This window comes from Euwallacea similis, chromosome 16 (genome assembly GCF_039881205.1).
Source record: "Euwallacea similis isolate ESF13 chromosome 16, ESF131.1, whole genome shotgun sequence".
NCBI lineage: Eukaryota > Metazoa > Arthropoda > Insecta > Coleoptera > Curculionidae > Euwallacea > Euwallacea similis.
In genome coordinates, this window is record NC_089624.1 from 3756174 (window position 1) to 3817121 (window position 60948).

The 60948-nt window shown below is 33.4% G+C and overlaps 2 protein-coding genes and 1 pseudogene across 2 annotated transcripts; 1 reads left to right on the top strand and 2 right to left on the bottom strand.

Moving 5' to 3' along the window:
- Window positions 1-19926: 19926 nt before the first annotated feature.
- Window positions 19927-23548, bottom strand: LOC136413964 (myrosinase 1-like; annotated as a pseudogene).
- Window positions 23549-38038: 14490 nt separating this feature from the next.
- tko (technical knockout) lies at window positions 38039-43072 on the top strand. The gene is made up of 2 exons (XM_066397689.1): window positions 38039-38338; window positions 42703-43072. Exons 1-2 carry the CDS (start codon window positions 38185-38187, stop codon window positions 43041-43043), a joined length of 495 nt encoding a protein of 164 aa, XP_066253786.1. The 5' UTR covers window positions 38039-38184; the 3' UTR covers window positions 43044-43072.
- Window positions 43073-51058: 7986 nt separating this feature from the next.
- Window positions 51059-58084, bottom strand: LOC136413955 (hepatic leukemia factor-like). Its single transcript, XM_066397731.1, has 3 exons — window positions 58066-58084; window positions 52362-52463; window positions 51059-52186 (listed from the first exon to the last, which is right to left on the bottom strand). Exon 3 carries the CDS (start codon window positions 52184-52186, stop codon window positions 51431-51433), a length of 756 nt encoding a protein of 251 aa, XP_066253828.1. The 5' UTR covers window positions 52362-52463; window positions 58066-58084; the 3' UTR covers window positions 51059-51430.
- Between the last annotated feature and the right edge of the window lie 2864 nt (window positions 58085-60948).

Sequence of the window (60948 nt, forward strand, 5' to 3'; positions counted from 1 at the left end):
TGCCGTAATTTTGAGTGGGCAGTTTTCTAGCAAGTCATGGAACTTTTTGGAATCGGCAAGACAAGAGTAATTCCCTTGCCTCCACAGTCGACAAGTATGGTTGACCGGAACATGGAACAATATCTGAAAAAATGGTGGCAAATCATCATCAGAATTGGAACCAACACGTAACTTTTTTGGACGTGCATTTCAAGGATCCATCCATGAAGCTACTTGTGATACTCCAAAAGTAGTATTTGGAACGGAAACGCGTCTTGCATCAGATTTTATGTATGGAATACTAGAAAAAGATCTGCTCAACTCGGAAGGCTTTGTAGATGATTTGAAGGACAGGCTAAATGTTGTTCGAAAGTAAGTCAAGAACAAATTGAGGTCGCCAGTGATCGAAGCAGAGGTTTCAGGAAGGTAAGCTCGTTTGACTGTATAATCCGTGGAAAAAGGTGGAGAAGAACAAGAGGACGCTGAGAAGGGTCTTACACGGTCGGAAAGAAGATTAATGATGTGGTCTAGAGGACCCAGCAGAGCAAAGATGAAAGTCGTTCATCTGGATCGGTTAACAAGATATTATGGATGTATGTCTGTTCGGAACGAACAGCCTCAAGAGGAGGACAATGTTAAGGCTAGCAGCCGGCCATTGCAGATAAAAGACAGAAAAAAATTATCTTGTTAAATTTGATTTTATTCATTTTTCTGCATATATGTGGAATATTTTAGAATGTTTATTTGAGTTAATGTTTGTATATTTGTACGAAAATTGTTGAATCTTCCAGTCATAGGATATTTAACTATGCTTCCATAGTATGTACAAGGAGGCCGTTATTAAGAGTGAGAGTTCAGAGAGCCTAAGATTAGTGCAGCTGTAAGAACGAAGCAGTTGTAACAAATGATATTAATGTGAATAGTAGTTAATTAGTGATTTCTTAGTGGACGAATATTATTGATGTATATTTGTTGAGTTAACAAATAGTTTACGTGAAAGTGTATGCTCTGGAATTATTGTAATCCTAAAAATCGCAGCCCTTCTAAGGTAAAGGAAGCCAACTATCAAGAAAAGAATATATATATTTCATTTTAATGAAAACTTGACTTGTAATAAAGAGAGATCAAACAGGTTTGATATGCTGATTGAGTTTTTTCAAAAACTTCTGTTTCCACTTCCACAAGATGCAGATGAACAATTTTCGAGATATGTACGAGTATATTAGAATACTTTGAATTAGCTTTCCCCTGTGCAACCACACTTTGCGAAGGGAGTAGTGACCTGAGACAACATAATATTCCTCTATTATGGATAAAATTTTTTGGATATTAATCACGTATTTACCATCGCTTCATGTTAATGTTAAAAATTTATCAACTCTCCATTAGTCTACGGAGAATTTCAATTTAATGTTAAAATGTTTGCACTGCAGGTTCTCACGTAGGAACAAATATTTAATTTTAATGTTAGTTCAGGCAGAAATTTAATCTCCGTCAAAACAGTCGTACATGGTGGAAGTGCTTATTGTGAATGCAGAAAATTAACACTTCCACAATACGAAATGAAAATAACGTGATTTCGGCTTATTATTCGTTTTTTTCCTCAAGGTCAAACTCGGTTATTTTTGTTATTACTCCTATTATTTGCAAGTGTGACTTTAAAATTTGCATACGCTATTAAATTTTTGTTTATTTACCACGTTTTACCTAGTTTCGTTGCGTTTCAGATATGAGGTATAATATATCCGAGTGTTATCAAAAGGCTTCGCAAATATAAAATTCACGCGGACGTGGTCAGAACACTCAGAAATAAAATATTATTATTTAGATAAGAATATCTGTACACACAGCGGTAGCAAAAGGGAATTGCTGTTTTGCAGTGAAACCGATGCAGAAACTGAAACCAAAACCCACATAAACAAATTTTAAAAAGTTATGCCGCCTTTGAAATCGAACTTCATAACTTCCAAGAGTTTGGCGCAGCGAAATGATTTGATTGTGGCTCAGCTGTATGTGCCACATTTTTCAAAATTTTTGTGAATAGTATTCTCGGTACAATTCTGACCTATTGTAGTATCAAATGACGTAGCTTTCATGCTCCAAAGAGAAGCATTTAAAACTCATAGAAGGAACGAACCGAACTGTGATGATGATGAAAGATTCGAAGCGTGACTAGTTTTTTCCCGATGGTACGCCTCTGCACGCACATTTATAAAACCTGATAAAGTGGTACCGGTTACGGGATAAGATTACTTCGCTGCTCGCCATTTTAAACGCGGCAACGTTGCTGAAAAGTGATAGTTTTCTGCCTCGAACTTTAGACGCACGTGGGATGACCACAGAGTCAGTTGTACCGTCTTATGGCTTATTGAATTTTCAATACCATTTCACTAAGGACTTCTTTGAATCCTGATGTTTACTGCCTTCCTTGAGAAGGTGCGAGTGGAAGGGCTTTGAAATCATTTGAAACATCAAACAAATTCCGTCATTTATCAAAAATGTCCCGTACTATGTAGAAACAGAAAAGCCCAAGCAGAATTATTGAAGCATGTGTGTTGTTTAGTTGATAAGGATCTACATCAAAAGAAATTTCAAAAGTAATCAAAAGTAAGTTCGGTTTTTTCGTGGTGCGTAGTCCGGAAGCAAGTGACCGCCAGAAAAGGCTGAAACTTACCTTTAATTGTGGGGTCAAACAATCAATTTAATCGGTCGGTAAGAAGTTCAAAGTGATTTTTTTGTCCTTCATTTAAACGTTGAAACATTAAATAATGCGTAAATTAGAAAATACAGAAGAAGGGGCTTAAGATATTTGGTTCGATGTAAATTTGGCCATGTGAGACGATCACATTATCTCTTAATTAGTTTTTGTTATTTGATTTTTATGTGTTAAAAATTATTTGACAATTAATGTAGAGAGGTTTTGTAAATTTCTGAGATTAATAACTTTGTTGATTGATGAGGTACAAACTTTGATTTGGTTTAATTGAATAGTACATTTATTTTCCGTGAGAAACTATTTAAGTTCGGAAGTTTTCAGCGTTTACGTAGAGTAGGTACAATGAATATGCAGTAATAAATAAATATTTAATGATAAGTAAATAAAGGAATAGAAATAATAAAATAATAAAAAAGTAAATAAAATTACAAAATGAAAATTTGCAAGCAAATCTACTTTTCCGTTACTTTATTGATTGCAATTTTACTGCAAATAAATAGAAAATAAAAGTGCGCATAAATAGCCAGCAAATAAAGCAGACAATTAAAGGAATTAAGTAAAAAATGCGATCTGGTTTTTAAACATCAGTCAAAGTTAACATTTGAACTAAATAGACAAAAAAGCTACCAATTTTTGGGCACAGGAGCTGTAAAATCCTTTGCGTTTTTAGTTAACATTTTGGAGACAAATTTGTCGCCATCTTCAGATCCTAGGAAAATGAATAGAAAAACGAACGAATTAACAGTGAACTAAAACGTATGGAAGATGAATATCTAAAATGTGAAACACTCTGATTTTTCTCTTCTGAGTCACTGGAATTAACAATTTTTTTTACATAAAAATATGAGGAAAAATTGATAAATTTCCTATTTTTTTTAACCGAATTTCAATCTTTTTATTGTAAATTGAGTGAATATTTGCGGTTATTTCCAATGTAGTTATTTTAATGAGAGCTAAATTATTGTTGCTATTTGATTGTTTGACCATCAAATTATTTCACTTGACGTTATATACATAAAGCTTGATTTGACCTTAACTTGACTTCAAGTAGTCTCAAAATCAAGTTAAGCTAGGGTTATTTTCACTTTTGTCATTTTCACATCATCACACCCTCTCTTGAACATGAAACGCCATCCATTCCTTATTCATAATACGTATTCTCAAATCGGATCAAATTCCGAAAATATTTTCAGTATCCGGAAAATGACGAATAATTGCTATCGAAAATCAATAAATCTGGAAAATGTGAGGGTGTCTAAATTATTTGAGACACACACCTTAAAATAAAGTCAGTTTTGGATTAATACGTTCCACATTTTAACTTGTGAATCAGGTCTAATGCGTGAATTCTTACTCGTATTAGGTACTCCAATCATTCCAATATTTCTCCTTAGTCACACTTTTAGACTTTTAATGAGATAAAACAACAACAGGTTCCAAAAATACATAACCGACTGCATGCCCGACTTACGTGCATATTTTTAGACAATTTTTATGTTAGTAGAAACAAAGAGCAAGGTAACCGCCCTGGGGGCCTGGGGTAGGGTTGCGAGGCAATTAAATCTTTTAAAAAGGCATGTCAGAGAAACGTCACAAACGTTCTAATTTTAAATTCCTACATAATATTATTTGAAGAGTTTTGAATCTTCTGAAGGTTTGATGCGGTCTGTTGCACCATTGAAACTTGTTAAATTAATAATTATCTTATCACACATGCTGTGACCCCTACAAACAGTGATTAATCGAAATATCTAACAGTCAATTACACATCTATGAATTTAAGCAAATCATGATTAGCTTTACAGAGAGTTATATAAAATTCGATGAAATTAGTGTTGAGTGCCAGCACTACTGGCCCACATCTAGTGAAAAATTAAATTTACTGAGCATGACCAAGTACATTAAACTCTCGTTATTGTTTACTATAAAGTGTTTTCTTGTTACAGTCAAGGCTGCAGACAACAACACGATATGATCTATTTGTATCTCGAATAGGCAACTCTTGCAAATTCCCCAGCAGTTGAAGAGCTTGAAAGCGCAAAGTTCATATTGTTTCTTACAAATTAACTATGAGTTTTGCTAAATTGGTTTTAGCAGAACTATGGATTTTTTGAATCATAAGCTCTTCGAGATTTAGGTTGAAGGTAGGGATTCATCCTAATAAAGGTTTAATCTACCTGCCCAGGTAGAAAAACGCTTCTTTTAGTATAAGGAAAATCCTAAGATTCAGCGATAGCTGCCTAATCCATTAAAACTTATGCATTTTCATGCATTTTCTCTTGCCTTGGCGTCAGTGTGCAGTTGTCGTAAAACGTGAACAGGAAACCTATAGCCACGTGATCATGAATTAGTTATGGTTGTTCGTATGTCATGGAATTTTTTCCATCTTCCAAGCTGCTTATCTAAAGTTGATTGTTGTGCACCTACCTGATTTAATGTTGATGCTAATCTATCATTTATAACAATTATCTGTAATAGTACTGATGGGTTTTAATTGATGGCTCCATGGAGTCGCATTGTGGTTAATGGTTCTGTTGTGTTTACTTGGTTGTAGGCAAAATTCTGATTGGGATCATGTATTTTTTCGTTCGAACCAAGGGCTCTTAGTATGCATATTCTGGTTGTGAAAAGCTTTCTAAAATGTTGAGAGGTTTTTTGAGTCTTAAAATCGAAACCAGAATTATACTACATGAAGGAATGGAGTAATAAAATGAATGAAACTACTATGCTTATTCAAAATATCATTGAATATAATATAAAATGTCATTTTTTTTTGGATATATGGAAGGATCAGGAAGTATCGAATATCGATTGCTTTTTTTTTGCTTTCTTCATTCTAATAATGATCAGCGCAAAGTATCTATACAAGGTTCGCCTTTGGGAGCTGACACAATCCGTATATGGAAAATTACAAGTTTTATGTATTTTTAATGTTTGTATTTTTATTTTTTGGAAAAATCTGTAAAAAGTGGAAAAAACAGTGTAAAAATATTTTCAATCTTTCAACCTTTCAAACCCTTAACTTCAACCCAAAATATTTCAACCTCAAATTTCAGTTAAACCGGAAACTGAGCCTTAATTCATTTTTTTAACCGGAACGTGGCATTTTCTTAGTGAAAATGGGTTTTTTATTGAAAATAAACATGTTTCATAATACAACATAGTACCGATTCTTTACTGTCTTTGATTTATTTTGACTTTTACGATTTTCTCCACACTTGTAGAGGTTTACTAAGACTCAATGATCTACGAAAGTATTTGACATAAATTAATAAAAACATTTTAAATTACTGGAAAATTAATTCATTTTTATAAACAATTAAATAATTAAGAAAAATATTTGAAAAAAACTTCCTGAAATGTATAATTTTTAAATTCAAAAAAGTAATTTTTTTCAAATAGCACCCTACAATTATTTTTGTACCGTTGGATTAATACAAAAAAGGAATAAATACAATATACATCATAAGTATAAAAAATTAATACTTTTTGAGTAAAATCGAAAAAAACCATAAATGACTTTATACTGCGTAGGTAATAGTCACATCAGCGTACACTTTACACGATCAGGTTGCTTAATTACAATGTCAGGTTTTTTTCCACAAAACAAAAATTCAAACTTCAAAAATTCATTAAACTTGTAATTTTCCATATACGGATTGTATCAGCTCCCAAAGGCCAACATTGCATTGTCCAACATATTTTGCATTTGATTTGTAGCTGTAATGATCCTCCACTTCACTGTAGTGTTTAGGACTACTCCTTTTTCCTCGAATCTTTTAATTTCTAGTTATTTTCAGTTCCCTTCGTTCATCTGTATTTCCCTTTCTGACAATCATCTTCCTGTAAAGAACAGTCATCATTAAAAGTTCTCGGTTTAAAATTATTGAAACTGCTCTTAATCATGTTTTTGTTTCAGTGCTGCTCAATTATCTAAATATATACCTTTTCATAAGTTCTCATTAAAGCCAATCGTTGGTTTTATAATTAATAACCAGTTTTCTCGTCCACCTTAGTAAATGCTATCTTTGCCTCTGCGGAAATTTCCCCTATTGATTGCTTGTGTATTAATAATAATTCTATTTTTTCCTCCTATGCCTATTTAGTAGCTTAGAAACTTTAAGAACTCCATTGAAACATGTGCGAGTTGCTCATTCGTCTAGAACTGCATTCATCATACATTTTTTCTTCAATGAATGAGTGATTCAGGTAAATATGTTTTCCTGTTTTGGATTAGAGAACTTCTGATAAAACGATTATGTGTCTGAAATATGTGCTTAATTTGATACTCAACTTGTCCTCCGTGAAAACCATTCAATATCTAAAGATATATTTATAGAAGTGATCGTCGTTTGAAGGCATTTCTGAAAATTAGAACTAAAATTTTATTATTAATATAATTGAATGATATCTCTCTTGGTGAAAGAACTTCTGGCGCCATTGTGAACTATAGCAATATAAAATTTGATTCTACAAAAGGAACCTCTGAACATTTTAAAACAACATATAGTTCACAATCTTGTTCCTGTCTCTGTAGATTGAGTGATACCCACTTCAATAATCTTTCAATTACTCCTGTGTTAATAGTAGCATTGCTCGTTATCCAGCTCTGCCATTCATGAGCACCTCGATGTAATAGAAACGATGTTGAAACTCAAAGTAAATAAATACTAATTGGTTCCCGTTACTCTGTCCTATGTGGACCTTTGCAATTCTCGTACCACAGAAGTTTGAATTAGTAATAAAGGGAAGTTGTTCAAATCAGTATACACAAATAGGGAATGTGATGTTAACTCAAGAATTTGACGATTTGATTCAGATTTTATCTTACTAGTCACAACTAACCTTCTTTTTTGAAGAGGACGTATCCTTCACAGGCACCCGGCCTGTTCTCCTAGCGACCGGATTATATGGGATTCATGGGGATGTTTACTCTCTCTCTCTCTCTCTCTCTCTCTTTGAGTCCACTTGGAACTACCATTCAGCATTACTTCAAGTGGAGGTGAGTATTTCTTCTTCGTCTTCATTTTTCTCTCTAATTTCTCGTTAGGTCTCATTTCTTCTCTTCCTTTCAGCTCTCTTGTTCCCACATAACAGCTTCTACACATAATTTCTAATTTTGTTCCATTCATTCTCACTTTTCAGCATCTCGCTCACCACGTTTTTCGCTCCTATCTCCACTTATAGATCCTCCTCAATCTTGCTTCTATACTCCTGTCATTTAATGCATTTAAACATGGTATGCTCTGCATTATCCTTTGCATTTCTATAATACCAACACTCAGGTGATTTTTTCTTTTCAATCCAGTACAGATACTGGCCGTTGCATCTGCTCAATAACTGTGTTAGGAAACAATGGATCCCTCCGTGTCCATTACCCTGTCCTTGAGGTCTGTTTCTTTGTCCACCTCGCCACTGTCTATTCCCTCGTCCACAAAATCTGCTATTCGTAGATAACCCCTTTCCTCGCTTTCATTTTCCCGAGTCACAACTAACATTACCTAACCTGAACTAAAGAGTAATCATTAAAAAAATCTCAAGTAGGAGTTGAAATATCAGAGGCACGTCGTGAAGAAATTCGTCATATATTCAATGTCAAGTTCAAGTCGAGTAGTTTCGGGGTTAAACAATTAAGTAATACAATAAATGTTACTGCTATTAAAGCAACTAAAGCGTAAATAAGCGGAGGTTTTCATTAAATTTAGGATTAAAAAGGGTGAAATCCGGTTAAAACAATCTCTCTGAATCTCTCAATTGCCCAACAGAATTCTGGATCGTAAAGTTTTTCGGATATAAAAAACAATAATTAGAGTCCCGTGATGTTAATTGATGACAATGTGATGAGTTTATCACCAACTCAGATCATTTGCCTCCTCACCACAATTAATTCGATTTGTAGTTTACTGAATACCCATGTTTTCAATTCACACTATTTGATCTTCGGCTCATCTCCCTCTCTTCAGGCATCATTCCTTCACAGGATCCACAGGATTTTTTAGAAAATTATGAGCATGCACTTAGCATGCTCTAAGGGGACATTTTGTCACACATTAAAAGATATTTTTAATGGCAATGGCAGAGGAAGTAGTTACATTCAGAAATAAACAGCGGAAGTGGATGCGATATGGGTGCAAGTCATTACTAGACAATTCTCCTTTCCTGGGGCGATGGTGAGTCAATGAAGACTGCATTGTCTTCTTGATATCTGCTTAACATGACCGTGTAATTGAATAATTTGCGAATGGTTATATCAGGATAGTTTGTCGTAAACTCGTGCAGGAATCAGGTAAACATTGTTTGCATTTTAATCGGTTCCAGGTATAGAAACGACTTTTCCTATTCTTTAAGGCCTCCGCAAGACATTATGTGAATGTCTTTTCTAAGCAAACAAGGCACAAAGCAAGCGTGGAGCGTGTGTGCATGACCAATACCATGTGTGCGTGTAATATTCGAGTTCCTCATAATCGTCGAATGGTTACTGCATCTGAACATTAGCACTTTGCAGGGCCGGTTTACCCTCATCCTCTCAAAACCGCTTCGAAATCCCTCAATCATCCTTCATCAAACTCACCCAAAATCACAATTTCGTGAACAAATACCACTGGATTTTATACGAAAAATGATCAATTCTAGTGATTGATTTTACGATGGTGAACAGTCCGTCTCTGCTAAAACAATGTGTAAATTGAACAAACCAGTTCCATAATAATGGGTTTACGTTTGGGACTTGCAAAATACAAAGCTAATTTGAATTCACGTTCAATATTTGAGTTGCTGTTTAAACTGCGACCCAAAATACTTCTTACTTCACGGTATTCCAATTAAGTTCTTAACGCAATTCGGAGTAATGTAACTTACTTATGCCTGACTTGAATTAGTAGATGAGTTATTTTTTAATGAAATCGAATATTCATAGATAACGAATGGCTAGTGAGACGTAATATGTCGTGATGGCCATTGCTTATTGTCAATAAATTCTACCTTTTTTCGAAATTTTGAAACTAAATAAAATAAAGAGAAATTGTATTTTCAAGGTTTTGCGAACGCAATTGACGTTATGATCATTTTATCGCACGGTTAGTAATTTGATTCTGAGCTACATTACCTTCTGCCTACACGGTTATTTTTCCCTGTTGTGTTGACTAAAATAGTGTTTATAAACATCAACTATAGAAGCTCTATCTTAATGCACCGTTTTCAAACTGTTAGCACTGATATCTTGGTAATTTGCGGGACAGTTACCTTAAAGGAGATTCCACCTTCTTCGTCACTCTTCAGTTCCATTAGCCTGCACAAGTCGGGTTGTAATATATTTTTTCTAGTTTCTTAAATTTGATGTCACTGGAATACCTATTTTTGATTTGAAGCTGCCTCTAAAAAAGTTACCTCTAACTGTATTTCCAAGGCTCCAAGGATTCAATTGGGGTATTCAGCTCAGTGTATTAGAACAAAAAACAACATTTCAAAATTTTGAAAAATGTTGAAAATGTCTGTAAAATAAAGGAGCCATGAATTGAACCCCATCGAATGTCAAATATACAGGGAGTTTCCTAAGAACGGTCCGTAATTTCAGGACACAACTTCTTATGATATTTAAAGAAAAAAACTTCTTATAAACATGTGACTGGAAACACTTAGATTCCAAGATTCAGGGTGTTCAAAATAAAAAAATATATAATTTTCATATATAATATATATATTTTTATTTTTAACACCCTGTAAATAGTTGTTTGGATGTTTGAAATGGTCTGGCGAAGAAAAAATGGTTTCTCAATTGTGGGAAAGAAAATGGATCATTCCTTAATAATTTTCGATATAATAGACTCAATTTTCTATGCCAAGTAGCTAGAGATGATCTATGAAGAAATATTCTCTACGGGAAGGGTAATTTGATAATTAGAATCATACCATTTGGACCTAAACTTCATTTAAAGCCTTTTTTAGGTTTAATCCTAGATTATACAGGGTGTCCGGAAATAACGTTGAAATATTTTGGAAGGTGATTTTAGAGATTAAAATAATAAAAAAGTTTTTATAAACATGTTCCAAAAATTACTTCTTAAAAGGGCTAGAACCCCTTAAAGGAGAAACTCTAAAGATAGTTTTTTCACAATGTTTTCGAAACGGTTAGCGCTAAAATTGTGAAATTCAGTATATTTTAATAAGTTTGAATGGAAAATTTTTTATATTAATAATTGCAGGTTTTAGTCAGGGGCCTCACATACAGGGAGTGTCCTACATAAATGTTACCCTAACTTTTTTGTTTGTAACATTTCTTAATTTTTGAAATCAAATTGCGGAATCTAAAATATTTTTAAGTGAAAAAGGTCCGTTTATTTCATCTTGTTATGATAGACCGGTTTCCAGAAAAATGAATTTTTATAAATTGATACATAATTATATGGACATCGAAATCTATGTAGAAAAGAATTAGAGGATGCATTAAGGTGAACGGAGGCCATTTCCAACATTTAATGTGACTAAGTGATAAGTCCTTAATAATATTAGTCTTGTTATTGATGTCTAATGAAAAAGTTGTTGTTATAAGGATGACTATTATATTTATTAAGGTATATTTCGATGTCTGTTTAATCGTGCATCGGTTTGTAAAAACTCATTTTTCTGGAAAGTAGTGTATCCTGACAAAATGAAATAAGAGGACCTTTTTTACTCAAAAGTATTTGAAATCTTGCCATTTAATTTGAAAAATTAAGAAATGTCAGAAACAAAAAGTTAGAGCAACATTTTCGTAGGAGACTCTCTGTATGTGACGTCCCTTGCCAAAATCTGCAATTATTACCAAACAGTGTTATCATTGGAATCAGGATTTTTAACACAAAAGTCCAAAGTTAAATTTCGAGAATAATTCAAATTCTGGTTCTCAATTCTGGATTCCCCGTGGACTCCAAAAACATAAAAATATCCCAACTTGCCAATGAAATCTATCACCGACATGTCTTGTGTGATATAATCGGTGGTCGACCTTTTTGGTAAAATTATCAGTTTTCAATGTACGACCCTGATTAATAACTGAAGATATAATACCGCCTTTCAACCTTCTCGAAGCTTGTTGAACCTAATATATTACCTCTAATACCCAACCTCTCCTCTTCATCCATAAATAATTAACCATTCATAGTAATATTATTTAGCATTAAAATTTCGTTAAACACCTAGTTTATTATATTACCTTAGCCTTTCACTTTTGTTCGGCAATTTTATTCAAATGCGCGGTTCATGGCAGGTTGCCAACAATGACAATACCTACTTGAAATTATTATTGTCCTGTACGATTAATCATACTTTTTATCAATTCCTTGGTGTTTTTTACATCGCTTTGCCATTTAACAATGGAGAAATATTGTTATATTATGCACGATCACTCTGAGTTCTAGACAGTTATGAATACCCTACAAATTGCTGCTAATAAAAATACTGGTAAGGCTAAGTTTCCATACACCTCAAATTCCCTTAAAAAATTTGCTCATCTTAAACTCTCTAAAAGAATGTCCTTTGTCCTTTGTATGTAAATACAGAGAGTAATTTACCATAGCTTTTTATGTCGTCATGTTTTCAGTTAACCCAAGATTGTCAATGCCGCAGTTGTCCGTGATATTCATGAATATGAACGTGGGTTTCGCACCACACCTGATAGTTGTGGCCTTTTTATGGTCATCCTGCCAAAGAGGAAGCATTTTTTATTTTATCGCTCGATCCATTAACAAATAAATTGAATTTTGTTTAGATTTTTGGTATAATTATCACCGAATTCCCACAATAAACAGGATAAAGCGTACCCTCATAAGCCCAGTTTTGCCTGACTGGATTTTAATGAGTTTAGGGTGTGATGGAATATATGGGACGATAAAGGGAGTTAAAAGGTGACTAAAGAGGCAGAAATCCTCCCTTGACATAGGCGTACCAAAAGTTTTTTCCTCTCGGTTTCATTGAGGCTTAAGTAACAAGGTTTGCTAAACTGATAACTGATAATCCCTACGAAGTTATATTATGTCAGGTTACTGGTAATCACGATTCAGTAATACCACTGAGAGAAAATCACTCCCCGCCTATGGCCTAATCAACCCTAAATTTACTCTAGCACCACCATTTTCATCGGAGCATATGTCACGTGTGAACCCATTCTTCATTCAACGCAACCTGTTAAATTAGTTGATAAAAAATGAATTTATTGTTATGAATACTCTCATTATCTCATTTTTTATATAAACTATTACAACGAGCTGTTGACGTGTGTAGAAGGAAATTTGAGTGTACGGGACTGCAGCAAGCTTTGACCCTTTTTCCCAGTGCCGTATCCCCTCGATTGGAAGTTGAAGTGTCATATTTTACAGCGATTTAAAAAACATAAGTGCTTTATGGATCCCCTATGGACAAAATAACTAATAGGCTCCATTAAAGCTCAAGACACGATGGGGATTCGAATATAATCACGTTAGGCAGTTGCACGCGACTAGAGAGAAAAATCCCATGGCTTGATGTGCTATTATGATTCGATTTGGAAAGGACCGTAATAGAAATGTTGTTGCTCTTTCTAGTTTTAGTCAACGAGGAATGAATTGTATTGAGCGGTTTTTTGATATATTTGAGAATCGTAAAGTGAAACTTTGGGTACCAGCCGTATTTTTGGCGGAAAGGAGATAAATATGGAGTATTTAATGGTTTTTTTTTGCTTGGTGTCAATGAGATTAGATAAATTTCATTTACTATCATCGGCTTTTCCTTATCCCGTTCTCCATGAAAATACTAGTAAACAACCTTGAAGGCGAATATTTACGAAAAGCACAAAGTACTTTACCAAAAAGAGCTCTCAATTCTACAAATTCTTGCAGTCAATACAAAAGTAAATCCGACAGCGATTAACATTGCGGATCTGGTGATTTACCCACCGCAATTGAATCAGAACTAGTTTTTTGCTCTAATATTGAGCATAGAAGAAACGGATTTGCAATAGTTTTTCAACAGCTTAGTTGTGCTATTGTCAAAAGAAACATAGATGAATTATTTAGCAGAACAGTAAATATTTCGAAGCAGAAATATACAGGGCGTTTCCAAAAATGTGCGTAACGTCCCAGAAATTAAAAGTTCTTGTCAAAATATGGTACTTATGCTTATAAATTATTTTCCAAAAACTTACCTTTACAGAAATACAGTTCTTCAAAATTCAATAGCGAAAATGTTATTTTTTTAAGTAATTTTTCTTCAAGATGATGAAATTTAATAAATGTTGGGTTACTCATTTGGGTTTCATATCAAGATTAACAATATAGGACCTAACACTTTCTTTTATATCTTCTGGGAGGCGGAGGGGAGGCTACTTTCAACTTCTTTATCCCTAAACTTTTAAGGTCTTGAGGTTTTTAAGCCGTTATGTGGTGTATTAAATAGATTTTCGACATACCTAAGAAAAAAGTGCTTTTGGTTGATTTATGTAAACGAAATCGCTTTCCAGAAAAACACCATTTTGTCAAAAGGGGTATTTTACAAAAGTAATGGAATTTTGAGTGTATTTTTTACTCTATCACTTAGACATCAAAATAAATAATATTTTTGTGATAAAATTGTTAAAAATAAATTTATTATTTTCAAATAAATTCATTAAATTTCATCAACCAGAAAAAAAGTTTAAAGAGCTGAATTTCAGTTAAGATAAGTTTTTTGAAAAAAAAAATTATAGGCACAATTTTTTGACAGGAACTTTTCATTTCCAGGATATTGTCAACATTTTTATAAGCACCCTGTATATTGAAACGATCTCAGCAGCAAGAAGTCATTATGGAGAAGGCTCTTTGGACATTACTTCACTCAAAAACTAAAATCCAAAATTTCTTTGGTATTGTCCTAAACCCAATTAACTCTGAATGGTCATTTATAATTATTAATGCTGGCCAGGAAATTAAAAATTTTTTGTATTAACTACAGACTTATGCCTTGACTTTCACCATGTCCATGAGAATGATTATCTGTTTTTCATCATATTGAGATCGGCACTAGAAATGCCAATTTGCCAGAATATTTTCGCTCACAGCTACAGCGTTAGTAATAGAATACCTTTTATAATTATCGGCTACACCTGTAGACATCCATCTTCCATATCATCTTCGCATTATCTTGCATACTATATAACGAATTAATGGTTTCACATAATACCACAGCTCATTTTAATGAGAATTTATTGCAAAAAACTGATTTAATATTGGCAATAATCGACGAGAAAATTGTATGTTCTACTCGGTATATACTATACCTATAGGTACATATACCTATATGTATGTATAGTATATTCGAACTGAAATATTGCCTCATAAATTATATTGAATAGTTCAAACGGTTCAAATTATATTTTGACTTGGTTGGTTATGCCGCTTGGTGCGGTCGCCTCTCAGCATCATAGCATGACACGGCCCTGAAGATTTTAGCCTTGCTTTGTCTTCACGTCTTCACAGTCTTTGATGACTTATCAAAATTAAAAACGACTAAATCTTCTTGCTTCTGCAAGAGGACCTTCAGGCTTTATTCCTGATAGGAACTGAATAGATTCACCTTCGTATGAATAATTGCTTGATTCATGAAGTGGACAAGGGGGTTTATGCGAACATTCCTAATAATTTAAGTAAAGTTTCTAAAAGGTAAATTTGCATAAATAAAATTCTGAGGATAATAGTTAATAGCGGTGTACAGAGGCTCAAGATATCTCTAAGTGCTGTTACGTTTTCAAATGCAACTTATGTGTAACAAGATCGGAAGCCACCATCAAGATCATGATAAAATAAATAATATACAGGGTGTTATTTAAGTTTGTACCCAAATTTTAAGGAGGGATTTCTTGAGTGATTCTAAGCCAAAAAGTTTATATAAATGTAGGTTCGGTAATGCTTTGTTTTCAAGATAGAAGTAGTCACACTTTACTTAAAAAATCTTAATAATACTTTAGCCTATTTTGTTGAAATTTAGTAATGTTATTTAGGGTTGTTATTGTTATTTATGCGCCAATGACTTTTTAAAATTTTTTGTATTTTTTTCGCATTAAGCACAGTCATGGCCACCCAGGTCATCAGATTTAAATCCGTTAGATTTTTTCCTTTGGAGGCATGTAAAGTCCTTCGCTTATAGAACTCGGGTCAACAGTGAAGAAGAATTAATCCAACCGATACGGGATTCATGTAATCAGATAAGATATACGCCGAGAATATTTCAACGTGTTAGGTAATTGATGTTAAAATAAGCTAATGCTTGTATTGAAGTTGAAGGAGGACATTTTCAGTAACTATTGTAAGGTTCGTTTTACTTATTGTTAAATGTTTTTTCACTAAAAAAAATGTATACCATTTGTTTAAAAGTAGTTTTAATAAAACGTTTTTCTTGTTTGATTTCGTTAATTTCTGGCGTTATCCCAGTGTGCGCCACTAGGAAAAGAAGACAAACATTTTCTAGCTTAAAAAATTCCATTGTATTACATTAAAAACTGTCCCCAAATTTTAACGTCATATTAGTTAGTGTCTTTTTATTATTTAGGAATGTTTTTTAATATGTAACGATTAAAAAAAGTTTGAATCCCTGCATGTTAAAAATGAAGCATTATAGGACCTATATTTACATAAATTTTTTGTCTTAGAATCACGCAAAGAATCACTACTTGAAGTTTGGCCACGTACTTAAATAACATTCTGAATTGAAGCCTAGAGTAATAAAATGAAGATAAAATTAACAGCGTGGAAAGGAAATAAATAATGTAATGAAATGTTGGCATAGAATTATAATAAATTATTATAAAAATAAAATAATTATAATAATATACGCAACTAACACACGTGTTTTATATTGGAATTAGAAGCTTCCATTCTCCTTTATAAATTAAAGAATTTTCGAAATTCATTAGCAGAGTCGCATTAGGAGGATGTAAATGATATACTCATATTTGAGCTACATTCACGATATCAAGAATTATCCGAAAAACGTAATTTTCTGTAAATTGGATAAGAGTATAAAATGTTTTTGATTTCAGTATAAAATCACAATTCCTTTATAAACTGAAAATTTTTCGGGACAATATTCTTTATGATAACTGCAAAGGCTAAGTCTCTAAACTCAGTATTTTGGATACATTGGAAATGCCATAACATTCCAAAAACCCACTACTTAAAAAACCGTTACATCGCTCAAATAACAACTGTTTTATACTGAAAATTAAAAAAAACACAAAAAGTGAGGCTTTTCCATCTTTACTACTATAACTGTTACTTCTTCACTGCCCGTAAATAAATCTACCGGTGTCCACGAAAAAAGTTGGTTAAGCAATTCAAGTTATGTAATAGTTCTTAACATAGTATGGCGACGTTTCTCTCTTGGTTTTATAGTTATTTTTAAAATGAGATTAGCAAAACAGTGAAGTTCCACCCTGTCTTCTAATAATATTAGTTGCTGTAAAGCCCCAATGCTTGAAAAATTACATAGGGGTCACGCGTTTGAACAACCCTCCTGGTATGTTTGCCACCATGCGGGCGAATGCCGGTTAACTAATTCAAACCACCCCGGATAAGTTTACTTTTTACCACCCCAGCGATTGCTGAATAAATAAAATCGTCGGTGGGATTGGAGGGTTAACTTGTCAATTGTTATCTTATCTGCACTAATAAATATCAAAGAGGTTTTGTTACATTTCGAAAATTAAACGAATTTCAACACAGTACCGAACTGCTTGCCTACTGCTTATAGTACTCGATACGCAATATACCATTGGCGTATCTTACCATTTTAGCACCTAGCAGTTTTCAAATAATTGTTTCTCCTATGCATTTTCAAGTGTTATTTTATAGTGTTCCGGTAAATCTGTTTACCATGTACTGCACTGTGTTAATTTGCGGACGGTAAATTGAACATTACAGTACCTGATAGTGTGAAATTATTGCTAAGCAATCTTCTTGGACTCTAATTAGGGATCTATTTGCAAAATTACAGTTCTTTAAATTAAACGTTTTTCTCTTGCTGTGACCATTGTGAGTAGTAAGTTTAGCCTTAAGATATTTTGTAGATTAGAATATGTCTTTTTTTGCATATACAAAAAAATAAATGATATAAATAATCAGATATTTATAAAATAAATTTCAGATTCATTTAAAACTGGCAGGTTAGTTCGGATTAGATAAATGTCTAATTGAATTTGACTTTATACGAGTGATAAAAGAGTAATAAATATTAACAAATTTTGCATTCTCCATATTGTCAAGAAATGAATTATTCCAATTTAAAAGAACTTTATCAACAGTGAAAAATATTTTTATCGTTGTCTTAAGGAGATTTTGTAAAAAACCCAAATAAGGCTCTGCCTTGTGGTTATAAAACTGGTTTTAAGAGTGACAGTTTTTAATGGTATATTATACAGGGCGATTCTTAACCTGTACGCATAAACTTGGGAAATTATAGTTGATGACTAATAATGATTAATAGTGAAAAACTAGTGAATGAATGCTAACGAAGTTAATAGAGAACAAGAATTGTTAAATTGCATACATGCTGCTGCTGGAACTCATAGATTCGGAGAACTCAACTGTGTATTAAAATCACAGAAATAATTTCGAACAGTTACAAGGCTAAATCCAATGCATCTTCGAAACTAAAAATGTTGTACTACAATTTTTTCACTATTAATCATTATTGGTCTTCAGTTATATTTTCACAAGTTTACGCGTATAAGTTAAGAATCACCCTGTATATTAAGGACTAAAGTAAGCATTTTAGTCCCGTGGCGAAATTTGCGGCCGCACGACGGATAACAAATCGCTAATGTGTATGTGCTCTTTTTTGCACTGCCAAATGTATACGATGAAAGAAAAACACGGTATTCGCCAGTTTCGTTGTTTCCATGGAAGTTATCTTCTAGTTAAAATTACTAGTATTTTAATTTAGGTGCCTTTTAACGATTATATAATTGCCGAATTAAGTCCAAAGTCATGTATTTCACCGTTGAAAATGCTGCAGAAGAAGTTACTGTAGCACTTTTATTGAAAAAGTAAAAACTGATTCCCAAAAAACAATCGATGGACTTAAAAAAATGGTGTGAAGAGAAAGAAGTAGACGAAAATTATATAAAAAGCGTGTTCCTAGTATATTTTTTTTAACAATATAAGAAGCTACTAGTATTTTTAAAATGAAAAATTGTGGGATACAAACTGAAAAAGTCTAAGATGTTCAATGCAAATCAAATTACTAAATTCTGCCTGGATGCTCCTGATGATTGATATCTATTAATGAACGCGAATGGTAATAGTGTGGTAAACATTTCCATACTTGTACACTTTTAAAAATTGCACTTATCGTATGAGCTGGTTTGAGCTCAGCCAATTATCGACCAACGATGTCACTGTTCATGGCTCTATTAATAGGTGATTATTAAGAAAAACCTCACAGTAGGCGGTGAGCCATAAACGTATAGCGTTGATTGAGTAATTTACTATTTACCGTCAATCTTTACCATGGCTTAATTAACCTTTAGGAAAAAATTCTTTTGGTAAATTTCCATAAAAAAGTTTATATAAATGATTGATTACGTCAGAGGCAGTAAACTTTTTTACTTCCTTAGGAGTAAATGTTCTCATTTAGTTCTTCCTCAAAGGGAGTAAAGTTGTTGTTTTACTCTTCGAAGTGCAAAAAATAGTTAATACTAATAAAACATAAGACGATGAGGACTTCGAATAAAATTCTTATACTATAAAAGGTTCTTTGGCTAATTTATGCAGGTATAGCATAGCATAAACCTAGAGGTAAAAGATGCGTTAGTTGGATTTATACTTTACTTTTAAAGACTCTCTGCAGCGTATTATAGAACTTAAATTGGTAGTTGGGCGGCAACTAATTTCACTTTTTATTGTTTCGTAACCAATTCAATAATGCAGTGCAAACATTAGGATTGTATTTGGGTTAACATAATATTGTCACCGGTTACATAAACGGACTTTTTTTCGGGCCACCATTTGTAGTCATAGAAAACTGAAATATCACATTAAATTCTGCAATTTGCTTCTTGCTCCTTTTCGGTTGTTTGCTTTAGTCAGAGACGGACTCAACCACTCTTGCTATAATTTTTTGTTAGTACCTATTTTAAAGCCCCAAGTAAGTGTCTGTACTACCTTACCTTGCCCGTATATTTTTACACTCTCTGAAAGAGTCATTTCAGGAGTAGATGAAGAGATATCCTTCAATGATGTCAATTCGCTCCTAGTCCTAGCCTGGATTATTTATATCCAAAGCGTATATTGACTTCAGACAAAACGAGCAACAACCATAAACTCGTGGTTCGAATTTTAATGCGACGGATTAGGGCGCAGCCGATGAATACCAAATGACAGGAGCTCACTTTAAAATTTTTATTTACACATTAAAACATATCCACAAAGTGAGCGTTCTTGGAGCAGGTTCGTAAGTGTTCACAAGGCAGTTGGTAGTCACCACTTTCTTGTAATACTCGACAGATTCTTCGGGAGTCCTGGTCTTTTCCTTGGTGTCGAAGGGCACATGATAGTGTCCAAGATTCACTCTAAAACCCATTGGTGTAGTTATGTTTTTTTAGAGATATTAATATGGAATACTTACAACTATCCAGCGGATCATTCGACATCATTCAGTAAACTTCAGGCCATGATGTCGATAAGGCTTACACCAACTTTGTACATGGCATCATTGAGATTGCCGAGGTATAATTGGAATTTTATAATGCCGTGAAAGTATTTTTGGAAATTAAATATTTAGTTAAATTACCTTGTGGTAATGGCCTTTGGTTTTCAAGTCATCCAGTTAATTCCCAGAGTCGTGGTACTCGTTCTCATTTACAATGATACTTTTCTCATCTCCATAAGTGACCCCGATCCAACGCACCTAATGACGAGCCCCTCATGGTACTACCAGTTAGTTACATTAGGTAACGATGGTTTAAGTGGGTACAGATTTCTTCATCTTAAACCAACTGGAACAGTTTTTTCTCAGTCATCTGGTTGGTACGTATAAATAGAAACATCGGCACCAAGACTAACTTTAGAGATGGGAGCTTCCTCAGCAGCTGCTCCCAATACAGTGAAATACATGTTGATGGTCAAATAGTCATAAGTTCCTAGATATTATAAATAATAAACATAAATATTTAAGGAATTTTGTAATAATGGTGATAGTTATCTTTTATCCCTTCCTTATCCTCTTCGGTAAATTAAATACAGGAAATCTGGATTGCTTGCAGCCTTGAAGCGTACCATAATTATTTATACGTTCCTTCATGATTTCTCGATAGTCCCTGTAAACGACTGGGCGAGCATACCATCTATACTAAAAGAGGAAAAAATGCATGTTTGAAATATCCGGGAAAGCCTATTAAATTCATTTTAATCCGGAGAATTTGCTGAAAAATTAAAGCAAATTTGAGTAATTTCAAGTTAGATAACTACGTTTTGATGCTGCTGTTTATTCCAACTAAAATTTAAAATTTTAAAAAGACTATAAATGATTTTTAGTGCAATTTTATGAATGGGCGGAGTCTTCAAAGAGTCTAAACGATCTTATGTTCACCCGGAGATGTTTGGAATGAAATTTTCAATAGTAGTTCCTGCACAGTCCTGCTACATCTTCAACGAAAAAGTTATTCAAAAATGGTTTTATTTATAGAGATTTTTCAAAATTGCAACTAAACAGTTCTTGGTACATTTTCATCTGTAGAGATAGCAAAAGGTCTTTATGTCGATCCAGAGCTTCTTGGAATCAAATTATTCAAAGATGATATCTGATAGTTTCTTCTGCACTCTCAAGAGGTAAAATTTTCACCTTTGAAGATATAAAAACGTTGATATGTTCATCTAAAAGTTTTGGGAATAATGTTATTAAAGAATGGCATTCCTCATGGATTTTCCATACTTTAAAGGGCAAAATTTTTTATCTTCAAAGTTTAAAAAAGCTTTTATGTTCAACAGGAGATTTTTGTAATGCAACTATTAAAAAATGGTTTCAGGGTAAAAAATTATTCATAAATAGTCGGTGATAGGTTCCACTTGATATTCAAAAAGCAACATTTCATTTCGACGTCTATCAATTAATATTTACCGTCATGAGATTGTCACGTTCGGCAACCTCAACATCAGCAGTAGATTTCGAAGCAGGTTCAATTCAGGATTCATCAATGGCCATGGACACTCTACCTGTAGACAATGCGTGATCACAACCTTGAAAAAATAAAAGAATAAAAACGGGATCATACTTTTCTGAATTGCCCTAAATTTTTCATCGTAAACACGGTAAGCTTTGGCACGAGCCCTCAATAAATTATGGGCATAATTGTAACCTCCAATACCAGAATAAAGGTTTTTAGAGGAGATATCGCCAAAGTCATACCCTCCAGCACAGATTTGCATGGGTTCGCTGAAGGTGACCAACCATTTAATGTTATCTCTGAAGTTTTTAAATAACAGAGTTACGTAGTCTATGAAAGTAGGAATGATGCTTTATAGAAGATATGCTATAAAATATTACAAATTCAGCGAAAAATGCGTAATACTCATTCAAGAACCCGCTCTTATCTTCAACAGCTCTAGGATTGTTCCAGTGGTGCATTGTGACCAACAGTTCAATGTTGTTTTCCTTCAACTTCTTGATCAGGTTCTTGTAATAGTCAATTCCTGTAAAGAAATGGTGCCTCTCGTTGAAGCTTAGAGCCTCCATTATACCTTTGTGATTGATATTATGGATGCGTCCAGTGGGCAAGATTCTAGGCCAGGCAATGTAGAATCTATAAGTGTTCACTCACTTGTTTCACTGAAAGAGTGGCATCCTCGTCAGTTTTATAGTAGCAGTCATATGATTCATGTCCAATTTGATTTGCTGGGAATCAATCGACATGGTTGTGCGCATCGTAGTCTCCAGTACTCTCATCTAGCATTAAATGTGTGAAAATATATTTTGAAAAGCACTAAAACGTACTTTTGCTATCTTCAGCCTATCCCCCTTCTACTTGGTAAGCAGCAGAAGAATATCTCCACATGAAACCCTCAGAGAAGGAAATGTTGATTACTTCATCGACAAAGAAATGAGCATGGCTTACAAGAGTACCCACAGCCCTACTGAAGATTCAAAGTAAGTTGAAATTGAGTATAACGATAAGCGACTCAAAATGAACCTGTTACCTTTGAGGTATTAGGTAGCTGGCAATGGCCAGAAGGATGACCACAAAGATCCTCATGGTTTGCATACAATTAAATTCGAGGAACCGATTCTAACGATGTCAATGATGGTTTTATGCAGATTTATGTCTACTTAAAGTTTTATTTGTTCAATTATTTTAAGTGCATGTTTATCTGAAATATTTTCATAAAATACCTCTTGTAGACGCATTTGGTTGGGAAGGGATACATAGACACTTTTTCGGGAAGAAAAGTATGCTCTCCGAGTGCTACGTTCCTCCAGGGGATTTAAAATACATTTAAATTTCAGGAATTTCTTAAATTTTCCGCTATAACTAAAGTAAGCTGAATAAAGAAATTGCGTAATTTATAAATTTTAAGTAAGTTTTCAGCAAGCTGTAATCCGATTTCAGACTATAGTTCCTTTAGCAAGAAATATCAAATATAGTAATACCTTCACTTAACATGGGTATTTCGAATTTCAACTAACAAGTGTTCCATTTCATGGAATCCTTTTCCGTTTCCAAGCTATTTGTTTATTTCCTAAAAAGGAGAGCATAGAACGACTTCGTAGAAAATAACACTTTTTAACTTGAAAAGTTTCTACCATGACTAAATTTGAATTTTTTATTAGAACTGGAAGATTCATGGAGAATATATGCAAAGCAATTCCATTTTCCATGGAATTACAACCATGATGTAAAATTATGGCTGTTTACAATTTCCACAAATCACCGCCAATTAATTTATGTAATGCCAATTTTTATTAATGGTTTTTATTCTTTGATGATTGTATTGTGGAATAACCTTTAAACTAATCAAGTTCATAACACTGAATTTTCGTCACTCGGGTTGAGAATATTTTGACTTATAATTAGCTTATCTACACAGGTTAACATGCTTGTTTTCGGGTCAGTGAAAGGTATTCTGAACAGAACTCTATAATCAAATCGAGTTAAAGCACAGCATTAGGTATAGCATAAAGAAATCCAATTAATTTGATTCGATTTTCACCACTAGGTTTGAGGATATTTTGAGATACCATTTGTTTTTTTTTAAGTTGTTTTTAGTACAGAAATCGAAGGTGTTCTGAGTGGACTAAGTGGAGGATTTCGTAGCTGCATTTCCCGCTTATATCGATGTTTTCCAATTAAATGTAGGCAAACCAGTTTTCTCTTTCGTGATTTCAATTTTCAAGATACTTTAATCCGATTTCTAATTCATGCTCATGGAAAATGACTCTATTGAGCTTTAGAAATTCCTCTAAGCTCCACATTTGACTTGAAGATTGCTGAATAGAACAAATTCAAACCAGTTCTTTTTTCAAGATGCATTAAACACAGAAAACATTTCCTGAAAAACACTTCTTTTCAACTATAGAAAATCTCTGATTTTTTGGTTAAAACTTAAAGATTTGTGATGAAATAAATCCATAAAATTTTTTAATTCATGGATTTTAAGTCGGTCTCAGCATGTTTCATGTCAGCTGCCAAACCAGTTCCTTTGCAGTCAGCATTCGGGGAAAACCGATATATTTTTTTAATAAAGGTCCCTGAATTTACATCTTAAAGTGGAAATTTCCGAATTAAATAAAACCAAATCAATCAGCCTTAATGGCACTTTTAACTTGAGCAGTTCTTCAAATTTTCAGTTTCAGCTGAAAGATTCCTGGATAGGATAAAAACAAAGCATTTTCACTTTTCATTGATTTTCAGTAAGTTTCGAATAGGCTTTAATCTGGTTTCGAGCTAGTTCTTTTTTCAACTCGAAAAAATCTATAGAAATCATTTTTTCAAATTTCAGGATCTACCTTAACCCAATTTGCGGTTAAAACTGAAAGTTACCGGGTTATATTGAAGATATTCCTCAATATAAGAATTTTAAGTGAATTTTCGACAGGTTTTAATTCGGTTTTTCAGCCAATTCCATTTCCAACGAGTATCAAGTATAGTAACATCTTCATAGAGAATGATTTGCAGAGAAAGAAAATGAGGATGAATTTTCAGCAGTGCTTAAATTAACGGTTTTTAGTATTTAACATATTTTAATTCGAATTCAAGACTGTTACTTTTTCGAAAGAGTAAAACACAGGAAACCTTAATGGAAAATGCTACTTTTAAGCTTGAGGAGTTCTTTGGAATTTCCAGATTTTAGAAGATTCCTGCACAGTGTTCAGTTAACACAATACAATCTCTCCAGCATATTTTATTCTCCCGAACACTTGCTTCTAGTGAATGCTATCAGAATTTGATGCTCTTTAGTGATAAATATGTGTTAAGTTTTAATTTATATAAACAAATGCATCAACTGTAGGTCCTCACAGTTGCTTGAAAATTTCGTTGATAAACTATAGGAGAGTTGCAAAACCCATGTAAACACAAGGCATTTGAAATTCATTTCGAGCACCAAATAATCTTGTTGCTAAGAATATTTTTTAAATGCAAATGCCCCAAACCGACCACTACCATGTTATTTCCATAATTGGATTAGAGAGCATTTGTACCTGCATTAGACAACAGTTCTTTATATCCACGGACGTTCCTCTTAATTTTCTCCAAAAATCGTTAATAACCATTAAAAATTAAATTACAGAAGAACACAAAAGACTCTTAGAACGTACATCATCACCTCTATGTAATGCACACGTGGGTTAGTACCTCTCTAATTTTAACAGTGTTTACCTTCTTAAACGTATATTTTACTTCTCTGACATGAAAATTTCAAGGTCCTATTTTGATGAAATCTTCTCCATACATTATCTGTAGGGATCCTACATAATGTATACAGAATAGCTAGGTTGAGAACACGACAAGGACACACGAATCCTCGTATGAATTTCAAGATGTTTGGAACCTTGTTTAAAAAGGAATGGCGATATTTGCTTTAGATAAACATTAGGTTGTGTTTAAAGAAGATTGCTTTCGACGTGGCATAACCATGGTAGGGTGATTTATAGCATTCCATCTGCCCCTAGATATAACATGACAAAAATATGACGTGATAAAACCACTTTAAGTGCGTCTAAGTTTATCTTCCCAAAATCATGTCCCATATCCCGTTGTCACGACTTAACAACATGTCTCCTTTTTAACTAATTTAGCTAGATTGAGCAGCTGTTACATCAATTGTCTTAGATTAGCTGTGGCCAAGCACCGGGGTCATCCCAAAACGAGACCACTATTAATGGGACTGTGCATTTACACCACTTAACTTTAATGTTTTCTCAGTACTTTCGTCCTAAAAACTTAAAGTGATACAAGAATTTTTCCCTTTTCATTTCATACAACCCACAAGGTACATTTGAAACTGAAGAGATGCGACAAAACACTTAAGACGTACTTGAAACTTTCATTCACTTTCAGAACAGTGATGCAGATAAAGGCTGAGTATTTGCGTTTAAGCCGGAAACAACTTGAAGGCATTATCAAAATCAGCAGAAACACTTGATTTTTACATCGTTTTACTTTAATTTTTAAGAACCCAATTTGAATTGAGTTATTAGGGGAAATTTCCGTAATTAATCATTGTGTGAAAGTCATGCTGTTCCTTGGAGATGTTGGTAGGAATTCTTAAGGGACCCTGTAAAAGATGAGAGAGCGTTTTGATGAAACTTAGCACCAACATAGACTAATGCTACAGTATTCACATGGCAACACAGTTTTTCTCAATATTTACCTGGAGGGGTGCATAATTAGCGAGAGAAGTTGGAGGTGTTGGCGCCAGATTTTAGGCAACCCGCTTTGCAACGCGAAAACAAAAAATCATCAAGTTGGCGATGGCTCCAAATTTAAGTTCCTGTCAACGTCAAATAACTTATAAAATTATTTTCGTTTTCTTTTTCTTGCGATCTTTTTATAAAAGTTCCAGAAAATTGAAGATACAATAGTCAGTTTTCAAGTAATGCGATACGATCAGCAATTACTTAGTCACGATCACTTGAAAAAAGCATCAGCACCGCACTTTTCGCAGGAACCGTTGATTTTTTAAATAGTGTAATGTACCTATCTTATGAATTAGGATAAATTAACTGACATTCGAGCTTATTTGTATTTCTCATGAAGAATTGTATTTGTTCTGTACTAACTCGGCCTTTGGCCCAACCAATAATACTAACTTAACCTTGGCCCCACAGATAAAGTAATTAAGCCAAGATCCGGGGTTTTTCCAATAGGCATTGCATAGTAATTAGTTTTGTAATCACCCTTCTATTTGATTAGATATATACATAAATACAGCTTTAGGGTAAAAACAGGCACTTCCGAATAGAATCTGGACCAGAATAGTTGATTATAGTAGTGACTAGTAGAACCAACGCGTTTTTGTTGACCAAATCTATCTCCCTGCATCGGGGTACATAACAATAGTAATCCAATTTCTTATTGTCTTTTCACAGCCATGAGCGTTATAAATCCACGTGCAGGTTCTAAACTAAAATTGCCGTGGAAATTGGAATTGTTTGTTCTGATCCAGCGCCCACTGACTCCAAATGAGATTTTGCACAATACGTCGTCAAATTGATTCACAGTTGCGCCAGTAACAAAGTAGTGATACTTGTGAGGAATACGTTACTTTTGACTATCATAACGACAATCAGTTGACCGCATTGTCGGACGACGCTCTCTTAATGTGATTGAAACGGAAGTCGTAGAATCAAGCTCACAGTCATCACATGGATCTGTTGATGAACAGCGAGAGCCCATGATAGTTATGTTCTCCCAGAAACGAGAAGTTCTTACTAGTTGGAGATCCAGAAAACGAAGCAAACACCGCTAATGGACCTCAAGGTGTGCCCGCTTCTACGCGGATAGTACCAGAAGTACCTGACCTAACACTTAAAGAAAAAAAATTGGAAAATAATACATTATTTATCAATATAGTTTCCTTTGAGGTTTCAAAATAGGCATCAACTTCGGACTTTACCTCTTCATTATCGGAAAATTTCTTTCCATCGAGCCATTTTTTCCAATTTGGAAATAGAAAATAATCTGAGGAGGCTAAATCCGGCGTGGTAAAACAGAGTGGGTGAGGAAAAAGGTCGAAACCAAGTTGATTGGTTTTGGCTATCTCGATGACGGAAGTGTGGACTGGTGCGTTGTCTTGATGAAACAAGACTTTCTTTTTTCGCTAAGTAAGCTCGCTTTTTCCTAATTTCTTCGCTCAAACGCTACAATAAATGTGTATAATATTCTCCATTTACTGTTTTTCTTTTAGAGAAATAGTGAATAAAAATGATTCCATGTGCATTTGAAAAAACTGACGTCATTACTTTTCCTACAAATGGAGCGGTTTTCGCCTTCATTGGAGCAGATTTTTTTCCTTTGAGTCCATTGCTTTGATTGCTCTTTCATCTCAGGTGTGAAATAAAGGGCCCATGTTTCATTCAGGTTATGAATCGACGCAAGAACTCGGTTTTATAGCTGCGAAACTTTGCCAAACACTCCCTTTTTGTTCAATTGTGTTAATCGCGGCACCCGTCTTGTGCTTAGCTTTCTCATATCCAATTAATCGGTCAAAATGCGATGTACAGTGCTTTTTGAAATGCCTATAATGTCTGTTAATTCGCGCAATTTTAGCCGACGGTCTTCAGTACAATGGATTTTGACCACAATTTCTGGAGTGGTCCCTCATTCGGTTGACCACTGCGGCGTTCGTCTTGGAATTTCGTACAACCGCGTTTAAACTCTGTCACCCAATATTTTACAGTTGTTAACGAAGAATCAGATTCCTGCAGAATAGAATCTAGTTCCGCTTTCATGTTGGATGGACTAAGACCTTTCAAATGAAAGTATTGAATCACGTACCCATGACCAATTTTTTCCATATTCACAAAATCGTCAAAAGCATTCACTAAAAACGGCTCCAAAACGAACACAAATCAACGTAACACTTTCAAACTTTAGACATAAGCTTTTTTGGGTTAAGTCTCTGTAATATAAGCAAATTTTTAACAAAAAAATCGTCATCTATATGTCAGGTGAGATACTTCTGTGACTATCCTCGTATTTCCCCCAAAAGTACTCCAACGAGTTGATCCTTTTTAAGTTAGAACGTGAAGTCGACGATGGCGAGAACAGGAAGGAGAAAATGTGGGAAATTTGCCAGCATGTTCTGGCAAAATTTCAGAAAGCTCGAGCGTCACAAGCCAATGCCCATGATGTTGATTTGTGGCGATGGGCCATTCAAAAGAACAAGTTTGTTGGACTTCCAGGGTTTGTTGCCGGCCAAACTTGGCTTTTGAAACTGAAGCAGATTGCTCGCATAATTTCCCGTATCATTTCCCGTAAAATAACTCGCTTCACAACATCAAGGTACGAAGACAATCAAGATGAACGAACGGACATCCTGGCGGATTTTTGGGTTCCAACCAACGAACTGCTGCAGACTTGTGACGACGACAATATGCTCAATATGGATCAGGCTGAAATCAAGAAGGAAATCTATACGATGCGAAGCTTGTCATGTTAAGGAGGAAACCAAATTTGAGTGTAATTCATTCAGCTGCTTCTACAACTCACTCGTGTACGATACAATCCACAGTATCGAAATCGGAAAAATTGACACCCAAATTATTCGTCGTATCACAAGAAGCTTCTGGAACATTTGGCTCTCACGTACAAGCCAGTATGTCTTGCTGCCGAGAATTTGATTGTGACTTATTCAAAATCCGGCAATGTCAGAAAAGAGGTGCTCAAGAAGATCTGCGAGTACAATTTGAAGGACGTATTAGGAGCGTATAATGTACTTCTTGTCGATTTATTTGAACTGTTTCAAAATGTGCAACAATTTCCAAATGCTGATTCATTGGCGTTGGCGACTATTCTAGAAAGAGATACAATATTTGCTCAGCCACTTGACGTGATATTTTTTCCAACAATACGAGCACTTTCTTAAACATGTGTCGGATCGGGTACTACTCGACGGTTATCCAGTCATCCACATACCATCAATTTCGAGTAGAGTGATACGTGGCCATGCTCCGATATGCTTGGATGGAAGCTGGACTACCGTGGAAGTATTCGAGAGTAATTTGAAACATCGGATCAGTTTTTTTTCAACGTATTCGGAGAAAAGTGCGACCAAAGTGATGAGGAAGCTTTTCTGAAATGCAGATGAGCTAATTGTTTGAAGTTGCTGTGATTTGATCATTGGTTTGGTGTTAGTGGGAGTCACCATTTCTGTGTTCAGCCTTAAAAAAATTATTAGTAATAACATGTCGGTCGATTTTTTCCAGAACCACTAACAAATTTTTGGAAAAAAAAGAAAAAAATTAAATTTGAAGCAATTGCCAACTTTGTAATTTTTTTATACTCGAGTTGCCTAAAATATGGCGCCAACACTCCCAAATTTTTATACTAATTACACACTCTTTCAGGGGAATATGGGGAAACATTGTATTGCTATGCAAATACTGTGGCACTGGTCTACGTTAGTGCCAAGTTTCATCAATAATCGCTCTCTTATCGATTGCGAAGTTCTCCTGTTTGTTAGATCTGCTCATCATCGATAATTTAAACCTGAAACATAATGTTGATGTTAATAACATCATAGAGGGTATGTTTAAATCATGGAGTAACTGAGCTTGCAGCAATTCTCAAATCCATTTCTGCCTGATTGAACTAAAAAACCTACTACATCTTCTTTCAATGTCGAAAAATTCAAATGACTACTCAAAACCGAATTTTAATGATTTTGAAATTTGAAATTGATTTTTGATGTTTCAAGTTTTTTTCAAATATTCTCAAACCCTAGGCAGGTATTTACTCATCATTTATAAAAATTTTACTTATAGTATTGTAGCTGTGTAAATTGTAACTCAGACTACTTACTACTTGATAGAAACCATGAGGAACTTGAAGTAATCTATATGATATGACTGGATTGGATGAAATAACAATACATTATCATTTTAGTATTTGAATAAATATTATTTGATAAGTACTTAGTCATCGAAACGCTAACATAAAAAATGATGTAACAAACTACCGATCTTCTCCAGTTGATGTTATATTTTACAAACGTCCCTAAGAAGGTATTCCATATAAATTTCATGAAATATTCTTAATTGTTTTGTTATTTTGATATGAATAACTTGCACAGTCTACTTATCCGCCATTCAAATATTTCTTTACAATATTAAACCTCTGATTGTCTTCAAAATTTGCTTCTTTAACGAAGAAAAATTGTTACTTTTACTCCTTTCGTAAACAATATCCTTAAAATTTTGAGTCAATTAAGAGTTTTTCTGTGAGTAGATGTGGATCAAAATAATGAATTATTAAGTGTTCAGTTTAAAAACCATTGGAAATGCATTATCAAAATTAACTAAAACTTTCGACTCTTAACAATTTTTTATGGTCAAAATTGCATTACTAGGCGAGTTATGGGTAATTAATCATTATGTATGTGAATTTCTTTGTATTCCTTGGAAGACTGACTCTCTTAAACTTTATTTGTACATAGGCAGCTTACTAGCAGCAAGTATTTTTCACCAGTAAACTCTCCATTTGTAAAGGACCCATTACAATGTATGTATATTCGTTTTACACTTTATCGACATTCATAACCTGAAAGAAAGTAAAAGAAGTTTCTGACGCTTTGCATACAAGATCATTCATTAGCAATGGGATAACTGAAAGCTGGAGATACTACACGTCAAATGGTGACGATTGGAGAAAATATATCTTTCTTGTATATCTGAAATTTAATACTTTCGAATATACAGAGCATTAAAAGTTAAAATTGTAATTCATTTTTTTGCCATTATTTTGAAAATATCTAGGATACTTGAAAGTTTTTAGAGTTATGTTTTTTTAGGTGACAAATTATATATTCTAGAAAATTAAGATACATTTGGTTTGTTGCGCTTTTTATTATCAAATTTACACATAGTGTTCATTAAATAGATTTTTCTCGAAAAACGAATCGAGATACCGAAATGAAACAAAAATACGTAATTAATAGTAAAATGATCGCCCTTTCAGATATTGAATCAAATTTCATGTTAGATATATAGGATGTTATATAGGTAAGTTATTAACTGTAAATTCTGTAAAATTGACCGTAATTGGCGCCTTCTATCAACAACAAAGAAATTGCAAAACGTATCTCATTCGTCATCCAAAAAAAAAAACTTTACACATTTTCAAGTGTCTAACTTAGATATTTTCAGAATAATGGCAAAAAATGAATTAAAATTTCAACTTCTAATACCTTGTATATCCGAAACTATCAACTTTCGGATAAATTCGGAAAAATATTTTTCCTAATCGTTACCATTGGAGGTATAATAACTCTAGCTGTCAGTTGTCCCATTGTTAATGAATCACTCTGTGTATAGATAGTAGGACTGCGTGATATTTGATAGAGCTTCAGTATTCATAACATCATAAAAAGTTTTATTTGAACTACTAAAGCAGCAAAGATTACCTGAACATTATTTTTTAAACAAAACATATTGGATCCGTCTTCTTTTCTTTCAAAGGACTCCTTGCAATCGTAAGATTCCATAAAATCGATTTTAGTCATTTTGATGAAGTTATGGATTGCTAAAAAGTTACTTTGTAATAAAATAAAGGTTTGAGAATGATCAGATATCGCCTCAAGCAATCTATTTATATTGATTTTATGTTGAAAATAACCCCTAAGATAGCATTTTTTTGTATATGGTTGCTCTGATTTTCTTCTGTAAGTTTCGTTCTTTGCCTTTTGATTCTCATCTGACCAAATAATTTTTGATGAAAATTTTGATTATCTGCACATTTCCGTGCGATTTTTTTCCTCGGTAAAGCACAAATAAAAAATACAAAAAATATTTAAACATCTTGTGGAATAAAAACGAGTAAGTTTTTTTGAAAGGTGTTTTAAGCAGAATCGCTTTATTCTTTTATTCGCTAGCACGCTATACTTATTTGTACCAATGTTTCTGGGACAACCTGTATAGTTATTGAGTCTCTTCAGCCAAATCCAAAGCATAGGTTTGAGCTCCAACTCCTGCTATGATAGAGACCAATTGATAGAGAACAAAAGAACCGATAAAGAGTTGAAAATTCTTATCTTCACCAATGAAACTCTGCACATAGAAAGTGGGGAAACTATAGTGGTAATCACTATAAAAATTCTGTATTTGCGTAATACACATTTGAGACTTAATTCGAGAAAATGTGGATACTTATTTGGGTATGTCGAGTATTTTGCCGGATGTCGGTTTTAAATTTGAAAATGTTTGTTCCCTTCATTGCGAATGTTCTCTAGCAGAATCCAAAGGATTCGGTAAAATCCCGCATTGTTACGCTTAAAGTTCTGACAGTTAATCGCTTATAAACTAATTAAATAAACAGCTTAAATTTTTAATTAACGGCTGCCGCAATGTTCGGGAATCATCTCATTATAAAATTTCTTGCGCCTGTTGAAGAAACAATGAACGGGGCTTAGATCAAGGCCACCCCCCGAAAATAAACATCCTTTCTATCGGATCACTTGACATTCTCCATTAACTGGTACGACCGAGGATATTTCTTTAAAATGAGCGCTCCTCCGGTGGTTACGTAACAGCAAGGATACGCGGAAAAGTACCATCACCTTCAAGTTAAAAATAAAATCGCTGGTACTTTCACTCTCACTTGGACTTGTTTTTGCTAACTAATTCCTTGGTAGCTTTCACTTTAGTGCCGGCCATTTATGTAAGAATAATTATTGTTATTTAAACAACGCGAAATTCTTTAAGTAGGTTCTGAGATTATATGTCTGATATTTAAGTAAGATGTGCTACCAAGCCGAATAATCAATCATATCATCGTAGTAGATTGTATACATTCAACAAGCAATTGGTCATTTTAAAAACTTCCTGTTTTGGACGATTTGTGTTGTAAATTACCTGGTAGGTATTCAAAGCGAGCCCTGAATAATGTAAAAATGACATCGTCGCTTTAAATATTAATTTCCTTATTTGAATTACATGAGAGTATCATCGTACACAAAAGGCAGACACGTTCATTATTCCTGCTGATATGCCGCCTTGGTATAGATAGGGAGCTATCATTTGATGGTATTCGAGTGGAATTGAAGGAAAAATGGTGTGCAACAATAAAACCTGTAGTCATATAATCGCAATCTGTGTCACGGTCCCCGATTTGGTTTCACTCTTTTTCCGTAATTAAAACCAGCCACTTTCTCCTTTAAGTGAAATGTGCACGCGAATTTGCATCTGCTATTGCAATTCGTATCGTTTTTTTCGCAGTTTCCTATAATCATAATGAAATAGGGACCTTTCCGAACCGCATTTCTAAACGTATGATTGGCATATCTGTGACTGTTGAAGCAGCGAGCACTTTAATGTTTGCTTAGCAAAAACTTCATTAAAACAAAGTAAACAAGTCGCACTTTCATAATTTTCAAATAGCAAATGTAACGCCATCGACTATGTGTATGAATTAGCATATTAGACAAATACGTTATGCAACTCAAATATTTACTTAAACGTGTAATTCTTTAAGGATATAGATATACATAAGTATACAGCCTTTTTTGTTTTGATAATATGCGCTGGTAGATTCCGGTTTTAACTATTGTGCAAGTTCATTATTCAATCGTCGTGTTTTTTGCGTTTGTTGATTGCTGATAACTGTTAAAGTGTATAGAGATGTGCTTCCCATATCGCTTAAAGGTCTTTCATATCCCAAATTTAGCAGGCAAAAGGGTTTGTAATTTTTTTCCGTGTCTTCTTATGCCGATTCGTTATTACGTGGAACTATGAAAACCGTTAAATTAAGTAATAGGTCCGTTTTATCGAACAATGTAATATTCTACAGGGTGTTTTAGAATAAGTTTACCAACTGCTTACTGTACGCTCCTGTAACCGAAATAAGAAATAAAGTTCATACGAACATGGGTCCGTTTTCACTTCTTGCCTGAAATACGAGGTGATAAAAAGTTATTATTTTTTAGAATTTTCCTAATAAGTATTTTTATGAAAACTGGGCACAACAAATGTTCAAACACATCTTTAAGGGGAAAAAGTTCTTAATTTCATCAGTGGCGTCCCCCTGAACCCTGTAACCCTGAACATTAGAAATGAAAAATATGATACACCACAGGTTAAAAAAAATAACAGTAATTTTCTGAATGCGTCACATTTGTGTGAAAAAAGATCTCTTAAATATTTTTCATAACGCTAACCGTTTTCGTGGAAAAAAAACGCAACAATCTGCAACGGAGAAATTCTTTATTGTGTTAAATGAAAGCATAATTCATTCGTTTAACACAAAAAATTCACAAGGAATTTTGCAAATAGTGCGCGATAACATGCGAAAAAGAGCACAACCATGTATTCCTGCAGGTGGAAGGCATTTTCCACACCTTATTTAATTGTTTCTATTATAAGTAACGTAATGTCCCTAATTTAGCCTTGTAGTTTTAATATTAGTTAGCAAATAGTGTTTTTTTTTCATGAAAACGATTAATCTTGTGAAAAATACTCAAGAGAACTTTTTTTCCACAGAAATATAAGGCATTCAGAAAATTATTTGAATTTTTTTAAACTAGCGGCGTGTTATATTTTTCGTTTAAAATGTTCAGGATCACACGAATGAGAACGCCCCTGGTGAAGCTTGAAACATCGTTTTCCCCTTAAAACATGTGTCTCTACACCTATTTTACGCTTCTCAATTTTTATAAAAATATTTAACACCGGAACGGGCTTATTAAGAAAAAACTAAAAAACAATAATTTTTGATCATCCTGTATTTCAGAGAGGAAGCGAAAACGGATCTCTGTTGGCAAATTCATCCTGAAACACCCTGTATTTATACTTACAAGTTAACCTACATAGGAAACATGAAATTGAAATTATTTCCATCATCCGCAACGATGGATGTTGATGGTATAAACATAATTAGAGAACAATTTGCATCGAAAAAACGAACGTTATTCGAATATAACCTTCACGGTATAAGGATCCAAGCCATTATTACATAACGTCGAAATTAAGAAAAACACTTCCTTTTTCAATCAGGTAGCAGGTATTTATTTATAATTTAGTTTCGAGTGCCAATTAATAGGATATAGCAGTATTTGAGCACGTCCAATATTCGGACAAAATTAACTGCTGCCGGGACAGGAGTCTTGTGATCACCAACGCGCCATAAGCGTCGTTTCATCATATACCATATCCTTAACTCGCAATGTGTAATGCAATCCAGTGGGTAACTTCCACTATTGCTAATTGCAGATGGTCAAAACAGCCTTAAATCACGCACCATCTGATTAAGAGGACCTTTAGATTAGTCAGCACATTTGTCAATGTTGGCATAAGTTCAAATATTTTGTTGTGGCATGTAAATCTAGCAAAATAAGAAAATATGAATTTTACGTTCACGGTGAACCCAAAATAGCGACTGAAACGTATGGCACCTTTGTTTGAACGGTATTTTTAAGCACGAGCCCACATAAACTGCGTGTTTGTCAGGAAAAGGTGGTTGCTCTATGTAAACTTGAATAACACAGAATATGATTATACTTCTCACATACCTAGATAAGTATCATATCTTATTTCTACATGCTCCAAAGAGTGTTACGCCTTAAATGCATAACTATAGCAAAAATGGAGAGACTACATAAGTGTAAAAAGTGGCTTCGCAATTCGATTTGTTGTTGCAATTGCCGAGTATCGCATACGGTTGCAGCGGCAGAAAGTCCGCAATTACATAACCAGTAAAATCACCAGTTTCTTAACACGCATATTAAAGTACGAAATAAATTAAGGCAATACCCTAAACCGCCATATAAATTTTAATATCGTTTGCCATATAGGTTGAAAAATTCAGTTACAACCACTAATCTTCCAGGTGCGCACAAAGTTAAAATTCCTTACGAATTATTATAATATTCATCTCATTTAAAGAAATAATTTATCGTTTATTTTATTCACTGTGTTTATGCATTTTTTTTCCACGATCCCCTACAAAATTAAACAGAACCAACAGAAATAGTCGCGAAAACAAACTCTAACACACGCGCGTGTTAGGAAAAATAAATGTGTGTCACCACGCAATGATGGTAATTAAGTTGAAAGATTATTACACTCTTGTATTAGTCAATTAGACAAAATGTGCCTCTACCAATAACTTGACTACGTCCCACGTGCCTACAAAATAGCTAAAAGATGTTAATTTCGACAATAATATTCAACAAAATGTTACAAAATGTGAAAAGCATCGTCTAGTAGGCCATTATGAAAGTGATCATGCGCACATCTGCCACGATGAAGTAGTGCTCGAGTCTCGGTTGGGTAAACTTTTTGGATTTTTATTTTTTTTTTATACGGTCGTTTACAATTATTTATATAACAGGCGGGTGCATTGAGAAACTTCGTTGCTAGTTATCTACACAAATCTCCTCACGATTATAGACTATATAAAAAAAAAAAAACCTTTTAAGTAGAGTAGTTCATTGTGTTGTGTCGGTCAATCACTAATTTTCCCAACATACGTGTATGTTACGACTTCGTAGCACACGCGTGTGTTAACATTTGTTTTTGCGACTAATATTTCCGTTTGTAATGTCTACTTGCGTAGGGAGTCGTGAGAAAATAACTATTTCGACTTTGATAGTTACTATATTCTTAAGAACAAATAATTAATCCCTAGATAAGTACCTAATAAAAAGACAATTTAAAATATTGTAATTCTATAAAACCTAGGGATAAATAGATAGACAAATGCACTATTTGTACTTGTTTGTGTATTTGGCTTTCCTTTCTACATTAAATCTACAATTATAATGGGAAAAATGGATGAATTGTTAAAAAAAATTAATGCGTGAAAGTGCAAAATTGCCGCTTAAATAATAAATTTTTAGTAAAAGTATGTTCTGCCATCTATCAACGATTAGTGTTTTCAAGTCAAGGTAAACATTACTGGTGCAAACATCTGTTGCTTTTAACAGAACTTTACGCTATCTAGAGACAGATGGCACTGACCGAATCGATTTTAATTTAATATTTATATAAGTTTGAACATTAAGTTCTAGCAAATGATATTTCATTTATAATATTATCATGCCACCTAGATGTTATGTCGGGTGAATTTTTTACATTTACAAACTCGGAAACATGAAACATAAAAAAAATGAAATATGACATTTGCACCCTTTTAAAATCTCTCGGTAAAGTTAATGTCAACGTCAACTCTCAAAATCTCACGCATTGACAACAAGTTTAAATTTATATCAAATATAAGAATTTCATTAATTTACTATTATTTCTACTATACAACTATATTAGCAATAATTTTTCCAGTTCTAAGGTAGTATTAAGTCTATAAAATGAATGTTTTACAAAGAGTCCTTAAATTTATGCCATTGAGGCCCATATTGAAGTCCAATGAGAGTCCTATACAGAATGTGAAGATTTTCTGTTCTGGAGATGCCCACCTCTCTGAGATACTTTGTAGTCAATTTAATTCTCTATCAATGCAAGGTAAGTGTACAAGAAAAATTATATTGTGTGCTTTTTTTTAGTTCAAGCTGCTTGATAATACTGTTTACAAGGGACATTGATTTCATTGAAATGTAATAATTTATTCATAATCTTACAAATCACAAATCTATGCTACAGAATGCTGCAAATATGCTGTAGCAAGTCGATGTTCTATTACATTTACTTTTCAGTCAACCAGGGATCATTGGTTCCTACAAAAATGTCATGTAATACTTGTGTATGTTCTTGGTGAATTTTATTAAAGAACCTTTAATATGTAAAGGCATTTTTTGTAGCATAAAATTTAGCATTTGAGGTTGTGTAAATGCCCACCAGTGTGCTTTAAATATTTTACTGCCAAATGATTGAATCTGCTTGGAGCATTGGTTTGTTTGAAAATAAATGAAATAACCAATTGCAAGCGTTCGTTTTTTAAATAACAATGATTTTATATCTCATTGGTTCCATCAAATTTTGGCAGAACACCAATAATTAGTACCTATCAAAAAATCAAATTCGAGGGATTATTTCCAGGAGGATAATTTATATATGTCGAAGTAACTTGTGAAGTATTCTCCATTTTTTTTTGTATTTGGTATATCGCTTTTTTTATTAACAGAGAAAAGAAAGATAGAAGAGACAGACAAACCAGTTCACTATTCCATGACTGCTCTTCTTCCCATCAACCTATTAACTGTCAGTTCTTTGTCTCTGTTGTCTTAACTTTCCCAGTTCTGGTGAGTCCTTCAGAACCGTGGAAAAAGTACCTGCTAGTCCCTATTGCAAAGGAATCAATAGTTTAGTGTCACCCAAATAATTAGCACACATGGCCACTTAAGCATGCGATTCCACAGTGCTTTGTCTTCAGATGGCCCTGTCAGCCTGCCCTTCATCTTATTGTCTATCCTAATGCTACTTTTACAAATCTTAAAAACTAATAAATCTCCGACATATATAAATAATAATAGCTTAATTATCAAAACTGTTATTTTGTATGTCTGCACTAAAGATATTAGTATTTCAATAATTTAATTTTAAGTAAATACAAGACATTTACCACATATTCATGGAGCATTAAAATCCATTTTTCAAATACTAAAAAACATATTTTTTTGATTTGATAAGGCAGAGTCTAAATGCTGTAAGAGTATGAATGTGAAAAAACTGAATCTGAACTGAACTATGGAAACGTAGTAATTGGCTCCTTTCTATTGAAGTGTGCATGCAATTGATCCTTTCTAGATAAAGTTACTTGATGGTCTACTGACTTTTGTGTCATAAGCCTTGTGGCGAATGTGACTTAAAATAGTTAGGTTTAGGAAGGAGATTTCCTGAGTTCATTTACTTTAAAACTCTTGTTCTAGTTGAGTCCTAGGATTTGATAGCTTTCCTAAATCTACTATAAATTATCCAGTAACATAAGACATAAAATTCATGTGATTCTTTATAGATACCAAGAAAGACTTACCAATGCATGACTTGAGTAGTACATGAAATATAGTTCCATGTATACCTAGTTATCTTGATATCTATAATAATTTCAACTCAATTTAAACCATATTAAATAAGTAAACAATATATTTAAAACCCTTTTGTGGATATAAAATACAATCATTACACAACCATTAATTATTTATATCAGGTAGGGTTAAGAATAATTGAGAGAAAAGTTTAATAAAGGGACGCTTCTTAGGCTATTTTCCTTAGATTCGAAATTGATTTATTTCAGCCTCACATATGTAGCTATAAATAAAATTACTGTGAAAGTAAATCGTCACCCTAAACTGGCAATCATAAATGTGCCAGCTTGTTTATATACATTTTACAATCATTATCTACTTAACTTGTGTAGACAATAATCTCAACTTAGTTTAAATAAGTTAACTAATATGAAGTAAGATGGAATCACTAAAATTGAAGCGAAATAAAAAAATATTTTTAGATAAGGATAGTTGTAATGTTGATTAAGTTAATCAAATTTTAAACAATGGTAGTGATATGTCATATATCTACATATTATAATTTCCAAAAACCCCCTTGATGTCCGTTTTGGTCTGAGACAAACCGTAACCAGCTTACATAGGTTATTCTGTTCAAAATATTATATTCGCCTTAATGTCAAGAAGACGTCATTAACTACGAGTACTCTGTTTGCAGAATGCTTCAGAAATATTGGCACAAATTAGTAGTTAATTCAAAAAATATGTTCCAACGTACTCATATTTGCAATTAAACTTGTTTATTTTCTCTTATTTTCATTTTTTTCCTTATAAATGCCAAAATGTCTCATAAGTTTCAGATGTAGGTTAAAACTTTTGCAATCGCCACAACATCAAGAAGACAGTAATAAAAATAACTATAACATACTAAATAGTATAAAAATCTTTTGGTCATACTAACTATGCAAATAAATTTTTGTATTGATATCTGATCTTCATCTGCCTTTCTTCAAAGATGGAAAATAGAATGGAAAATTTCCAATATAAAAGTAGATATTGAAATATTGGCAAGTTCGTTTGGAAATGTGAAAGAAATCTATAATAACCCATGATCAATTCATGTAAATCTATTCCTAGATTTAAAATTGGTCACCAGTGTAAATTTCTGATGTCTTAAATCGTTTCTTTTTCCACCTTGTATAGTTTACAGTTTCAAGAAAGCATTGTATTTCAATTATATCTTTCGAAAACTGAAACTAGTAATTGGATTATGCGAACCTATTGCCGAGAAATTTATTTCTTAAAAATAAGTCGTCGTATAACTAGCAATTTTACCGCTGAATCCTTTTTTCCTAATAATATCCAACGTGTGTGTGGTAATCCTATCTCACCACATTTTGTTGAGCTCCACGTAATCCTACCATTATTTTTGGTTGGCCTTCATTCAGTCGTACGGTCCCTAGCTGAATGCGTTCTATGTTTTGCGGTTTTCCGCATTGAGTTGTCATTGCATGATGCTGGACATTGTCCCTTCAGAGAATATAAGGAATGGACACATCACCTGCCCAGGTAAAGGGTAGTTTAATGCACGAATGATTTGAAGGCCACAGGGTTGGACTAAGTTTGTTATTAATATCAATCAGCCTTTCGTTTTGTACTTAGATATATGTTAATGAAATAATTAATTAAAAATACCATTAATGAGATTTTTTGATCCTCAAGAGATTTCTTACAAATTTGACAGTGTGACTTGGATTGTTAGAGATTTTCAGTTTGATTAAATGTCATCAAAAAATTTGCAGAGCCCTAATAGAAATTTGAAGATTTTTTTGGGAACTTTCAGCATCCTTTAATTTTTATTGACAAGAATTGTAATGGAATTTCTTGTGGTCTAAACGTTTTTTAAATAGTTTTTTGCAATGGTTGCCAAAATACTCTTAGGGATTCTCAGGGGGGATTTTCAGAGAGTTGACTTTGCTAGAACTTCCAAGACATTTTAAAGCAAGAAAGTAGAAAAACAGATGAATAAGTCTTTTCCATCTAGAATGAATTTCTGCGTGTGACGAGGTATATGTATGGTGTGGAGTAACTTTGAGGATGTTAATTCCGTTGCGACTATAAAAAATTATATCGTTTAAATACATTTAGATTAAAAACCATAAAATATTTAAAATGTACTTATTTTTAATTTATAAGCCAAATTGAAAGTTATTTCTACACGTATAAGACATATAAGTCCGATTCTGGAATATGTCCAGTATAAACGATGCGTTCACAATATAATGAGCCTGGTGTGGTGTGATAGATAGTAATCTTGCAGATTTCATTTATTATATTTTCATCCTATAAATAAGAGTGGTCAAGAACCCTCTATACGTACCATAAAGTTTTCATGAAACACTCTGTCCAATGTAACAAATTTCCTCATGGGGAATTTGACTCGCAGGACCTGAGCGGAAACTTATTGTACAATCGTTATTGGATAGAAAACTACATGAGAAGGGTGGTTTATAAAAGTTATAAAGAGCTTTGAAAGAATGAGGAAAACATATTAGTCTAACAATTGCAAAAATATCTTAACCTATAGTCTATACGAGGCTGGCCTTTGCAAGTCTGGCGTCTTACACGAAATTTTTAATCAATTCCCCTCTACCCCCAAGAAAAATTGCCAGCCAGGAAAGTCCGCCGCCCTGGGCCATCGTCCAAGTCCCCTCCCCGAAATAAAGGCGGTACTGGGTTTATAATATGAATCAGGAAATAGGTTGACAGGAAACACACATTGATTTGTGCTGGGGTAGATGTGTTGGGAAGTAATGCTATCTTGGATTAATCTTTAAGCAAAAATGTTATGTGATATTTTAATATTGATCAACCCTCAGCAAAATTCACAAGAACACGCCATTAAAAATATTCTCGTATTTTCAGAGAGGAGTGTTTCATCTTTGGCCCGAATGCATCGATTGGGACCTCATATAAAACCTCGAAATCCGAAGCGACCGTTGGACGGAAACCCCTTCATGAAAGGAGTAGTTTTGAAAACTCTTATTAAAAAGCCAAAAAAACCAAACTCGGCTAATAGGAAATCCGTTCTAGTCAAATTGTCCAATGGCAAGGAAATGGTGGCGTATATTCCAGGGATAGGACACAATTTACAGGAACATAACATTGTTCTATGTCGTGTGGGACGTGTCCAGGATTGTCCTGGTGTGAAGTTAAAGTGCGTTCGGGGGAAATATGATTTAAGTCATGTTATTAAGCAAAAATAGTTTTACTAATACTTGTAGATAGTATACAATTTCTTGTAGGTTATTATCAACTTTTGTTTTTTTTTTCTTTTGGTAATATTCTTATCTTGAATATCGGTAATTAAATATTGACTAACCCTTGGCAGAAGTAATAAAGGAACAGCTTGAGCTTGAGGGTTCAATCCGACACAATACAATTCAGACGACACAAAGCACCCGGTGACACGTGCTAAAGAATTGTCCGAAAATCTCCCACAGATCTTCCTACATAATGCTTAGTAAATACGACGTCAACACCGCAATTTTTGGCTGGATTGTACAGTTAGCCTGGGAAAAGTTACCTACCTGATGGTCATATTTACTATGGGATTTGCCCTTTATCTGACCGTTTAGGTTGCTCACTTGCAGTTCGTAATACCGTTAAATCAAAGAGGTAAACCTCCATTTTCCTCAAATTTTGTTACATTACATTACTTTAAACATTTTATTAGTTTTAAAAACAATTCTGCATTTTTGATGTACTCGATGAGACATATGACGTATGCGCAGAAGGTAATTTTTAAATTTTAATTTCTCTTAATACAGGGTGTCCCAATTTAACTACATCTAATTTCTTTATTTTTAACATTACAAAAACAGTTCAAATGCGGACCCCCTTCATTTTAGGAGTAGAGTTGAAAGGTGATCTGTTTGCCCCCCCCCCCCCCCCCCTCCTCCGAAGTTATATAAACTTTCTTATTTTAAACAGAATCTCTCAATATTTTTTGCCATTTTTGATTTCGCGATACATTTTAAGGTCAGTTTATGTAAGGTATTTTTTCTTTGACATTTACCATTTTCGAGTTATTCCGGATAATTAAAAAAGTTTGATGGCTGCAAAGTCCCATGGAAATAGGTGTTACTTCCTAACCGCTGTAAATTTCGGAATCGGCTTTTTAAGGCTAAAAGATTATCTAATGAGCTCCATTTTGATGTTTTTGTATTTGACAAAAAGTCTTCTAGAACCATTAAAATACGCCTTAGAATTTCCATGATTTGAAACGTCAATAACTTATTTATTTCAAATGGAATGTTCTGATTTTCTTAACGGCATTGTATTGAGGAAAAAAGAAAAGTATTTAAATTTGATTTAACGGGAGGGCCCTCTAGTGTGGTGTGGGGATTTTATTTACGATGTCCGATATGTCGAAATAGATTATTTTCGCTCTGAGAAAACCTACTTTCCTTCTAAATTGTCTAAATTGAAGACAGTGATAAAAACTTTATGATAGCACTAAAATCTAAACCCACGATTATTGAATTCTTTTCCGAGGAGTATTACGTGGAGGCAATAAAAGTGTGGCGCAAAATTACAAGCCTTTTTGGAGAATTTTAGTGAAGGTTGATTTAGTGACTGAAAAGACCTCCTGCCTAGGTGCCACCAATTGCTATTCAAATTTTTGAGAAATGGCTTCGTCCTGGATAGATAAGAATCGACGTGTGGCTTTCTAAAGTCTTCCAACGGGTTATTTGCTTATTTCTTGTAATAGGACAAAAGGAAGAATGAAATTTGGTTGGCGAATTTCACGTGACGAATTGCTTAGTGCGAGAAACGTTCTGACTAATAAGTTTATCCTTTTGTTGAACCCTTTTCTGGATAACACTAACAATTCTTGGAAAATGATGATTTACGATCTCTTTCCTAGGATTGTATCTTTACATTTACCTATTTACCTGATATTTTATTGATTTTCCGTCACAAACACTGAAGGCGAATAAGATTTTCATTAAAATTCATTTGAAACATGTTTACTGGACTTTTATGTTTCAATTTTGATAAATTGCTGCCTATAGGATGAGAAACCATAAAAGGAAAGAAAAATATAATAAGAGTATATCATCTTGAAAGTTTGAAGGATTGCTCATTAATTGTAATATAATATTGTATAATATTGGATTAATTGAAAGGAAAGGAATTTTTGAAATTTTTTGAAAACATTATAAGAACGCTTTTAAAGGAGTTTTAGTAATGTAATGGAGCGTTGCCAATCTGAATTTTCATTAATTAATCCGAGTTACTATGTTTAAATTTGATTAGTTAAGTTTTGAATAATCTAACTTAGGTTCGATCCCAGGTTGACAATTTAAATTGAACTATACTTTCATTAATGATTTTATTTTTGTTTTATATTTCTGAGTGGCCTAACGAGAGATTCTCTGCGTTTTCTCTGCTTTTTGTATATATTCATAATAATAAATTTTGGCTCCCTAAAAGGCATGTCTAAAATGACCATCAAGGCACGTAGAAAATGACCAGCAGTTTCCATTTATCCATCCTCACAAATTACACGAGACTAACTTGGAACGACTTAATACTGGAACCTGAATTTTGCAAAAATCTTACAAAACCCTTCCTCTTACCACAGTGGCAGATGTTTTCATTAGTGTATATAGGTCAAAAGAGCTAGTGGTATTTGCAGTGAGGATTAGATTTTGGTCAATATGTACAGTTACTGCCGTCTCGCAGCCATCTATCATAACTAAACACAAAGGCCCAGTTTTGTGGCATTTCACGTCAAGAACCTTTCGTATTGCTTTTATTTGCCAAGGCTGACAAGTGACAAGTAGGTAAAAAGAGTTTAAAGCGATGCAGAAGTTTGCTAATGGTCAAGCATCTGTGACTTTTTGATAACTCTATCGATCATTGGACAATTACATGATGTGATGTTACGCTATATTAAAGCACCATTTAGTACCGTTATAGCAACCCTGTAAACGTTTTTTAGGAAAGGGCCAGCTTGCGAATTCTTACTAGTCGTAAAACGTTCTTTCTGTGCAATAAAATCTTAAATAAAAAACTCGCAAAATACTGCCTTAGTTAGAAAGAGTATTGCTACAATAAAATGGGTTAAATACGTTTTACGCATGTGTTGGCTATAAAGCTAACGGTACTATCACTAACAATTCGAAAGTTTTAGAAGGCACTAGAAAAGTTGTGAAACTGAGTGACCTTAAATATTATTTTTGTGTTAAATGTTTATCTAGTCAGTTCGCGAATTGTTATTCAGATTTTGATAACTATTTCCTGGTATTTTTTGTAATGAAGTTCTTGTCTAGTTTGCACTTTTTGTTGCTACATACTGAAAAGTAAACATGTAGGTAGTTAGGCCCCTCTCTCACTAAACATTTCAGCCATACAAATATTTGTTCGGAATATTTGTCAATGTCTGGATTTTTAATTTAAATTTTCCTGCAAAAGTTTTTAAGAATGTTAATTGTGTTTACTAAAATAAGTCAAGTTTGTTTCGTTAATCTTCAGTGCCCAAAGTTCCTTCCTGCAACATTCTAGAATCTCGAATATTTTAACTTCGAAAAAATTATATTAGCTTTAATTGGTTGAAGTTGATATTCTGTGTTCAGAGTTTCTTCACCAAATAATCCGGAACATATTTTAACTTTAGGAAAATCAAGTTAGTTTTAGTTTATCTGTTTTTTTTTCTGCTTCTCCCAAGAAATTTCTTAAATCGTGACTTTTTAAAAAATTTGTTTTCTCGGGTACGAAATTTACCTTTAAATTTGTAGAAAAATTTGACATTTTGTTTGATAACTTTCAGGTTTCTTAGAAGAATGTTTTGTTACCAAAATTTATAAAAATGAAGAAAATCTTCACCAGTTTGGATAAGAAATTTTAGCTAAAAATATGTCTTATATGTTTGAGGTAGATTATTATGTTTTTAATTTTGTTTGGGAATAACGCTTCATACAAAGGTATGTTGATATGCAATTTTAACTGCATGTCCATCTGGACATTGCCGTCTCATCTTCATATGTTTTTCTGATGCCCCTGGGTCTTTTGGCTGCCTTCTTGTTTTTTCTCTTCATATTCAAATATACCTAATCTTTAATTTTCCAAAAATTCACTGGAAAATAATTCATATTCTTGCTACTCTGTGGAAACCTCGCCATAATTTCGTCCCTCAGGTCTTGAAGCTCTCAAGAGTAAGATGTAATCAGGAAACGGTTGGTTCTACTCCTGTTCCAATTAACATGAAAGGAAGTTTTGGGGATATCAAGGATAGATGCGGCGTTGTGTGTTGCGATGGGGATATGAATATGTGATATGAGGACATTTGAAGTTGTATAGGAATTGGCTTTCTAATTATGTAACGACCTCTGGAGGATCTTGGAGTAATGGAGGGCAGAATAATGGGATGAATTGAAAAGGGCAACTGCGGTTCAGGTACTCCAAGAACTCTGTTGTTAATTGCAGGTCTGGTCGAATGTATTGTGTGTAGCGTAGAGTTTCCTGGTATTTAAAGCTCTCAAGCTAACAAGAACTATACTATAGAAGTAAAGTATATATGTTGGCGCACAATTGTCTTCAGAAATTCTGAATGTTTTATGGATTAAATTCATATGTTAATAAAGAAATAGCGTTATTAATACAGTTATTAATGTGCTTTTCGCAGAAGAACGTTGGGCTGCAGGAAAGAGTTCAGGATAAAAAATTTAAAAAAAAATTATAAAACTTTGTTTAGATTAAAAAGTAAGTAAGAACGAGCTTTCTCCTGTTGTCTTGTGTCTTTTGTTTCGTTTAGTTAAATATAAATTAGTTTTTTTATGCATGCCTACATGTTATTTGTTTCATTTTTATAAGAATTATTCAATTTGAGCTATCATTATACAGTTAAGGTTGTATAAATAGCACATTTTTAATAATCCAGTTAATTTTTAATAAGTCCATCCAATTTAATAATTTTCTATATTTACATAGTTATTATACGTAATGGATAATAAAACCATACAAATTTACCAATATGTCTATTGAAGAAATTTACAACTAAAAATATTTAAAAAATCAGAGACAAATGAATAGCACACTTTTAATTTTAAATCAAAACTCAGTATTTCGTGAGATATCCATTTTGCTGGATGATTGCTGTCAATCTAGCAGGCACTGACTCCACCAATCTTTGGCAAAACTCCTTTGGAATTCCTTGCCAGACCTCTTTAATGAACTCCCACAATTCATCCATATTTTTGGCATTTCTGCCACTCAAATAACTTTTAATCTTTTGCCACAGATGTTCTATGAGGTTTAAGTCTGGACTCTGAGCAGTCCAGTCTAAGACATTCACCATGTTGTCCCTAAACCAATTTTTTACCAATTTAGATGAATGTTTGGGGTCATTGTCTTGTACAAATTTAAAAGTAACTGGTATAAATTTCACCGCGTAGGGTTCCATGATGGTTTGTAGGATGTTTTTATAGACAAACCTATCCATAATTCCGTCTATTGTATGAATCGGGTCTACACCTTTCCAAGACATAGCACCCCAAATCATGAGAGAACCTCCTCCAATCTTCATAGTCTTAATTGTGTAGTGTTCATTAAAACTTTGATTGGGAGAACGACGAACATGAATTTTTCCATCCATTTCCAGACGATTGATCTTAGTTTCATCAGAAAATAGACATTTTTTCCAAAAATCTATGGGTTCCATTAAATCATTTCTGAAAAAATTCATTCTGCGAAGTCTATTTCTGTAAGAGATAAGCGTTTTTTTTCTTGCATGGCAACCACGAAGATTTGCCTCATTCAATCTTCGTTTGACTGACTTTACCGACAATTATATTTTATTATATTTAAGGATTTACCTCCTAATTTTGCTTACACTCAAAAAAGGGTTAGCTTTGCTAAGCCTTATGATAATTTTATCCTCTCGCTCGGTAGTTTTTCGTTTTCTAGGTGCCCTAACTTAATTTTTAACGCTTTGCGTATTATTATACAAGCGAATTGCATTGTAAATTAATTTCCTTGAACATCTTAAATCTCGGGCTATTTGAGAAATAGTCTTTTCCTCATTCTTCAGCTGTATGATTAGCTTTCGTCTTTAAGGTCCACAATGCTGCTTCCTTATCATTGGAATGTTTTGCTTATTAATTAAAATGTAAGAAAATTTTGTATACTTACTCATTTTCAAAATTTTAGTAAGATTGAAATTATTTTTGAAATATTTTAAATAAATGTGCTATTTAAATGCCGAATGCAGAAAAGTAAATGTTGACTTAAAAGAAGAAGGAAAGTGAACGTGAGCAAATCAATAAACGATTATTTTTTTGGCTTGGTCAGAAGAACATGCCGCCATACACAAAATTCCTGCTTTTTTACTTCAATTCTTAAAGATTTGAATTTCATATAAGTGTGCTATTTATATGTCCTTAGCTGTATATTGAAAATATCATAATGCATAATTAAACGTAATACACTGCAGGGAAATCGGGATGAGAAGTAAAGGGCAGTCATGCAACACTTCAAAAAGTCTAAAAATTATGTCGTCTTCACATATGTGGTTAAAATAAGTTATTGAACCTAAGTACTTTAAGTTTTCCAAAAATAGTTGATTCTAGGTATTGACTCACAATTATTAAATAAGTGTGCAGGTGCTTCCATTATAAAAAAATAACTTTGTTTAAATCATGATAATTTTAACTGATCCTATATACATATGTAGGTACTAATTAAATTTTTCTTAAGGGAAATAAACTGGATAGAATTTTAAAACGTTTATCTAAATCAGCTTTTTCTGGCTACCTATCTTAATTCAGAAAATAATCCACCGCTTCCATATACACAAAAACGACTCTGCAGGTATCCGTCCAAAGATAAATGATAAGATGTTATGTAATAAGTACATATAAACATTGATTTATTTACAGTTATGGCATTATCAGGGAACTTGTGAGATTGACGATGTAAAACACACATAAACACTGAATGTCAAAGTAAATAATATTTAAAGTATGATTTAATGTATAACTAGAAAACTTATGTATATAATATATTATATATATAAATATACAGGGTGTCCCAGATAAGGATGAACAGCATGGGGATCTTGGAAACGGTAATAGATACAAAATGGTTTAAATTGGGAAAAAGTTGGGCAATTTAAAGCAAATTAATAATCTGTTTTTATATCGACGAAATTCCGAATGGTTACGAAGATATCCGGAAAAAAACGAATTTGGCGGTTTTCGTTTTTTGCAAATAACTCTTATACGGTTATAGTTAGAGGAATAAAAGTTTTACATTATTAAAGCACTTTTTTGAGAACTGTTTAGCAGTGTTGCCAGTTTTCTTGTTACATCCTTACTTTCGGAGAAAAATGAGTAAACTTTTGATTTTCATATGGGCGTGATATCAATTATTTATATTTTCAAAATCGTCATAAAATTCCCTTTTCAGCCATGCATTACATTTAATATTTTTCTCAGAAACTCTATGAGTTATAGCCATTAAAGCATTTTTTGATAAGTAGGCCATGATTTTGACTTATAGTAATGGTGCACATTAAATAAATGAATGCTGTGGAAACGTCAACATTATTTAAAAGTATAAATATATTACTGGTATCACCCTAAAATTAAAAAAATAATTGTTTCAAATTATGTATTTAATAACAACAATGCGGCTAAACTTGGATCGAATCAAATGTTGACGTTTCCACAGCATTCATTTATTTAATGTGCACCATTACTATAAGTCAAAATCATGGCCTACTTATCAAAAAATGCTTTAATGGCTATAACTCATAGAGTTTCTGAGAAAAATATTAAATGTAATGCATGGCTGAAAAGGGAATTTTATGACGATTTTGAAAATATAAACAATTGATATCACGCCCATATGAAAATCAAAAGTTTACTCATTTTTCTCCGAAAGTAAGGATGTAACAAGAAAACTGGCAACACTGCTAAACAGTTCTCAAAAAAGTGCTTTAATAATGTAAAACTTTTATTCCTCTAACTATAACCGTATAAGAGTTATTTGCAAAAAACGAAAACCGCCAAATTCGTTTTTTTCCGGATATCTTCGTAACCATTCGGAATTTCGTCGATATAAAAACAGATTATTAATTTGCTTTAAATTGCCCAACTTTTTCCCAATTTAAACCATTTTGTATCTATTACCGTTTCCGAGATCCCCATGCTGTTCATCCTTATCTGGGACACCCTGTATAATATGTATATATTATATATATAAATAACGCTCCGAAGATTTTTTCAATTCTATTAACTATGTATGTAAAATTACATAAAAAATAATTGATTAGGTTTTATACAAACATATAGATTATATTGTATATACATATATCACATTACATACAATCTCATTGTAACATCACTTTTTACATTCACTCTTACCAGTGAAATGTAAGAAAAAAATTTACACTTTAAAGAATAATAGTATAACGTAAGTAGAACATAAAAATAACCAAGAACTTCCTTTGAGGAAGGTACTTTAAGATTTAGGACATTAAGGAATTTGGTTGTTTCCGGTAGAAGAAATCTCCAAAATATATAGTACATTCCAATAGGAAAGTAGACCAATTCTGACTTTTTGGAGATATTTCGATCGGATTGGTTCACTTCTCGGTTGGGATAGAGTTACTGAACGCTCGATTTAACATTGCCGTAAGCCGCATCTTCTCTCTTTCCAAAGATGACAATTGATATGCGATTTTAACTGCATGTCCATCTAAAAATTTAACCCTAATAGCCGTTTCGTCTTCTTTTGTCTTCCTGGCCTCCCTAGACCTTTTGGCAGCCTCGTTGTTTTTTCTTCTTTTCTCTATATATTCCTGGTCGTTCATTTTTTCAGGATTGACTGGAAAATTTCGACGCATGTTTCTATTACTGCCACTTTCAGCAACACTTGCCATAATCCCGTCTTTTAATGTTTCAAATTCAGCTTCTAGAGCAGGATGCAGCGTGGAGACTGTTGGTTCTGCGCTTGCCCTAGTTAACGCCTTAAAAGGTCGTTTTGGAGGTGCCATAGGGGATAGATGTGGTGTAATGGGCTGGGATGGAGATGTGTGAAAAGGATATGAGGACATTTGAGGTGGTATAGGCATTGACTTCCTAAGTATGTATGGGTGTATGGTTAATCTTGGAGCAGTGGAGGGCGGACTAATTGGATGCACGTAAGATGGCGATGTGCGGTTCTGGTACTCTATGGATTCCGTTGCTACTTGGAGGCCTGGTCGAAGGTATGGGGTGTAGCATAGAGTTCCCTGGTATTTGGAGCTCGGAAATCCATAAGGATTAGAATCGAGGTGCATATGTTGGTGGGCACGCAATGGTCTTCCAAAAGCTTGAGAGTTTTCCTGGATTGAATTCATCTGTTAGGAAAAATAATTTGTTACTATGAAACCTTTTAGCTTTAATAAATATAGTTCGTTATTTAAAAAATTTTAAAAAATGCTACCTAACAAAAAAAATGCTGTGTTTTAACAAAAAATGATGCAGGATAAAAATGAAAGAAAAACTTGTATAAATAATAATATAATTTCTTACCTTTCAATTAATTATCAATACTATAGTAATAGTATAATCCTCTAAGGTATAAATCTTCCTATAGACCGAGAAGCACCAAGAACCAACTTTCTCTTTTAAGATCTAATGCACAACAATTTCAGTGTTAGCGCAAACATGATTTGAAGCGAAATTCAGGAGAATGTACTTTTATTGGTTGTCTTCTTTCGACTGAAGTAACAAAATACGGATATCATGAGGCACGCTAGAAAAATTTGCGAGCCTTAAGGGTGAATAGGCTGACCAATTGAATAGACCATGGAAGGGAGTGGGAGTGGGTTGTAGACCTATGCACCTTTACCTAAAGTAGTAAATTTAAGAGTCCCAAATATTTTATTGACTGCGATTCCGTGCAATATTGTACCTGGTTTTACAGCCTCCCGCAAGTGCCTGTACTTTAGTAACTCTTTTATCTTTTTAACTGAAAGAGACATGAGTATGCAAAATTAAGACATATTTTTAATATTTCGGGTAAAATTTTTGAATTTTGAAGGCGAAATGCGAATAAAGGCTGAAGACTATGATTGAAAATAGATCTTTTACGAAAGTTGTATGGGAACAAAATGCGTAGAACGGATAAATTGAAAAAGTTATGCGTTTTTTACCTTTGTAAAATGCTGATTTAAAACTTCAAATTCCGAATAGGTACTAACGAAGATATTGGAAAAAACAGAAATTTTGCTAAATCGATTTTACTTCCTTTTATTGCTAATTTGAGAGATAAGTAAAAATTGTTTTTTACTTTGCCGAAATACCGTAATATTTATTTTATGTTTGAAAACTGCTTGGTTCCTGAATGCAGCAATTATTTAAAAGGAAATTATTAAAGTGACTGATTTTTTAACCAAAACTTTTGCTTTTGCTTTAACCAAAGGGCAATTTACGAAATTGGTACGAATCACGACCAGGAACAATGAACGTTGTATACTGTTTACTGTCTCAACTTGGTTGAAAATTTCTAGGTCTTTTGGTGTGGTAGCCGAATAAGGGAGCTGTCCGGGGGTATCCTGACTGCTAAGTTCAATCGCAAGAACTTGACTTGTCTTAGATGAGAGCGACTTTTATTTTTGTAAGTAACTATGCTTATTTTTTTATTTCCTCAGAAGAAACAATTAATCCATTTCCTATTGTATTTTAGAGCTCATCTTCTTTTTTCACTTTTTTTTCTTTTCCTGACTAAATTCTTTGAGTCTGTCTTTAATTTTTTTTTTGTACAACTGAGAGCTGATTGTTATTTCAACTCGGTTAGAAGTTCGTAGGTCTTATTAAGTTAAAACTTCTCATTCTATTAGCAACACCCAATTTCCGAAAATTTTACACGTACCAAAAAAGTGCAAAACTTTAAGAGTGGTTGGAAGAGTGAAAGAGAACAGCGAAGAAAAAGTCACATCAGGTTAAAGTTCCACAAAAAGAATATGGACAATTAATTCAATTATTCAATTCACTAGGGGCGGGGGCAACTAAGAGAAACTATAAGTATTGTTGGCACTCTGAAGACGTTGCCACCATTACCGGATAATACGACAAATGAAAAGTATTGTTAATTTAGTTTAGATTAGATTTTTAGATTTTACCTTATTTTGGATTAGATTAGAAGATATATGATTCCAAAAGTAATTTTCATTCATTTAGCCAGTTTAATTGAGATGTGCTGTTAGAGTAGAATAATGGCCCCAATTTTCAGCGCCTTACGATTTTCCTTCAAAGCGTGAGAAAATGCTTGTAGCTGAGGCTCTATTCTTGAAATTGACAAACATCACTCATGAAGCAGGACGTAAAAATGGCCAAAATTGATGGTTCCACATGTTTCACTAATATAAAACATACGTCATTTTAGCGTTATTGCCCATATATAGGGTGGCCCAATGAAAACTGTATCTTGACCTGTCGATTTTTGATTCGAAGATGACAATTTTTTATTGTATTTTAAACCCCTGAACAAAGGTGACAGTTAGCTTCAATATTTTTAATAGAAAAGGGTATCGAGTGAGACCTGATTCTAGAGATAGTTGTAACCTAAGTAAAACCTCCAAGTTTGAAGTCATTGCCATTATCCTCATTGATATGACAGCTTGTCAAAGTCTGTGGAGAAAAACTTTTGATTAAGATTTAGATGATTTTCTTCACAAATTCACGAACATGAAATCAGTTTAACTCCTCAAAAAATGTACTAAATCTGCATTGAAAGCTTCCTTTTCCGTACCCATATGTTCCTTCCCGGAATATCTGATTTGCGGAAGCGGAAGGGTGAAGTGTGGCCCTTAATACCTTCCTATTTAGATTTCTATTTATTGGACGTGGATGGCAAAAGGGGGTCAGGCCGTTATTTCATCTGTCAAGTGGATGAGTCACAATAAATAATACCGTTTGGGGGCGAGGAAGGGTTGACACACATTCGTTCATATTGTGATCGAGGCACATGTCTACATGTTGGCCAATCTCGTTGCTATTTGGATTACAGGAGATTGTGGTAGATTGGTGGCGTGAAGGGAATTTTGAAATTTTCATGTAGTACTAGGTTGTAAGCATTTTGAATATATTTTTTAATATTTCTCCATTTGGTGATTGAGTTGATCAGTTAAGTCAGAATAAGTGTTCTATCATAGAGCTTCACATTTGCTAAGTCGAAATGTGAGTTTAGCAAAAGTATATTAAGAAATAACAACAAACTATTTAAACAATTTCACGTAACTTTCTTTAATATTTCGATAATTTAAATTTTGAATTTTTAGCGTTTACGCAGAAAAACAATAAATATGAACAATTCATATTCACTATATTTTTGCGTAAACCATGAAAACTAAAAATTTACGTTATTTTGCTAAAAAGTGAAACTTTCACAATCGTGTGTAGTCATCCATCTCAAGGGTAAACGCAATAATAATTTATGGTTTTAGTTAAATTTTAAGTAATGTAAAGTAGCGAAGAAGTAGATGGATCTAGTGATAGAGTCAATTTTCATGTTACAGAAAATAGGAATTCTAATACGATATCTTACAATTTATTAAAATAAATACATTATTAAGGCAATAAATATTAATTAAAAAAATAAGAAATACAGAAATATTTAACTATTATCGGTAATCAACTAAATAGTATTACTTTCAATCCAAATAAACAAGTTTCATAAATTCCCTTAAACTAATGATGCGGCTACTGATTCGCTCAAATAGATTTAAAAATATGACCCACAAATTTTCATAGTTGACCATCTGTAAAGAAATTGGTGTAACTATCTCATTTCAAGGGTGCCGCAAGTTATAAAATTTTATTGTTTTCTTTATGGTTCCTCTTTTAACTGAGTATTTTGGCCAAGTTTTATTTTTCGAAGCAAGTTAAAAGACATTTTGATAATTGATTGTGATGATTTACGATAGGAAACTATTGAAATTAGCATTTTAATGGAGAGGCCAAAATTGATTGTTACATGCGAGTTAAAAATCTTGGTTTTTGAACAGTTGTGCTTACTTAAGCTATTATTCGATCTAGTTTTTCTGATCCCATACCGCTTTTTGTAGTTTGTCATATTATGTTGTCATTATTTTTGGATGGTCTCCGTTACCGTACGTTTCCTAGTTGAATAAGTGTTGCGTTTTATGGTTTTCTTCACAAAGTTGTCACTTCCCGACTCTGTGGTAAATATAATGGAAAGGACACGTCACCTGCCCTGGTAAAGGGTAGGCTGACGCACCAATGATTTGAAGAATACAGGACTGGACCATGATTTTAACCACATTTCTGTTCACTTAGCTGCATAAAAATATCCTCTGTTGTATTTCGAAAATATCAAATTACTGGATTTATAAAATATTATTGCTAAATGTTCTAAAAATATTACTTTGTCAATACTTGTTAAGTATTTAAAAATCTGTTGTTTGAATATATTTGGGATATCTTAAAAAACCTGGTGGTCATGTGAACGATGCCCACAACATATCTTATATTTTTTGGTTGATGTGAACGGTAACGAAACGGTAGATGAACAAATGCACTGTGTGTGAAACTCAAAAATACTGTGGTCACTGATGACCGAAGTCCTAAAGTGAGCATTTGAGAGCCTGAATCAGTCACATTTCAGTTAGAACGTATCTATAGGATCTAATCAGATTTTTTCAGGAATTTGCGTTTATTTAAATTCTCCGTAAAGAACACACACTTCCCTCAATTGAAAAGTCATAATCAAATTTAATTAAATGTTTATTGCATATATAGCAACAAGGTAAATAAATAAGAGTTATATAAAATTTTGAATATGTGGTATGTATTAAGTCGGTAAAAAGCAAGCAACAAAAAATTTTACAGTGTTTTCAAAACACGTTTTTTATATTTTTTAGTCCAGCAACAGAATTTCTATCTATATACGCTGCTACCATTTAGAGTTTTCTTTATATTTGATATATTCAGAAAAGTTCAAATCAATATTTCTCAAATATGTGGTGTTATTACTAGGGATGTGTCAATAAACACTAGATTTACATATTTCTCCCCATTCAATATGGATTGTTTTAGGGGTATTATGTGATTTGAATTACTATACTTTAAGCATACTCATATATTTAAAATAATTTCAAAACCGTTTACCAAATTTTGAGACTTCATGACTTGCCAAAGTACGGTTCTGCATTATAGCCAGCATACAGGATGCAATGTGAATAATGAGTCTAACGTGGTGTCATAGATAGTAATCTTGCAGATTTCTTTTATTACATTTTTGGCCAATGAATAAGGGTGGTCAAGAACCCTTTTGTGTACGTGATAAAGTCTTAATGAAAACATTCTGGGAACGTGAGATAACATGTTTCCGCATTTGCAGAAAGGAATATGATATCTTTGGCCCAAATTAACTAAGTAGAAGCTTTTTGTAAAACAGTTCTGAGACGGGAAACTCACCCCTATGTGCCTTTGTTAGGTTTTATCAAGAAGCCTATAATTATAAGAAATACTAACAGTTAATTACAGTGCTCTATCACAATTAATTAGGATGAAAAGACATAAAATGATTTAGCTTTATTTATCTTAACTCAATAGTCGATAATTACAGAGCTACAAGGTGGAAAAATTAAAGAAAATACAGTTTTAAATCATATTTCATATAACACAACATTCAAGTTTATGAAATTAAGTACTAGGGGCTTTTTGGGGGAATAAGTAATTCCCAACGATTTTCCCGTTAGTTCTAGTGGGTGCCATACGTGGTTCTTGATATCTGTTTAAATTCATTCGTGCTTTTTTATCGTTAACAATAATCCGCATTTGAATAAAAAACGTACTGGTCTATTATCTGTGCTTTAAAAAATTATATATTATTAATCTTTTTATGAACAACTCTTAAGAAAAATGCGTTTGAACTAGTAAATACACGAAAATCTCTGAACAGCACGTAACCTCCATAATCTCTGGTAGAGCTGAATAAATCTTTAGGGACTTTAAAATTGAGTAATTCAAAAGCATTTTTTTTGAAAACCCTCTGCTATCCAATTTCATGATTTTGAATCGTTTGGTATAAGAACTATCATTAAAAATTGATTTTGAAATTTTTAATTTACGACTCTGTAGCTTTGCAATTGCCAACTTTTTGATTGAGGCAAATAGAACTGAACGGTTTTATACTGATCCCAGCTAACTGTGGGAGAGCATTGTAAAGCCTTTTACTACATAGACCGAATCTCTATCCATAAATATATACCTCTAGGGTTAAATCTTATCCAACACAATAAAAGTACCACAAACACCAAGTGACACGCGCTAAGGGATTGTATGAAAAACTCCCACACATCCTTCTACATAATGCTGGGCAAATTCGATGTCAATACCGCAATGTTTGAATACATTGTACCGTTAGCATTGGAAAATCTATATACCTGAGAGCTATATTTAGAACCTGAGGGACAAAAGATTTGCGACCACCATGTGACCATCTTATTTTGTTGGTCCACTTGCAGTTCGCAGTATCCTTTGATTTTTCAAATAGGATTAGATTTTACAAATCCTAATTACTTTCTTAAAAATCTTAGTTATTTTCTTGGATGTGTCTATAATCCGTTTCAGTGTGTGAACTGTTTAACTTTTTTTAAATATTTATTATAATTATATTTACTAATCACACCCTAAGATATCATTTTATAGAAGAATATCATTTTATCACCTGTCCTTTAAAATCAAAATGGGCTTGGCAAAACTTTAAGCCGATGATATCATCAACTTTTGAATATAGGTAAATTAATTAAATCTATACAGGGTGGCCCAATTAAAACTTTGCACTTCGATTTTGAGTATTTAAAATGTAAATGTGTAAAAACGCTCGAACCCGTCGATTTTTGATTCTAGGGGTACAGTTTATTATTATATTTTCAATCATTCAACTTCTCTCTTTGAACAAGGGTGACAGTCACCCGCAAAATTTTTAATGATAAGTGATATTGAGCTACAGCTAATTTTAAAGGTAGTTGTACACTGATTATAACCTCCAAGTTTGAAGTCACTGCCATTATCTCTGGTGATATGACAGCTTGTCAAAGCCTATGGAGAAAAAAGCTTTTAGTGAATAATTAATGTATCACAATTAGAGCTGAAGACTTCAAAATGAAGGTAGAAGGATCTTTAAAAATGAGATATTACTTAATCGTTTTGACGCAGGTGAGTTTTATTTCTAATCGTATAATTTATGAATATCACCAAATTAGACCCGAAATGTTACGTACCATAAGACAAAGCTTTGAATAAAATTTATTTATTGTATAAAAGTAAATAGCGGTCGTTTCCAGTATTTGATAAATTGATCAGAAAAGTAATCTGCATATTTTTTCCTTAATCGACCTACGTTAAGAGCAAAATTATAAATAAAGAAACACACTTTTTTAGATTTGAGCGGTAAAACTCACTCACCTCCATCAAAACAACTCAGTGATATTTAATTTTTAAAGGTCTTCCTACCTCCATTTTGAATTTTGCAATTCTAATTTTGATAAATTAATTATTAATTAGAAGTTTTTTCTCCATAGGCGTAGACAAGCTGTCATATTAATAGAAATAATGGCAGTGACTTCAAATTTGGAGGTTATAATCAAGGTGCAGTTACCTTTAAAATACAGTATCACACCCCCTCTCATGAGAAATTTTCAGAGTAATTATCATACCTCTTCAGGGATTGAAGTTGAAGGGTCGAAAATACAATAAAAAATTGTCTACCTCGAATCAAAAATCGATTAATCCGAGCGTTTTTACATTTTCATTTTAAATATTGAAAATTGAGGTTCAAACTTTTTGTTTGGGTCACCCTGTATATACATATATATATATATATATATTAGGTCGTGTAGTATGAAATGAATAGAATTGAATTGAAACTTTAGTCATTTTTTTTTTCATATGAAATGTTTTTATTGTCAATCGAAATATGCACCACCATTATCAATACACTTCTGCCATTTAACGGGAAGTTCATTGATTCCCCTGCTGTAAAAGCCTGCAGGCCGGGAGTCGATAAACTCTTGGAAGGCAGCTTTGACAGCCTCGTCGGAGTTGAATGTTTTCCCTACCAAGAAGTTATCCAAATTTTGAAAGAAGTGGTAATCAGTGGGTGCTAAGTCGGGTGAATACGGTGGATGACGAAGAGTTTCCAATTCCAACTCCTGTAGCTTGGCCAAGGTGACTTGTGCGGTGTGTGGCCGAGCGTTGTCGGCAGTAGACATCAGCCGTAATCGATTCACCAGGTTTCATGAAACTGTGATGGATGACACCTGCGTTGGACCACCAAACGGACACCATAAGCTTCTTTTGATGAAGATTTTTTTTCGCACAATGTTTTGGTGGTTCATCTTGATCCAACCACTGCGATGAACGTCTGGTATTGTCATATAGGATCCATTTCTCATCACAAGTAACAATCCGATTCAAAAATGGATCGTTATTATACCGGCACAACAAAGAAACACAAGCTTCGAGACGTCGTTCTTTCTGTATGTCGCTCAACTCATGCGGTACCCACTTGTCCAGCTTTTTCACCACATGTCCACCAATTTCAGCCAAATGAGTCAATATTGTTTTTTTGGTTACACTGAATATTAACGATAATTCGCTTGCACTTTGACGTGGATTCGCTTCCACCACGGCTTTCAGATAATCGTTATCCACTTGAGTTTCTGGTCGTCCACGTGGTTCATTTGTTAGGTCAAAATTGCCAGAACGAAATTTCATGAACCAACGAGATACTGTTTGCTGTGAAGTGACTTCAGTACCAAACACATCATTAATATTGCGAGCCGTCTAAGCTGTTGTGGTTCCACGGTGGAACTCATATTTCATTAACACACGAATTTCACTATTTTGCATGGTTGCACAAAAATTTTTATAAAAATAAAAGTTTTCAATAATTTTTAACACTTTAAACTCTGATCGAAAGAGGAAGAATATGCCTTTTCCACATAAAAAAGTCAAGTCCAAATATAGATTTAGAGTGAAGTTATTCGCAGTTGAATGTGGCATTTCGAGAATCTACTCATTTCATACTACACGACCTAATATACAGGGTGGCGCACTTCACCTCCCGTCTTCTATAGCTCGGTTATCA

Coding starts and splice junctions, on each gene's coding strand:
- tko (XM_066397689.1), top strand. CDS start 38,185: ATGAATGTTTTACAAAGAGTCCTTAAATTTATGCCATTGAGGCCCATA. Junction 38,339..42,702: donor TAATTCTCTATCAATGCAAG/GTAAGTGTACAA, acceptor TCGTATTTTCAG/AGAGGAGTGTTTCATCTTTG.
- LOC136413955 (XM_066397731.1), bottom strand. CDS start 52,186: ATGAATTCAATCCAGGAAAACTCTCAAGCTTTTGGAAGACCATTGCGT.